General features: G+C 44.9%; 1 protein-coding gene across 1 annotated transcript; it reads right to left on the reverse strand.

Moving 5' to 3' along the window:
• Nucleotides 1-20142: 20142 nt before the first annotated feature.
• LOC143800567 (vomeronasal type-2 receptor 26-like) lies at nt 20143-50810 on the reverse strand. Its single transcript, XM_077281196.1, has 3 exons — nt 50802-50810; nt 47325-47448; nt 20143-21053 (listed from the first exon to the last, which is right to left on the reverse strand). Exons 1-3 carry the CDS (start codon nt 50808-50810, stop codon nt 20143-20145), a joined length of 1044 nt encoding a protein of 347 aa, XP_077137311.1.
• Between the last annotated feature and the right edge of the window lie 21279 nt (nt 50811-72089).

Genomic DNA, 72089 nt, shown 5'->3' on the forward strand with positions numbered 1-72089 from the left:
ACAAGAATATGATGGTGGGAAATGGCAAATTTTGTCTAAGGAGGTAGATTATGATGAGACACAGTTGCTGAAAACTCAGATTGTTGTTAAGTCTCCAAGTCAGGAGAACCAGGGTGTAGCGGTAGAAGACGAGATGATGGGTGACACAGTCACTGACCCAATCTGGGAAGCTGGCATACAGAGCAAGGTCAGAAGCGCTGAGGGGGACTGATCGGCAGCACCCAAACAGGCAGAAGGCAGGCAATTGTTGCGCAGAGCATCGGCACTCCTGAATTTCTCTGTGAGTCTGGGACTTTTTTATAAAGAGTTCTGAGACACAAAATGGTCATTTGCAACCTGTCCCATACCAAGATCAGCAGGGACATGACCACTAAGAGCCTAACCACCACCAGGATGATCAGTCACATGTCATCTAAGTGCCCATCTCGGTGGGCCGAATGCCTTAGTCCACAGTTGGTGCCAACATGTGACAATACTGCCTCTTCCCCTGTGCTGCCTGGGGCGACTTGTTTGATGAGGAGATGGGGTGAGGAGAGGTCAGAGTAGTGACTGACTGTATTTATATATATTTTTTTTAATAATTATTTTTATTAACTTAATGTGTAGTGATTCCGGCAGCCAATTAGAGCAAAAAAAACCATCCACAATGTCCAGACACAAGGGCTTACATCATTGGCTACCGAAGTCACATGTCCCTCTCAAAATTAAAAGTGGACATGTTCTTTTTGAGCCATTTTGTCAGTGTAATAGCGCAGAGAGCCTGTTCCTGCTGCTGCAAGTAGTCAGATAATTAGCTACACGGTTTATTGTCAGCTAGTTCAGCTATATAGGATCCTGTGTAAATTGACCTTCTAGCATCTAAATCATTTGTGCTAATCATGTGGTGTAGCCAGGACAGTCCAAATTTCAGAATCTAAATAGTTTGTGCTATTACTGTAGTGCAGCCAGGAGAGTCCACATTTCAGAATGTAAATCATTTGTGCTAATAGTGTGGTGCAGCCAGACGTCCACATTTCAGAATCTAGATAGTTTGTGTTAATGGTGTGGTATATGCCAGGCATCCACATTTTAGAATCAAAAGCCTTTCTGCTAATAGTGCAGTACAGTATAGAGATTAGCGAACCTTTCATGGTTTGGTTCTGTTTGGATTCAGCTAATCGTCCAATGTTCGCTAAACAGTTTGATGAACATATCTGAACCCCATTGACTGCAATAGGAGGCAAAACCAAATGCATAGACAACACCATCAGTGGTGCAAAAAAGCTGCCAAAACAAGTCAAATTAGGGGCAGACATTAGAAAAAGTGGCATCAATTGACCCAGAGTGCAAAATAGTATAATTGTGCATGGCTGCATGGGACAGATACTGGACCAGTATTTCTAGCTGAAATAGTGACCAATAACATGTGGATGGGTGACAGGTGTTGGCTTGCTGCTCTGAGAGGTCTGCCAAATTGAGGTAACACACATGAAGGAAACCAAACTTGGATTCCTAACTTTTCCCAAAATTAGGGGTAGACAACAGGGATAGTGTTATTTACCTACAGTAGAAATTTGATAATTGCACAGCAGCAGTCAGCCGTGGGTCATAAATGAGGTATCAGGGTGTGTGCCAGCATTTATAATTTTTAATTTAAGTTTAAATTAAGATGAGGTGGGTGAGGGACCAGTGTAAGCCTGATTTGCTGGGAGCCCTGATAACTCATGTAACTGCTCAAACTGCTTTTCTGCTCAGCCAAAATCAGGTGGCACAAAAATCAATTTTACTGACTAGTATTATTAGATACATTTAAGGATAGTAACACAGATAGTTGACTGTATGTAAGTGCAGACCTGCTGGTGTGGGAGCCCTATTGATACAGACAACACACATGAAGGAGACTCAGCTTGGAATACAATCATTACCCCAAATTATTGCCACACAACACTATAGTGGTATAAATTTACCTAGAATAAAAATAGTATATCTGAGCAGTTTTATTTAAACTTCTGTTACTGTACGGTCTTCTTGACTCCATGTTTTTGGCAGACGCACAGCGTTAATATTCTTATTATTTATTGTTATAACGCCATTTATTCTATGGCACTTTTAATTTGAAAAAGGGTATACATAATAAAAACAAGGACAATAATCTTAAACAATACAAGTCACCAACTGGTATTGGAGGAGAGATGATAAGCATGGGCAGCATGAGGGCTCACAGTCTACAAGGTATGGGTGAGGATACACTAGGTGAGGGTATAGCTGCTTGTGCAGCTGTATGGTGGAGCGATGGTTAGTGTAGGTTGTAGGCTTGACAGAAGAGGTGGTTTCTCAGGTTTCTTTTGAAGGTACCCATGGTAGGATCCACACATTCCTCAACTATGAATCTGTAAAAACACTAGTGCATGCCCTCATCATCTCCCGCCTCACCAACTGCAACCTCATCCTCTGTTGCTATCCTTCTAACACTCTCACACCCATCCAATCTATCCTAAACTTTGCTGCCCAACTGATCCACCTGTCACCTTACTATTTCCAGGCTTCTCCCCTCTGTACCACCCTGCACTTACTCCCCATTGTTCAGAGACTGCTGTTCAAAACCCTAAGATTGGCATACAAAGCGATCTCCAAAACCTGTCTACTCCATATATCTGTGACATAGACTCCTGGTTATTATCGGTACCTCTGATTGTGATAAAAATCTCCTTCTCTACTCCCCTTTTATCTCCTCTTTTCACAATCGCATACTAGATTTCTACCATAGATCCCCTCTACTCTGGAACTGTGGAAAGGGCTTGGATTTCCGATTTGAAGGAGAGATCAGACTGAAGTTTGAGAGACTGGGGACAGTGGGAAATCATTGACTTTGATGAATATGCGGTTATGGTGGGTTGAATGAGATAGAGGAAAGATGATGAATTTGGTTTTATCCAAGTTAAGTTTTACAAATCTAGCAGAGAAGAAAGATGAAATAGCAGACAGACATTGTGGGATTCTGGTTAGTAAGGCGATGATATCAGATCCAGAGAGGTAGATCTGTGTGTCATCAGCATCAAGGTGATAGTGAATGCAGTGAGACTCAAAGAGCTATCCCAGGCCGAAGTTGTAGATTGAGAAGAGCAAGAGTCCTAGAATTGAACCTTGGGGGACACCAACAGATAGTGGGTGAGATGAGAAGGTGGTATGTGAGTGGGAGACACTGAATGTGCAGTCTGTTAGGTAGGAGATCCAAGATAGGGCTAAGTCTGTGATGCCAAGAGATGAGAGAATCTTTAGTAAAAGGGAATGGTCCACTGTGTTAAAGGCAGATAACAGGTCCAGGAGGAGGTGGAAAAAGTAGAGTCACTTGGATTTAGTGGTTAGTAGTTCATTGTTTACTTTAGTCAGCGCAGTTTCTGTGGAATGGTGCAGTCGGAAGCCAGATTGTAAACAGTCAAAGAGGGAGCAGGAGGATAGGTGGGATTACAGTTCAAAATGGATGTGCTGTTCCAGTATTGTTGAGGCATAGGGGAGTAGTTATATGGGTCGATGGCTAGAAGCAGAGGATGGGTCAAGGGAAGGCTTTTTCAGGATAGGAGTGATTGAGGTATATTTAAAGCATGAGGGAAGGACAACAGTTGTTAGTGAATGGTTGAAGAGGTGGGTTAGGGTTGTGGTGAAGGCTGTGGTACCTGAGTCAAGTTTACAGGTGGTGAGACATGATTTGGAGAGTAAAGAGGAAAGTTAATCTTCTGTAATGGTGGAGTTCTTTTTGGAGGAGGAGAGTTGAGTATTTATGAAAAGGGCCTGTGGGGACTTTAGGCAAAAGCTTTACCTTATGTTGACAACTTTTCCTTGAAGAATGAGGCAAAGTTTGTAGCTAAGATGAGTGGAAAAAGACGTGTAGCAGGGGGACAGAGTATGAAATTGAAAGTACTAAATAGCTATTTAGGACTGTGAGACAGGGATGATTTGAGAGATGAGAAGCAGGTTTGTTTTGCTGCAGAGAGTAATTGCGCAGCATTTTGACAACTTGTGTTAATGGATGGGCTTCTCGACTCCCTTTTGAAGCTGCACAGCAGTAGGCTTTGTAGAGGAGGATCAGAAAAAGCATGTGCTCCAGTTTATGGCAAACTCTGCATCAAGTGGCCTCTCCTCCTTAACATCACACACAGTACAGACCTCAAAAGTGGCATTCCAATTACCATTGTTTTCCCCCGCATCACAACTCTCCAACTGCCCAATAGACTGGGGGGAACAACAGATGGGCAAGTCTGCAGAGCTGTTTGCACATTCTATTCCATGGGCATCTGAGGTTTGCTTCAAAGATTCACAGACTAAAGAGGAGGAAAGCATCTGCACCAATAGTCAAAATTGTTTTCAGTTGGAACTGGGACCGGACGAAGTAGGGTATGAGCGAAGTCCAGACCCTCGTCACAAGAAGTTCACCCTCGGAGGTGGAGATTATCCTATCCTGATGAAACTCAGATACCTGAGGTGCACACAGACTGTACTATGCAGTCAGGGCATGAAGAGAAGGAAGGTGATTCTCAGGGAGAGGAGTTGGAGAACAGAGAGGATGGCGATGTGGTTGTAGATCACACTTGGTGTGACCCCAGAGGCACGCAGCTGAGTAGCTAATCAGAGGAGGTGGTGGAAGAGGAAGACAAATAGGTTAAATTGCAGCTTTCCACAAAGATACTGGGATACTGAGTGATGCAATCACGACAAGCACTGAATCCTCAGTCACAACTCTGGTGGTGGCAAGCAGTAGTCATGGGTCTTAAGTTTGCAGGAGTGGCAATGGGTGATTGACCTGAGTCCTTAAAGAATGACACAACTCTCGTTATCTTCCACCTTTCAAACAAATTGACTATTATATGCATGAACCAGCACATGCGCGAAAAACATGTGTTAGTCTGGAGATCTTACTGCCCTAAAATGCGGACTAGCGGGCCCTGCCAAACACTGGCCATCCCATCAACCACATCTGCTGTTTCTTTCTCCATTATCAATGAGGCAAGCATTCTTGCAAAGGTCTCCATCCGCAGAACTTCCAGGGACAGCTCGTCAGCTGTTACGGAAGTGGACATGTCTGCTTTTTTTTACCAACATCAGACACCGAAAACATCACATGTTTCTCAATCCACCATAACAACCCTGCCTGCATCTCTCTCACAATACAGTAGTTTGTTGTGTTCACCCTACTCCACCCTCTGTCAGCACAGCAGGCAGCCCTCGTATGCGCAGTTGTGATCGCATAGAACATTGTTTTCTCCTACATATGCCAAAGCCAAGAGCTTGAACTTTACCATCTCCAATCTGCTAATAACAATAAACTTTATTTATATAGCACAAACATATTCTGCAGAGCTTTACAAGTCAGCAGTTCATATAAAACAGTAGAGATGAGTAAATATTTCAATGTTCCATTCGGAATACAATATCCAAATTTTTAATATTCGACAATTAATTCGACAAATATACTCCAAACATAGCTGAATGCCATTTACGTCAATGGGAGACAAAAACAAACGAATGCACAATACCTTCTAACGGCCCCAAATGCTGCCAAAACACATCAAATGAGTGAAAGACACAAGGAAAGTGGCCTCAATTCACCCACAGTACAAATTTTAGCATGGCACTGCAGCAATCAGACAGGAATGATGTATTGGAGTCTGGGACAGCATTTACTGCTTTCAATTGAACGTCAAAGAAAGATGAGGTGTAGGCCTCCTCTGCTGGGAGCCCTGATACCACATGCAACACCTCTACCTACTTTCATGCTGAGCCACACTCAGGTGCAAAAAAAAATCAGTTTTATAGACTACTATTGTCAGAAAAATGTAAGGATAGTAACACGGGTTGTTGAGTCCAAGGAAGTGGAGGCCTGACTGTCTTGGAGGCCTACTGCTACAGGCAACAAGCATGAAGGAAACCCAACCAGAGAGTGCAAAATATTTTCCTGCACTTTTACCGAATGTTACTGATTTTTACCGATTTTAGAAAATTTTGCTCGGGTTCCCGATCATGAAACCGAATGTGTTATATTCATGCCAAATTTATGCTTGACGATCATTTTGCAAATACATTTGCTTATCACTACTTATGGCCATATGATATTTCAGTTTTTCTTTTTTAATAAATTTGCAACAATTACTACATTTGTTTTTTTTTCAGTCAAGATGGGGTGCAGAGTGTACATTAATGAGAAAAAACATGAACTTTTTTGAATTTCCATATGGCTGCAATGAAACAAAGAGTGAAAAATGTAATGGGGTAGGAATACTTTCTGCACCCACTGTATATTTTTTTTTAATGTACCTTAGGTCTGCAGACAGTTTCATAACTCCACAGCACTAAATGACAAGGAGGAATACAGCAGGCTGTTTAACATTTAGCTAGTGTAAAAATATTAGTTAGAATGCTATACTCGTGCATGGAGCACAATAGAAGAAGTACACAACACACTTGTAGGACATGTGCCCTGCTGGCTTTGTCTGTGGACCTCAGTAATGGCCCCCTAAAAAAGTGCAGGAAGGTAAATTTAACAGCCACACTGGACACTAGCTAGCTACACTATCTGACTGATAGACAACCGCCTAGCTGACTAGCTAAAATCTTGCCTCTAACATTGCCAGCTTCAGGAGCAGCCTGTCTGCGCTGTTACAATGTCAAAATGGTGCTATAATAAGATGTCTGCTATTTATATGGAGAGAGACATGTGATTTAAGCAGCCAGTGACACAAGCTGTTGTGTCGGGACATTGGGGGGTGTTTGCCGCGCCCTTATTGGCTAGCCAAAATGTGCACGCAAAGTTAGGGGGAAAAAAAAATTACTGTTTACAAGAACGCCGGGCCTCTGAGCTCCGCACACCTCCTCCCCTCATCAAACATGTGCCAAATGCTCATGATAAATCGTTATTATTGTTGCTAAAGTGCTGAAAATACCAATTTTTTCCGATTTTATAAAATTTTGCTCTTGTTTCCGATCAAACAAACCCGAATGTGCCACGTTGGGTCCGAATTTGTTTGGTGATCATTTTCTGAACAAATTCGCTCATCACTATAAAATAGTCATAAGTTACAAAGTTAACAATAATCTAATAATTAACCCCTTCCCGACCTTTGACGCCACGTAGGCGTCATGAAAACCCGTGCCAATCCGACCCATGACGCCTATGTGGCGTCATGGAATGATCGCGTCCCTGCAGATCGGGTGAAGGGGTTAACTCCTATTTTACCCGATCTGCAGGGAGAGGGGGAGTGGTACTTCAGCCCAGGGGGGGTGGCTTCACCCCCCCGTGGCTACGATCGCTCTGATTGGCTGTTGAAAGTGAAACTGCCAATCAGAGCGATTTGTAATATTTCACCTAAAAAACTGGTGAAATATTACAATCCAGCCATGGCCGATGCTGCAATATCATCGGCCATGGCTGGAAATACTGAAGTGCCCCCCCCCACGCCCACCGATCGCCCCCCCCGTCCTCCGTTATGGGGTCCGGTCCCCTCCGTCCGCCTGCCGGCTCCCCCGTCCTCCTGTCCGCTCCCTCCTTGCTCAGACCCACCCCCCCTGTGCTCTGTTCCCCCCCCCGTGCTCCGATCCACCCCCCCACCACCCCTTCATACTTACCGATCCTCCCGGTGTCCGGCCGTCTCCTCGCTAGGCGCCGCCATCTTGGAAAATGGCGGGCGCATGCTCAGTGCGCCCGCCGAATCTGCCAGTCGGCAGATTCCTTACAGGTACATTTTGATCGCTGTGGTAGGTTCTATCACAGCGATCAAAATAAAAAAAATAATAAATAACCCCCCCCTTTTATCACCCCCATAGGGACAATAATAAAATAAAGAATTTTTTTTTTTTTTTCCACTAGGGTTAGGGTTAGAACTAGGGTTAGAACTAGGGGTAGGGTTAGGGGTAGGGTTAGGGTTACGGGTAGGGTTATGGCATGTGCACACAGAGCGGATCGGCCGCGGATCCGCAGCGGATCGGCCGCGGATTGGCAGCGGATCCGCAGCGGATAGGCAGCGGATCGGCCGCGGATCCGCAGCGGATCGGCCGCGGATCCGCAGCGGATCGGCCGCGGATCCGCAGCGGATCGGCCGCGGATCCGCAGCGGATCGGCAGCGGATCCGCAGTGGATCGGCCGCGGATCCGCAGCGGATCGGCCGCGGATCGGCAGCGGATCCGCAGCGGATAGGCAGCGGATCGGCCGCGGATCCGCAGCGGATTGGCAGCGGATCCGCAGCGGATTGGCCGCGGATCCGCAGCGGATTGGCCGCGGATCCGCAGCGGATTGACAGCGGATCCGCAGCGGATTGGCCGCGGATCCGCAGCGGATTGGCAGCGGATTGGCCGCGGATCCGCAGCGGATTGGCCGCTGCGAATTCGAAGCAGTTTTCCATCAGGTTTACAGTACCATGTACACCTAAGGAAAACCAAATCCGCTGTGCCCATGGTGCGGAAAATTCCGTGCAGAAACGCTGCGTTGTATTTTCCGCAGCATGTCAATTCTTTGTGCGGATTCCGCAGCGTTTTACACCTGTTCCTCAATAGGAATCCGCAGGTGAAATCCGCACAAAAAAACACTGGAAATCTGCTGTAAATCCGCAGGTAAAACGCAGTGCCTTTTACCTGCAGATTTTTCAAAAATCGTGCGGAAAAATCTCACACGAATCCGCAACGTGGGCACATAGCCTTAGGGTTAGGGTTGGAATTAGAGTTAGGGTTGGAATTAGGGCTAGGGTTTGAAATAGGGTTAAGATTAGGCTTGTGGTTAGGGTTACGGATAGGGTTAGGGGTGTGTTGGGGTTACAGTTGTGGTTAGGGTTGGGATTAGGGCTACAGTTGGGATTAGGGTTAGGATTAGGGTTGGAATTAAGGTTACGGGTGTGTTGCGGTTAGGGTTGTGGTTAGGGGTGTGTTGGGGTTAGGGTTGTGATTAGGGTTATGGCTACAGTTGGGATTAGGATTAGGGGTGTGTTGGGGTTAGTGTTGAAGTTAGAATTGAGGGGTTTCCACTGTTTAGGCACATCAGGGGTCTCCAAACGCAACATGGCGCCACCATTGATTCCAGCCAATCTTGCATTCAAAAAGTCAAATGGTGCTCCCTCCCTTCCAAGCCCCGACGTGCGCCCAAACAGTGGTTTACCCCCACATTTGGGGTACCAGCATACTCAGGACAAACTGGGCAACAACTGTTGGGGTCCAATTTCTCCTGTTACCCTTGCAAAAATAAAAAAATTACTTGCTAAAACATAATTTTTGAGGAAAGAACAATTATTTTTTATTTTCACGGCTCTGCGTTATAAACTTCTGTGAAGCACTTGGGGGTTGAAAGTGCTCACCACACATCTAGATAAGTTCCTTCGGGGGTCTAGTTTCCAAAATGGGGTCACTTGTGGGGTGTTTCTACTGTTTAGGCACATCAGGGGCTCTGCAAATGCAATGTGACGCCCGCAGACCATTCCATCAAAGTCTGCATTTCAAATGTCACTACTTCCCTTCCGAGCCCTGACGTGCGCCCAAACAGTGGTTTACCCCCACATATGGGGTATCAGCATACTCAAAACAAACTGGGCAACAAATATTGGGGTCCAAATTCTCCTGTTACCCTTGTGAAAATAAAAAATTGCTTGCTAAAACATCTTTTTTGAGGAAAGAAAAATGATTTTTTATTTTCACGGCTCTGCGTTGTAAACTTCTGTGAAGCACTTGGGGGTTGAACGTGCTCACCACACATCTAGATAAGTTCCTTGGGGGGTCTAGTTTCCAAAATGGGGTCACTTGTGGGGGGTTTCTACTGTTTAGGCATATCAGGGGCTCTGCAAACGTAACATGATGCCCGCAGACCATTCCATCAAAGTCTGCATTCCAAAACGTCACTACTTCCCTTCCGAGCCCCGGCATGTGCCCAAACAGTGGTTTACCCCCACATATGGGGTATCAGCGTACTCAGAAGAAACTGGACAACAACTTTTGGGGTCCAATTTCTCCTGTTACTCTTGCAAAAATAAAAAATTCTGGGCTAAAAAAATATTTTTGAGGAAAGGAAACACATTTATTATTTTCACGGCTCTGCGTTATAAACTTCTGTGAAGCATTTGGGGGTTCAAAGTGCTCACCACACATCTAGATAAGTTCCCTTGGGGGTCTAGTTTCCAAAATGGTGTCACTTGTGGGGAGTTCCTACTGTTTAGGCACATCAGGGGCTCTGCAAACGCAACCTGATGCCCGCAGAGCATTCCATCAAAGTCTGCATTTCAAAACGTCACTACTTCCCTTCCGAACCCCGACGTGTGCCAAAACAGTGGTTTACCCCCACATATGGGGTATCAGCGTACTCAGGAGAAACTGGACAACAACTTTTGGGGTCCAATTTCTCCTGTTACTCTTGCAAAAATAAAAAAATTCTGGGCTAAAAAATATTTTTGACTAAAGGAAACATTTTTTATTTTCACGGCTCTGCGTTATAAACTTCTGTGAAGCACTTGGGGGTTCAAAGTGCTCACCACACATCTAGATTAGTTCCTTGGGAGGTCTAGTTTCCAAAATGGGGTCACTTGTGCGGGAGCTCCAATGTTTAGGCACACAGGGGCTCTCCAAACGCGACATGGTGTCCGCTAATGATTGGAGCTAATTTTCCATTCAAAAAGCCAAATGGCGTGCCTTCCCTTCCGAGCCCTGCCGTGCGCCCAAACAGTGGTTTACCCCCACATATGGGGTATCACCGTACTCAGGACAAACTGGACAACAAAATTTGGGGTCCAATTTCTCCTATTACCCTTGGGAAAATAAAAAATTCCGGGCCAAAAATCATTTTTGAGGAAAGAAAAATTATTTTTTATTTTCACGGCTCTGCGTTGTAAACTTCTGTGAAGCACCTGGGGGTTTTAAGTGCTCACTATGCATCTAGATAAGTTCCTTGGGGGGTCTAGTTTCCAAAATGGGGTCACTTGTAGGGGAGCTCCAATGTTTAGGCACACAGGGGCTCTCCAAACGCGACATGGTGTCCGCTAACGATTGGAGCTAATTTTCCATTCAAAAAGTCAAATGGCACGCCTCCCCTTCCGAGCCTTGCCGTGCACCCAAACAGTGGTTTACCCCCACATATGAGGTATCGGCATACTCAGGAGAAATAGCCCAACAAATTTTAGGATCCATTTTATCCTGTTGCCCATGTGAAAATGAAAGAATTGAGGCTAAAAGAAATTTTGTGTGAAAAAAAAGTACTTTTTCATTTTTGCGGATCAATTTGTGAAGCACCTGGGGGTTTAAAGTGCTCACTATGCCTCTAGATGAGTTCCTTGGGGGGTCTAGTTTCCAAAATGGGGTCACTTGTGGAGGAGCTCCAATGTTTAGGCACACAGGGGCTTTCCAAACGCGACATGGTGTCCGCTAACGATGGAGATAATTTTTCATTCAAAAAGTCAAATGGCGCTCCTTCCTGTCATGATCTCAATGGCAAGAGATCATAGCATCAGCATATAAAGGAACTAGCTCTTGGAAGATGGGAACTGAGCTGACCATGAACTAAACCTAACGCACAACTAGCAGTGGCCGGGTAGCATGCCTACGTTGATTCTAGATGCCCAGCACCAGCCGGAGGACTAAATAATGCTAGCAGAGGAAAATATTAGTCCTAGCTCACCTCTAGAGAAATACCCCGAAAGGAGACAGAGGCCCCCCACATGTATTGGCGGTGAATTAAGATGAAATAACAAACGTAGTATGAAAATAGGTTTAGCAAATTTGAGGTCCACTTACTACATAGCAGAAGACAGAAAGGACACTTTCATGGTCAGCTGAAAACCCTATCAAAACACCATCCAGAAATTACTTTAAAACTCTGGCATTAACTCATAACACCAGAGTGGCAATTCCTGTTCACAAGAGCTTTCCAGACACAGTAACGAAACTACAACTGTGAACTGGAACAAAAATGCAAAAACAAACATGGACAAGAGTCCAACTTATCTAGTAGTTGTCTAGGAGCAGGAACAAGCACAGAGAGGCTTCTGATAACATTGCAGACCGGCAAGCAACTAACAGAGCAGCAAGGTTATATAGCGACTCCCACATCTTGATGGGAACAGGTGAACAGAGAAGATGAAGACACCAGTTCAATTCCACCAGTAGCCACCGGGGGAGCCCAGAATCCAAATTCACAACAGTACCCCCCCCTCAAGGAGGGGGCACCGAACCCTCACCAGAACCACCAGGGCGATCAGGATGGGCCCTATGAAAGGCACGAACCAGATCAGAGGCATGAACATCAGATGCATTCACCCAAGAATTATCCTCCTGGCCGTATCCCTTCCACTTGACCAGATACTGGAGTCTCCGTCTGGAAACACGAGAGTCTAAGATTTTCTCCACAACGTACTCCAACTCACCCTCAACCAACACCGGAGCAGGAGGCTCAACGGAAGGCACAACCGGTACCTCATACCTGCGCAATAATGACCGATGAAAAACGTTATGAATAGAAAAGGATGCAGAGAGGTCCAAACGGAAGGAAACAGGGTTAAGAATCTCCAATATCTTATACGGGCCGATGAACCGAGGCTTAAACTTAGGAGAAGAGACCCTCATAGGGACAAAACGAGAAGACAACCACACCAAATCCCCAACACAAAGCCGAGGACCAACACGACGGTGGCGGTTGGCAAAAAGCTGAGTCTTCTCCTGGGACAACCTCAAATTGTCCACCACCTGCCCCCAGATCTGATGCAATCTCTCCACCACAGCATCCACTCCAGGACAATCCGAAGATTCCACCTGACCAGAGGAAAATCGAGGATGAAACCCCGAATTACAGAAAAACGGGGACACCAAAGTGGCAGAGCTGGCCCGATTATTGAGAGCGAACTCTGCCAATGGCAAAAAAGCAACCCAATCATCCTGGTCAGCAGACACAAAACACCTCAGATATGTCTCCAGGGTCTGATTAATCCGCTCGGTCTGGCCATTCGTCTGAGGATGGAAAGCGGACGAAAAAGATAAATCTATGCCCATCCTAGCACAGAATGCCCGCCAAAATCTAGACACGAATTGGGTCCCTCTGTCAGAAACGATATTCTCAGGAATACCATGCAAACGAACAACATTTTGAAAAAACAGAGGAACCAACTCGGAAGAAGAAGGCAACTTGGGCAGAGGAACCAAATGGACCATCTTAGAGAAACGGTCACACACCACCCAGATGACAGACATCTTCTGAGAAACAGGCAGATCTGAAATAAAATCCATCGAGATGTGCGTCCAAGGCCTCTTAGGAATAGGCAAGGGCAATAACAATCCACTAGCCCGAGAACAACAAGGCTTGGCCCGAGCACAAACGTCACAAGACTGCACAAAGCCTCGCACATCTCGTGACAGGGAAGGCCACCAGAAGGACCTTGCCACCAAATCCCTGGTACCAAAAATGCCAGGATGACCTGCCAACGCAGAAGAATGAACCTCAGAGATGACTCTACTGGTCCAATCATCAGGAACAAATAGTTTATCAGGTGGGCAACGATCAGGTCTATCCGCCTGAAACTCCTGCAAGGCCCGCCGCAGATCTGGAGAAACGGCTGACAATACCACTCCATCCTTAAGGATACCTGTGGGCTCAGAGTTACCAGGCGAGTCAGGCTCAAAACTCCTAGAAAGGGCATCCGCCTTAACATTCTTAGAACCCGGTAGGTATGACACCACAAAATTAAACCGAGAGAAAAATAATGACCAGCGCGCCTGTCTAGGATTCAGGCGCCTGGCGGTCTCAAGATAAATCAAATTTTTGTGGTCAGTCAATACCACCACCTGATGTCTGGCCCCCTCAAGCCAATGGCGCCACTCCTCAAAAGCCCACTTCATGGCCAAAAGCTCCCGATTCCCAACATCATAATTCCGCTCAGCGGGCGAAAATTTACGGGAAAAGAAGGCACAAGGCCTCATCACGGAGCAGTCAGAACTTTTCTGCGACAACACTGCCCCAGCTCCGATCTCAGAAGCGTCGACCTCAACCTGAAAAGGTAGAGCAACATCAGGCTGACGCAACACAGGGGCAGAGGAAAAACGGCGCTTGAGCTCCCGAAAGGCCTCCACAGCATCAGGGGACCAATCGGCAACATCAGCACCCTTCTTAGTCAAATCGGTCAATGGCTTAGCAATATCCGAAAAACCAGCAATAAATCGACGATAAAAGTTAGCAAAGCCCAAAAATTTCTGAAGACTCTTAAGAGAAGAGGGCTGCGTCCAATCACAAATAGCTTGTACCTTGACAGGATCCATTTCAATGGAAGAGGGGGAAAAAATATATCCCAAAAAGGAAATCCTCTGTACCCCAAAAACACACTTAGAACCCTTCACACACAAAGAATTAGACCGCAAAACCTGAAAAACCCTCTTGACTTGCTGGACATGAGAGTCCCAGTCATCCGAAAAAATCAGAATATCATCCAGATACACAATCATAAATTTATCCAAATAATCGCGAAAAATATCATGCATAAAGGACTGGAAAACTGACGGAGCATTTGAAAGACCAAAAGGCATCACTAAATACTCAAAATGGCCCTCGGGCGTATTAAATGCGGTTTTCCACTCATCCCCCTGCCTGATTCGCACCAAATTATACGCCCCACGAAGGTCAATCTTAGAGAACCACTTGGCCCCCTTTATGCGAGCAAACAAATCAGTCAGCAACGGCAATGGGTATTGATATTTAACAGTGATTTTATTCAAAAGCCGATAATCAATACATGGTCTCAAAGAGCCGTCTTTTTTTGACACAAAGAAAAAACCGGCTCCTAAGGGAGATGACGATGGACGAATATGTCCCTTTTCCAAGGACTCCTTTATATATTCTCGCATAGCAGCATGTTCAGGCACAGACAGATTAAATAAATGACCCTTTGGGTATTTACTACCCGGGATTAAATCTAAGGCACAATCGCACTCTCGGTGCGGAGGTAACGAACCAAGCTTGGATTCTTCAAAGACGTCACGATAGTCAGACAGGAACTCAGGAATTTCAGAGGGAATAGATGATGAAATGGAAACCACAGGTACATCCCCATGAGCCCCCTTACATCCCCAGCTCAACACAGACATAGCTCTCCAGTCGAGGACTGGGTTGTGAGATTGCAGCCAAGGCAATCCTAGCACCAAATCATCATGTAGATTACACAGCACCAGAAAGCGAATAATCTCCTGGTGATCCGGATTAATACGCATAGTTACTTGTGTCCAGTATTGTGGTTTATTATTAGCCAATGGGGTGGAGTCAATCCCCTTCAGAGGAATAGGAGTCTCCAAAGGCTCTAAATCATACCCACAGCGTTTGGCAAAGGACCAATCCATAAGACTCAACGCGGCGCCAGAGTCGACATAGGCGTCCGTGGTAATAGATGACAAAGAGCAAATCAGGGTCACAGATAGAATAAACTTAGACGGTAAGGTGCAAATGGAAACAGATTTACCAAGCTTTTTAGTGCGCTTAGAGCATGCTGATATAACATGAGTAGAATCACCACAATAGAAACACAACCCATTTTTCCGTCTAAAATTCTGCCGCTCGCTTCGGGACAGAATTCTATCACACTGCATACTCTCTGGCGATTTCTCAGTGGACACCGCCAGATGGTGCACTGGTTTGCGCTCCCGCAAACGCCTATCGATCTGAATAGCCATTGTCATGGACTCATTCAGACCCGCAGGCACAGGGAACCCCACCATAACATCCTTAATGGCATCAGAGAGACCCTCTCTGAAAGTCGCCGCCAGGGCGCACTCATTCCACTGAGTAAGCACAGACCATTTACGGAATCTTTGGCAGTAAATTTCCGCTTCATCTTGCCCCTGAGATAGGGACATCAAAGTTTTTTCTGCCTGAAGCTCCAAATGAGGTTCGTCATAAAGCAACCCCAAGGCCAGAAAAAACGCATCCACATTGAGCAACGCAGGATCCCCTGGTGTCAATGAAAAAGCCCAGTCTTGAGGGTCGCCCCGGAGCAAGGAAATCACAATCCTGACCTGCTGTGCAGGGTCTCCGGCAGAGCGAGATTTCAGGGACAAAAATAATTTGCAATTATTTCGAAAATTCTGAAACCCAGATCTATTCCCCGAGAAAAATTCCGGCAAAGGAATTCTCGGCTCAGATACAGGTGCATGACAAACAAAATCTTGCAAATTTTGTACCTTCGTGGCGAGATTATTCAAACCTGCAGTTACACTCTGAAGATCCATTACAAACAGGTGGACACAGAACCATTCAAAGATTAGAAGGAGAGAAAAAAAAAAAAAAAAATTTCAGCAGACTACTTATTTCTCTCCTTTCTCAGCCAAGGATTTTAACCCTTTAGTGGGCCGGTCAAACTATCATGATCTCAATGGCAAGAGATCATAGCATCAGCATATAAAGGAACTAGCTCTTGGAAGATGGGAACTGAGCTGACCATGAACTAAACCTAACGCACAACTAGCAGTGGCCGGGTAGCATGCCTACGTTGATTCTAGATGCCCAGCACCAGCCGGAGGACTAAATAATGCTAGCAGAGGAAAATATTAGTCCTAGCTCACCTCTAGAGAAATACCCCGAAAGGAGACAGAGGCCCCCCACATGTATTGGCGGTGAATTAAGATGAAATAACAAAAGTAGTATGAAAATAGGTTTAGCAAATTTGAGGTCCACTTACTACATAGCAGAAGACAGAAAGGACACTTTCATGGTCAGCTGAAAACCCTATCAAAACACCATCCAGAAATTACTTTAAAACTCTGGCATTAACTCATAACACAAGAGTGGCAATTCCTGTTCACAAGAGCTTTCCAGACACAGTAACGAAACTACAACTGTGAACTGGAACAAAAATGCAAAAACAAACATGGACAAGAGTCCAACTTATCTAGTAGTTGTCTAGGAGCAGGAACAAGCACAGAGAGGCTTCTGATAACATTGCAGACCGGCAAGCAACTAACAGAGCAGCAAGGTTATATAGCGACTCCCACATCTTGATGGGAACAGGTGAACAGAGAAGATGAAGACACCAGTTCAATTCCACCAGTAGCCACCGGGGGAGCCCAGAATCCAAATTCACAACACCTTCCCTTCCGAGCCTTACCATGTGCCCAAACAGTGGTTTACCCCCACATGTGAGGTATTGGTGTACTCAGGAGAAATTGCCCAACAAAATTTAGGATCCATTTTATCCTGTTGCCCATGTGAAAATGAAAAAATTGAGGCTAAAATAATTTTTTTGTGAAAAAAAAGTACTTTTTCATTTTTACGGATCAATTTGTGAAGCACCTGGGGGTTTAAAGTGCTCACTATGCTTCTAGATAAGTTCCTTGGGGGGTCTAGTTTCCAAAATGGGGTCACTTGTGGAAGAGCTCCAATGTTTAGGCACACGGGGGCTCTCCAAACGTGACATGGTGTCCGCTAAAGATTGGAGCCAATTTTTCATTCAAAAAGTCAAATGGCGCTCCTTCCCTTCCGAGCCCTGCCGTGTGCCCAAACAGTGGTTTACCCCCACATATGAGGTATCAGCGTACTCAGGACAAATTGGACAACAACGTCCGTGGTCCAGTTTCTCCTTTTACCGCTGGGAAAATAAAAAAATTGTTGCTAAAAGATCATTTTTGTGACTAAAAAGTAAAATGTTCATTTTTTACTTCCATGTTGCCTCTGCTGCTGTGAAACACCTGAAGGGTTAATAAACTTCTTGAATGTGGTTTTGAGCACCTTGAGGGGTGCAGTTTTTAGAATGGTGTCACTTTTGGGTATTTTCAGCCATATAGAACCCTCAAAATGACTTAAAATGTGAGGTGGTCCCTAAAAAAAATGGTTTTGTAAATTTTGTTGTAAAAATGAGAAATCACTGGTCAAATTTTAACCCTTATAACTTCCTAGCAAAAAAAAAAAATTGTTTCCAAAATTGTGCTGATGTAAAGTAGACATGTGGGAAACGTTATTTATTAACTATTTTGTGTCACATAACTCTCTGGTTTAACAGAATAAAAATTCAAAATGTGAAAATTGAGAAATTTTCAAATTTTTTGCCAAATTTCCGTTTTTTTCACAAATAAACTCAGAAATTATCGACCTAAATTTACCACTAACATGAAGCCCAATATGTCACGAAAAAACAATCTCAGAATCGCTAGGATCCGTTGAAGCGTTCCTGAGTTATTACCTCATAAAGGGACACTGGTCAGAATTTCAAAAAACGGCAAGGTCATTTAAGGCCAAAATAGGCTGGGTCATGAAGGGGTTAAAGCAAAAATAATGACAACCTTGCTTGTAAGAGGTTAAAATGTACAATGAGGTGGAGGTGACACAAAGTACAGGTGCTTATTAACAATGATGGTCTGCCATCTTGAGGAAATGGGGGTAGATAAAGGCTGCCTGAGATAGTCACCAACCAATATTTGTAGTGCTTTTGCTTGCTGTGGAGTTTGATGGCAAATTATGTAGAGAGAAGTAGAGAATGGGCTATGTATAAAAATAACTTTGATTAGGGAATCTGATAGGCCGCTCTAAACAGATGTGCTTTTAGGGAGTGCCAAAAAATGTGTAAGTTGTGGTTAATCCTAATTTCTTGGGGTAAAGAGGGGAAAAGTTGAGTGTTTATTTCCCAGACTACTAAAAAACCACACAGGTCCAGAAAATTATTTCTTTGGTCTTTTGGTCTAGAAATGGCAATTGCAAATGTAAAGAAGTGGTTCAGGCACTCACCGTCCCATTTATGTCCTTTATTTGGAAATCACATAAAAACAGCAAGGAAGTGTGAAGAGGAGATGCAATGGATGCTGGCCGTTTCCCTCCGGTATGGGCTTCTACAGGTTTGAGGACGCATTTTTTAAAAAATTGAAATTTGACAACAATTTTGAAAATTTCGCAATTTTTGAAATTTTTTTTATGCCCTTAAATCAGAGAGTCATATCGCACAAAATAGTTAATTGATAAAATTTCTCACATGTCTACTTTACATCAGCACAATTTTGGAGACATATTTTTTTGTTAGGAAGTTATAAGGGTTAAAAGTTGACCAGCAATTTCTAATTTTTCCAACAAAATTTGCAAAACAATTTTTTTTAGGGACCACATCACACTTGAAGTGACTTTGAGGGGTCTATATCACAGAAAATACCCCAAAATGACACCATTCAAAAAACTGCACCCCACAAGGTACTCAAAATCACATTAAAGAAGTTTATTAACCCTTCAGGTGCATACATTTAGTGTGACTCCTGCCTATCTGACAAATCTGCAGTTTCCTCCCAGCTTCCAGCTCACAGGCAGTCAGGGTTGTAATATTGCTACTATACAGCAGAGTTGAAAGAGAAGCAAACTATATGTTTGCAAGAAGACAAATGTAATTTCTCCTGTTATGTGTTGGTTACTTGTCTCACTGGTAACTCCCCTTCATGTAAAATAATCTTTGGGGGCAGAGTTATCTTCTAGGCACCATCATCCCAGAGCCTGGAAGAGATCATTCACATAAAGCGATAAAAGATGATTTCTCAGCAACAAGGCATCTAAAGACACAAATAAGGATGACCTTTTTCAGCAGTCTATAACCTGTGAGCCCTTATTAATAGTTCAGATAGATCAAATGTGGCAACAGATTTCCTTTAATGAATTTTGGTGTGTCTTTCATCTGCAAAGAGCCAGTGCAAGAAATATACCTTTCTGTCATAATTTATGTTAGTTTGTTGGTATAAATTATGATTATAAGCTATACTCAGTCACACTCTCTCTTGGCTAAATAACCTCCATCCACTTTTCAAAAGTTAGTGGGGCTGACGAAGACGAGGATATTATTTCCAAAATTTTGTGCAAATATTCCAGGCAACTTTTCAGCAGAAAAATGGTGAAAACTTTGATTAATAGTGAATATCGTCTTGCTTTATTAATTACCTATAATAAAGTCTCTTTTCAGAATCTAAAGATTTGCCTTAAAGACAGTTTGTTAAATGCTTAGAAGATGTATTAAATTTGTGGTCCTTTGAATATTTTCACTGCTCCAAATTTCTAAAACCATTGATTACACATAACAAAATTCAAAATAAGACCTAAAATGAAAATGTTTAATTGGCCATTATGAAAATAAAGAAGCTTCACATTGACATTAACATTGACATTAACAGAAATTTCTGAATACATTACAATGCTAAATATGATTTGAGTGGTTAGATTTTCTCTTCTATATTTTTTAACAATTTGCCTTTTGAATTTAAGTCTGGTCTCAGGATAATAATATAACATTTAGGGTAAAATATACAGGCCAAAATGCCAACACTTGAAGACAATATAGCAAATATCTCTACAAGAACTGAACTTTTTCCAGTTACACTTAAATAGGCCGGAATAAAAGCCACCCAGACACTGCAGACAACCAGCATGCTGAAAGTGATGTATTTAGCTTCATTAAAGCTATCTGGCAAATTTCTTGCCAGAAAAGCAACCAAGAAACTCACTGCAGCAAGAATACCAATATAACCCAGAATTATGGAAAATGCTATTATTGAGCCTTCATTACACTGAAGAATAATTTTGTCCACATACAAGTCAAAGTTGTTTTCTGGAAATGGCGGTGCAGTAGATAACCAGATAATGCAAAGTACAACTTGGATAAATGAACAAACAAAGACTAAACAGTTGGTGATTTTTACGCCAATAAATTTTTGACAATTGCTCCCAGGTTTGGTGGCTTTGAAGGCCGTGTAGACCATAATTGTCTTAGCCAAAATAGAAGAGATGGCTACTGAGAAGATGAACCCAAATAAAGTCTGACGAAGCATACACGTGAGTCTTGTAGGACGACCAAGGAAGAAAAATATACAGAGGAAGCTTAACATAATGGAGACAAGTAGGAGGAAGCTTAAGGTTTGGTTAGATGCTTTTACGACTGGTGTATCTCTAAATAAAGTGAAGATTCCCAAGATAACTGAAGTTTTGAGGAAAAGAAAAATAACAATGATAGTTATTATAAGAGTTATTGTGTCGTCGATATATGATAAAAATTCTGTCTCCTTTGGTGCACATTGATTGTTGTCATTTGGCCACTGGTCTCTTGGACACCTGATGCATGATCGCTTGTCTAAAAGAAGGATATAAAAAAATCAAGATAAAAGAATCTATAAAAGTGCAGTGAGGATTTTTTTTCATAGATTTTAGTTTTGATGCTGGGTAAACCTAGAGATCCTTAGCTAATGCTATTTCTGATAACCAGAGGATCTGACAATGTGGAGATTTGCAACTTCTGCCGGAGACAAAAAAAAAGTTGGGTAATTTTGCCAGGATAAGCCTTTCAAATTAAATACATGGAATGAATTGCAGTAAGATGTGACATGATATGCCATCAGGGTCTATCGTTAGAAAACCACAAGTGCCAATTAATATTACTTGAAATAGTAAATAAGTGAGTCTGAAATTTACAGTTACATCTACAGTCCTCTTCTATAATATAAGGCATTGGGTAATGCGATCCCTAGTCTGACAACGAGTCCAGTATGTGCGCTCAAGTGTAGAAAGAATGACATGCAGTGGTGTATCTAGAGTCCGACAGGCTCTGGTGCAAAATTTAGTTATGAGCCCACTCCAGTATGTTCATCAAATGGATGGGCCCCTCTAATGTGCTTGATCCTATAAAAACATATGTTTGCTGACCCCATTTAAAACATGACAATAAGATAATTTTCTAAGTAGTACTTCTAAATAGTAGTCATACTGCTACTGAATAACAAACATCACATATTGTTAATGAATAGGCCCGCTATAACAAAACTACATACAATAAGCATATATTATCCCGCTATAGTGTCTGAGCATAAACACCATGCAATGGATAAATACCACCGCACCATGACTGGGCCACATATCCAGGGCCGGTTTTTCGTCTTATAGATAGATGCCTCAGCATTACTAACCTCTGGTCTTGATGTCAGTGACTATAAAAAAGCTGACACAAATCCCACAAATATTACCCCACTTGCCACCACACCAGGGAAAGTGGGAAGAGCAGGGTAAAATGCCAGTATTTTCTTGGGCGGCTGCCAGCTGCTATTTTTAGGTTTTGGGGACCAATATCTATGGCCCCTTACCAGCCTTAGAATACCAGCCCTCAGCTGTCTGCTTTAGCTTGGTTCATTGTCAAAAATGGGGGGACCCCATATAGGTTTTTAAAAGTATTTATTTAAATAATTTAAAAAAACGGCTTTGGGTCACCTCTCTTTTTCTTAACCAGCCATGATAAAGCTGACAGCTGAGAGCGTAAGCCCACAGCTGTAAGTTTTTTCTGCTCTGTTTATCAAAAATTGAAGAGACCCTATGTCATTCTTAAAAAAAAATATATTTATTTATAGCACAATTGCCAGCTGTTATCAGTGACAGCAGGCGTAAGCTGATGGGAGTAGTGCTCTGTAATTAGCTGACTCCTGTGACCGGCGGCAAACTTTTTCCAACTGTCACAGCTGCTGGCATAAGCTGTCATGTGACAGCGTGAGAACTGTAGCTCTCTGATCAGTGAAAATAATCAGAGCTGCCGATGTTTCTTGCGCTGTCATGCAGATAAAGTGTGTTAAACACCGATGTTTGGGCTTCCGAACCGAACAGTAACATGGACTTCATGCAGAAGTCCGTGTTCGGGGTCGTTTACTGAAGTCTAACTGTTCAGAACGAACCCCAAACTTTACTGTTCTGGTTCACCCACCTCTACTCCTTAATTATCATTTCTCCAAAAGCAAGCAGAGTTATCTTCCTGCTGCATAGATCATGCAAGATGGTGGTGCAGCACATGGCAGGAATGTCTTGTGTCACCTCTGACCGGAATGTCAACATAAGCCGATGGCCTTTGATAGGCCAGTGGCTTGTACAGTTATTACGGTGGAGAGTACTATCTGTACGGCTGTACATTTCAACTGAATGTACATAATAGGATGCATGTAGGGTTGAGTGAAACGGATCGGACAAATTCAAAATTACCGACTTTCAACGAAGTCGGGTTTCATGAAACCCGACCCGATCCTAGTGTGGGATCGGCCATGAGGTCGGCGATCTTCGCGCCAAAGTCGGATTTCATATGACGCCTTCAGTGCCATTTTTCAGCCAATGAAGGAGGATGCAGAGTGTGGGCAGCATGATGACATAGGTCTCGGTCCCCACCATCTTAGAGAAGGGCATGACAGTGATTGGCTTGCTTTCTGCGGCGTCACAGGGGCTATAAAGGGGCATGCACGCCGACCGCCATCTTACTTCTGATGATCTTAGCATAGGGAGAGGTTGCTGCAGCTTCATCAGAAGAAGGGATACAGTTAGGGAGGGAAGATTAACCCCCAAACCGCTTATGCTGTAGCGATTTCCAATGTCCAACACCACCTTTTTTTTGCAGGGACAGTGGAGGCTATATTTTTGTGCATCAGCTCTGTAGCATATTAGGCTGCCTTATAAGGCTCCCTGATAGCTGCATTGCTGTTTGCACGCTGCTGTGCAAACCAACTGCTTTTTTAAAAGCAAAAATCCTGTTGCTCCTTTCTGCACAGTTATCTTGTTTATTTGTCCACAGTGCACTGTTGTGTGCAGCAGTCCTTTTTATTGCTGCCATACTTGTCCTGAGAATATTGTGGGGAGATTGAAATTGTACTATAGTCCTTGTATTGTATTTTTTCATATATCTTCCAGCCATGTTCTGCCACTTACATTGTGTTTTATACACTGGGCCTGAGTTTTGGAGGAGTCTCCCCCCAAAAAAGGGAGATTCAAATTGTCACAAAGTAGATATACGTCAGTTCTGTTAGTTTGTCATATATCAGCCAGCCACGTTCTGCCACTTACATTGTGTTGTGTTATACACTGGGCCTGAGTTGCGGTGCAGTCTCCCCCCCAAAAAAGGGTGTTTCAAATTGTCTGAAAGTGGATATATTTCTGTCCTGTTAGTTTGTCGTATATCAGCCAGCCACTTGCTGCCACTTACATTGCGTTGTTTTATACACTGAGCCTGAGATTTGGTTCAGTCTCCCCCTCTCAAAAAAAAGGGAGATTCAAATTCTCACAAAGTGGATATATTTCGGTCCTGTTAGTTTGTCGTATATCAGCCAGCCACTTGCTGCCACTTACATTGCGTTGTTTTATACACTGGGCCTGAGATTTGGTTCAGTCTCCAAAAAAGAAGGGAGATTTAAATTCTCAACAAGTTTATATATAACTTCTACCTTGTTTTACAGTACCACATAACGGTTGTTATTTTGGTTAGATTTTCCAAAAAATGAGGAAGTCTGGTGGAAGAGCCTGTGGGCATAGGTTGCCAGCTGGTACTGATGGTGGTGGTGGTGCATCTGGTGGTAGTGGCAAAAGCACAATAGCACGTAAGCCTGAAGGTGTTGAGTCAGTGTCATCGTCTGGCTACACAAGGCCTCAAAGGCTCCCTTATCTGGGAGTAGGAAAACAGCTTTTAAAGCCGGAGCAGCAGGAAAAAGTTTTGGCTTTCCTTGCTGACTCTAGCTCTTTCGCCTCCTCTTCAGAAAGTTCAAAATATAAAAGCAGCAAGTCCTCAGTGGATGCTCCTGGTCAGGAACAAGACGTTTCCTTGTGTCCTTCACCCACACCAAAAGTGAAGGATGCGTCAGGCGACACTACAGGTTACTCCATGGAGCTCTTTACACATACCGTGCCTGGTTTAGAAAGGGAAATTGTTAACTGCCCATTACAAGATGAATTGGACATGGAGTGCACTGATGCACAGCCACAGCTAGATTATTATGCTGTTCCATTGACTCAGATCACTACATTGCCCTCGCAGTGTACTGAGCCATAATCTGACCCTGATGAGACTATGGTGCCCTGTCCCGAACGCTATAGCACCTTACACGGTGACACAGAGAAAGGTACACATAACATTGAAGAGGAGGTGATAGATGACCCAGTTGTTGACCCTGATTGGCAGCCATTGGGGGAAGAGGGTGCCGGTGACAGTAGCTCAGAAGCGGAGGAGGATGATCCGCAGCAGCCATCTACATCGCAACAGCTGTCATCTGGCAGGCCCGTATCAGGCCAAAAACGTGTGTCAAAAACAAAAACGGTTTTAGGACAGCGTGGCCATCCGGTGAAAGTAGCACAGCGTGCAATGCCTGAAAAGGTATTCCATAGTAGGAAACGTGTAGTGTGGCAATTTTTTAACCAAGATCCATATGATCAGTGCAAAGTTATCTGTAAGAAATGCTCAAAGACCTTTAGCAGAGGGAAGAATCTTCAAAATTTAAATACAACGTGCATGCTTAGACATTTAACCAGCATGCACTTGCAAGCCTGGACTAACTACCAAATGTCCTGTACCATTGGAGCACATGCTCAGAATGAACGTAGTCAGCAACGCTACATTGCTTCCCTCACTGTCAGCCTGTCAGCCTGTCAGCCCACCGGTTAGGACACCACCAGCAGCAAATGTGGAGGAATCATCGCAAGGCCAAATCTGTCAGGGAATCACAAGGTTCCTGGTAGGAAACACTGTATGTAGGCCAACATCAAGAATACCATCACCAACCCTCTCTCAATCCGCCATGTCCACCACCCCCACCGCTAGTTCCACCATATGCAGCTCTCCCGTCCAGCTCACCCTACAAGAGACTCTCATTAGAAAAAGAAAGTACTCATCCTCTCATCCGCATACACAGGGTTTGAACGCCCACATTGCTATACTAATCTCATTATAGATGATGCCCTACCGGTTGGTTGAAAGTGAAGCTTTCAAAGACCTGATGGCCTACGCAGTACCACGCTTGTTGTGAATTCCGTTCTTGGGCTCCATCCTGTGGCTATGAATGGTATTTTTGGGAGTTCTGCTCTTGGGCTCCCTCTGGTGGTTTCGAGTGTCGAGAGTCGAACTTAGCAGCTGCCTTCACTAATCGGTTCCCTGGCCTTGTTATTTAACTGGGCTCTAGTCTGTAGTCGATGCCAGCTGTCAATGTTTTCCTGTTGGATTCAGTCCTCTCCTGGAAGTACTCTGTTGGCCAGTCCATTTCAGCTTAAGATAAGTTCTGCTAGTTCTTGGGTGTATCCCTGCTTTTGACCTTCTGTTCAGGTTTAAGTTATGTCTCTTTTGTCCAGCTTGTCATTATGAAATATTCAGGCTAGTTGGAAGCTCTGGGGTGCAGATTTGCCCCTCCATACCGTGAGTCGGTGTGAAGGTTATTTTTGTAAACTCTGCGTGTATTTTAGTTTTTATACTGACCTCACAGTATCCTTTTCTATCTCTGTCTATTTAGATAGTGTTGGCCTCCTTTGCTGAAATCTATTTTCATTTCTGAGTTTGTCATTTCCCTCTCCACTCACCGTTAATATTTGTGGGGGGCTATCTTTCCTTTTGGGGGTTTCTCTGAGGCGAGATAGTTTTCCGTTTCCATCTTCAGGGGTAGTTAGTTCTTAGGCTGTGTCGAGGCATCTAGGCAGAGATAGGAACGTCCCACAGCTATTTCTAGTGTTGGTGTTAGGAGTAGGGATTGCGGTCAGTAAAGCTACCACCTCCTCAGAGCTTGTACATTTTTACCCACCAGGTCATTTCTGTGCTGCTCCATAATCACCAGGTCATAACTGTGATTGTTGTCGGTGGAGCTTCCACCTCCTCGGAGCTTGTCCATGTTTGGTTTTACACACCAGGTAATCTCAGTGCTACTCCGTAACCACCAGGTCATAACTGTACAGCTGGCCCACAATGTGTTAAATGCATCTCAAAAGAGGGAAAAGAAAGTTCTGAGTCATTGTTTTTTTTCCTTGTTGCCTGTTTTTTTTTTCCCCTTGATCTTTGGATGGTTCAGGAGCTTGGTGCTGATATGGAGGTTCAGGGTCTGTCTGCGCGTGTTGATCATCTCGCTGCAAGGGTACAGAGTATCCAAGATTATTTTATTCAAGCTACTGTTTCTGAGCCTAGAATTCCTATCCCTGATTTGTTTTCTGGGGATAGATCTAAGTTTTTGAACTTTAAAAATAATTGCAGATTGTTTTTTGCTCTGAGACCCCGTTCCTCTGGTGACCCCATTCAGCAGGTGAAGATTGTTATTTCTCTGCTGCGCGGAGACCCGCAGGACTGGGCATTCTCGCTTGAGCCAGGGAATCCTGCATTGCTAAATGTAGATTCATTTTTTCAAGCGCTTGGACTGCTTTATGACGAACCTAATTCTGTGGATCAGGCAGAAAAAATCTTGCTGGCTCTTGGTCAGGGTCAGGAAGCAGTAGAAATATATTGTCAGAAATTTAGAAAGTGGTCTGTGCTTACAAAATGGAATGAGGATGCCCTGGCAGCTATTTTCAGAAAGGGTCTTTCTGAAACCCTGAAAGATGTTATGGTGGGGTTCCCCACGCCTGCTGGTTTGAACGAATCAATGTCTCTGGCCATTCAGATTGATCGACGCCTACGTGAATGTAAGGTGGTGCACCATATGGCGGTGTCCTCTGGGCAGAGTTCTGAGCCTATGCAATGTGATAGGATTTTGACGAGAGCAGAACGGCAGGAGTTCAGACGTCAGAATGGGCTGTGTTTTTACTGTGGTGACGCTACTCATGCTATCTCTGACTGCCCGAAGCGTACTAAGAGGGTTGCTAGGTCGGTTACCATCAGTACTGTACAGCCTAAATTTCTCTTGTCTATTACCCTGATTTGTTCATTGTCGTCCTTTTCTGTCATGGCATTTGTGGATTCTGGCGCTGCCCTGAACTTAATGGACCTAGAATTTGCCAAGCGCTGTGGTTTTTCCTTGGAGCCCTTGCAGAGCCCTATTTCCTTGAGGGGGATTGACGCTACGCCATTGGCCAAGAATAAACCTCAGTACTGGACACAGTTAACCATGAACATGGCTCCAGCACATCACCAAAATATTCGCTTTTTGGTGTTGCATAATTTGCATGATGTGGTTGTGCTGGGGTTTCCATGGTTACAGGTACATAATCCAGTGCTGGATTGGAAATTTATGTCTGTGACTAGTTGGGGTTGTCAGGGGATACATAGTGACATTCCTCTGATGTCAATTTCCTCGTCCCCTTCTTCTGAAGTTCCTGAGTTTTTGTCAGATTTCCAGGATATATTTGAGGAGCCCAAATCCAGTCCCCTGCCTCCTCATAGGGACTGTGATTGCGCTATTAATTTGATTCCTGGCTGTAAGTTCCCTAAGGGCCGACTTTTCAATCTGTCTGTGCCAGAGCATGCCGCTATGCAGAGTTATGTAAAGGAGACCTTGGAGAAGGGGCATATTCGCCCGTCTTCGTCACCGTTGGGAGCGGGGTTTTTTTTTGTTGCCAAGAAGGATGGCTCCTTGAGGCTCTGTATAGATTATCGCCTTCTCAATAAGATCACTGTCAAATTCCAGTACCCTTTGCCTTTGCTCTCTGATTTGTTTGCTCGGATTAAAGGGGCTAGCTGGTTTACCAAGATTGACCTTCGAGGGGCGTATAATCTTGTCCGCATCAAACAGGTTGATGAATGGAAAACAGCATTTAATACGCCCGAAGGCCATTTTGAATATCTTGTGATGCCTTTCGGGCTCTCTAATGCTCCATCTGTGTTTCAGTCCTTTATGCATGATATTTTCCGGGAGTATCTGGATAAATTCATGATTGTATATTTGGATGATATTTTGTTTTTTTCCCATGATTGGGAGTCTCATGTGAAGCAGGTCAGGATGGTGTTTCAGATTCTTCGTGCTAATGCACTGTTTGTGAAGGGGTCTAAGTGCCTTTTTGGAGTTCAGAAGGTTTCTTTTCTGGGGTTCATTTTTTCTCCCTCGGCTATTGAAATGGACCCTGTTAAGGTCCAGGCTATTTATGATTGGACTCAACCCACATCTGTGAAAAGCCTCCAGAAATTTTTGGGCTTTGCTAATTTTTATCGCCGCTTCATTGCTAATTTTTCTACTGTGGTTAAACCTCTGACCGATTTGACCAAGAAAGGTGCTGATGTGGTGAATTGGTCCTCTGCAGCTGTGGAGGCCTTTCAGGAGCTTAAGCGTCGTTTTACTTCTGCCCCTGTGTTGCGTCAGCCAGATGTTTCGCTCCATTTTCAGGTTGAGGTTGACGCTTCGGAGATTGGGGCAGGAGCTGTTCTGTCTCAGAGAAATTCTGATCGCTCTGTGTTGAAACCGTGTGCTTTCTTCTCCAGAAAGTTTTCGCCTGCTGAGCGTAATTATGATGTCGGCAATCTGGAGTTGTTGGCTATGAAGTGGGCATTTGAGGAGTGGCGACATTGGCTTGAGGGAGCTAAGCATCGTGTTGTGGTCTTGACCGATCATAAGAATCTGATTTACCTAGAGTCTGCCAAGCGGTTGAATCCTAGACAGGCTCGGTGGTCTTTGTTTTTCTCCAGTTTTGATTTTGTGGTCTCGTATCTTCCGGGATCTAAGAATGTGAAGGCTGATGCCCTGTCTAGGAGTTTTTTGCCTGATTCTCCGGGAGTCCCTGAGCCGGCTGGTATTCTCAAGGAGGGGGTGATTCTTTCTGCTATCTCCCCTGATTTGCGGCGGGTGCTTCAGAAGTTTCAGGCTGATAGACCCGACCGCTGTCCTGTAGGGAAATTCTTTGTTCCTGATAGATGGACTAGTAAGGTGATTTCTGAGATTCATTGTTCTGTATTGGCTGGTCATCCTGGGATCTTTGGCACCAGAGATTTGGTTGCCAGGTCCTTTTGGTGGCCTTCTTTGTCACGGGATGTGCATTCCTTTGTGCAGTCCTGTGGGACCTGTGCCCGGGCTAAGCCCTGCTGTTCTCGTGCTAGTGGGTTGCTTTTGCCTTTGCCTATCCCTGAGAGGCCCTGGACGCATATTTCCATGGATTTTATTCCTGATCTTCCTGTTTCTCAGAAAATGTCTGTCATCTGGGTGGTTTGTGACCGATTTTCTAAAATGGCCACTTGGTACCTTTGCCTAAGTTGCCTTCCTCCTCTGATTTGGTTCCTTTATTTTTTCAGCATGTGGTTCGTTTGCATGGTATTCCGGAGAATATTGTGTCTGATAGAGGTACCCAGTTTGTTTCTAGGTTTTGGCGGTCCTTTAGTGTTAGAATGGGCATTAATTTGTCTTTTTCTTCGGCATTTCACCCTCAGACAAATGGACAGACGGAGCGAACCAATCAGACCTTGGAAACCTATTTGAGATGCTTTGTGTCTGCGGATCAGGATGATTGGGTTACCTTTTTGCCGTTGGCCGAGTTTGCCCTTAATAATCGGGCTAGTTCGGCTACCTTGGTTTCGCCTTTTTTCTGTAACTTCGGTTTTCATCCTCGTTTTTCTTCAGGGCAGGTTGAGCCTTCGGACTGTCCTGGGGTAGATTCTGTGGTGGACAGGTTGCAGCGGATTTGGACTCATGTGGTGGACAATTTAACATTGTCTCAGGAAAAGGCTCAACGTTTTGCTAACCACCGTCGGTGTGTTGGTCCCCAGCTTCGGGTTGGGGATTTGGTCTGGTTGTCTTCTCGTCATGTTCCTATGAAGGACTCTTCCCCTAAGTTCAAGCCTCATTTTATTGGTCCTTTTAGGATTTCGGAAATTATCAATCCGGTGTCTTTTCGTTTGGCCCTTCCAGCTTCTTTTTCCATTCATAATGTGTTCCATAGATCTTTGTTGCGGAGGTATGTGGTGCCCATGGTCCCCTCCGTTGACCCTCCTGCTCCGGTGTTGGTTGAGGGGGAGTTGGAATATGTGGTGGAGAAGATTTTGGATTCTCGTCTTTCGAGGCGGAAACTTCAGTATCTGGTCAAGTGGAAGGGTTATGGCCAGGAGGATAATTCTTGGGTTTTTGCCTCCGATGTCCATGCTGCCGATTTGGTACGTGCTTTTCATTTGGCTCGTCCCGATCGGCCTGGGGGCTCTGGTGAGGGTTCGGTGACCCCTCCTCAAGGGGGGGTACTGTTGTGAATTCCGTTCTTGGGCTCCATCCTGTGGCTATGAATGGTATTTTTGGGAGTTCTGCTCTTGGGCTCCCTCTGGTGGTTTCGAGTGGAACTTAGCAGCTGCCTTCACTAATCGGTTCCCTGGCCTTGTTATTTAACTGGGCTCTAGTCTGTAGTCGATGCCAGCTGTCAATGTTTTCCTGTTGGATTCAGTCCTCTCCTGGAAGTACTCTGTTGGCCAGTCCATTTCAGCTTAAGATAAGTTCTGCTAGTTCTTGGGTGTATCCCTGCTTTTGACCTTCTGTTCAGGTTTAAGTTATGTCTCTTTTGTCCAGCTTGTCATTATGAAATATTCAGGCTAGTTGGAAGCTCTGGGGTGCAGATTTGCCCCTCCATACCGTGAGTCGGTGTGGAGGTTATTTTTGTAAACTCTGCGTGGATTTTAGTTTTTATACTGACCTCACAGTATCCTTTTCTAACTCGGTCTATTTAGATAGTGTTGGCCTCCTTTGCTGAAATCTATTTTCATTTCTGAGTTTGTCATTTCCCTCTCCACTCACCGTTAATATTTGAGGGGGTCTATCTTTCCTTTTGGGGGTTTCTCTGAGGAGAGATAGTTTTCCGTTTCCATCTTCAGGGGTAGTTAGTTCTTAGGCTGTGTCGAGGCGTCTAGGCAGAGATAGGAACGTCCCACAGCTATTTCTAGTGTTGGTGTTAGGAGTAGGGATTTCTTTCAGTAAAGCTACCACCTCCTCAGAGCGTAATGTAAAAGAGACAAGAACCATAATGAGCCTGACCCGGGAGAAAAAACAACACAAGTGTGATAATAAATAATAACCCGGGCGCTTAATTCATTGCTCCAGCAACATTATATAGGAAGGAGAAAAAAGGAGCCGAAAGTACAAATGTACAAAGATAGTTTATTGATTAAAAATAGGACATGAACCAAAAGCAAAGTGATGGAAAATACCACGACAACACATAAGGGGGACAAGGAAGGGAGCACCTCAGTCTGTCAGCCCCCCCAGACACTCAATGTGATGACCGTACATAGGTACAGATAAAAGATGGAAAGATAATACATGCCAATATAATACGCAGTGCTGGAGAAATGGGAAGCACAAAGCACCTGATATGAGCACAATGCTGTGCGGTCATACAAGAAAGATAATAATAAGGTAAGGGCCAGTGCCCTATATATTTATACAAAATCTCACCACACAGCAATAACAATAGAGGGGTGCCATGCTTACCACAATGGGGGGAGGTAGACAAAAGAGGGTCCCACCGGTGAGAGTGCCCCAACGCACGTTTCGTAGCGCTCCAACGCTGCTTTCTCAAGGGGAAGTGGTGTGAAAGGAAACAGGACCTGCTTTTACCCTCCCTGACCCCGATCACATGGTCAGTGACCACCAATCATGTCGGCGCTGTCGGCGCATGCGCACTGCGGCAGAGCGGCGCCGCACAAGGACCCGGCGTCAAGCCTGATGCGCAGACCGGGAGACAAATCTCCAGGTCCGCGCAGCAACCCATAAAGACACCCGTCCCAGCACGGCAGCCACCCGCCCACAGCGCGATGCGCACGGCCGCATGGGGGCTCACACAGTGGGAACAGTGAAGAAGACCCAGTGCGATCCACAAAGAACGCACCATGCATACACAATAGGCCATACAGGAGCCCAAAAAGCGCGACAGTGCGAACATGGATGGAGACCAGAAGAGGAACGTACACAAGCAAAATTTATACGAATATTGCTGTAAATAAATAACACAGAAAAAAATCCGTTTTCATAGGTGTCTTGTCACTGGTGTCCGAAGAATCATCCAAATGTTCACTGATGTAATAAGATCGATAGTCACACCAGGATCAAATAATATGTAGCAGGGAGGGAAGGGCCACAGGACAAGAAGAGAGATACTATAAATAAGGAAAAAGACAATAAAACAGGTTAAAAATAATTAAAAACACCAACGCAAAAAACACCGGGGAAGATGGAAAAAGTCACTGATCAGGAGAGAGCACAGCAAAAGACACAAATCAGAGGTAGGGAGCGAAACTAAGGGATTCATTCAGGCCCCTAGGGGTCATGGTATCAAGCAAAGTAATCCACTTAGTTTCGATCTGCGCTAGTCGTTTTTTGTTATCCCCACCCCTGATCCCCAGATGGAGCACATCAATGCCCCTCACTCTAAGCAGGCCGCCATCACAATGATGGTATGCCCTAAAGTGACGGGGGATTGTTTTGATCTCCACCCCCGGGGACACTGTCCTGGCCGCGCCGATGTCCCGCACATGCTCCCTAACCCGGACTCTAAGTTCTCGGGTAGTAAGACCAACGTATATCTTGGGGCACGGACAAGTGGCATAATATATAACATTCGTAGTGCCACAAGATATACGTTCTTTGATCTGAAAGGTTTTAGTACCATCACTGGTAGAAAAATCAGAGCAGCGCAGGACATTGGCGCAGGCAAGACAGTGCCCACAGGGGGTACAGCCTGCTTGGGGGCCACTTGTACCAAAGAAATTCCTTGCGGGAGCTGGAATGTAATGGCTCCTCACGAGCAGATTACTAAGGTTAGTTCCCCTTCTGGGGGTCATGAGGGGAGTAGTGCCCAGGGTGGCACACAGGGAAGGTTCGGCCTGAAGAACCGGCCAATGTTTTTTCAAAATGACCCGCATATTTTCCCATTCATGGTTGTAGGTGGAGATGAATCTGATGTGTCCATCTCCACCCACAGTACGGCGTCGGGCCCTCGAATGCAATAGATCACTACGTTGTGTAGACCGTGCCCGATCATAACCGGCCTTGATAGATCTACGACTGTACCCACGGACAGCGAATCTGTTCTTTAAGTCCAAGGCCTGTGATTCGAATTTGGCCTCAGTGGAACAAATCCGCCGCACCCTGAGGAATTGTCCGACCGGGACGGCCCTAATGGTGGCTGGATAGTGAGCAGAGGAGGCATGCAGTAAGGAGTTGACAGCGGTCGGCTTCCGATAGATGTCAGCCTGGATGCGCCGGTCAGAATCAACCTCCAGGCGGACATCCAAGAAGTCAACCGCAGCCATACTGCTCTGGTGGGTAAGATGTATGTTAAGAGAATTTTCATTCAAATGCCTCATAAATTCCTCGAGCTGGCGTACAGACCCCCCCCACAAAAACAAAATGTCATCAATATAGCGGTACCAGCACAGCACATGGGCAGCAAGCGGCGGGCCCCCGTCGCCAAAAATCTCCCTCTCCCAGGCGCCCAGGAAGAGGTTGGCGTACGAGGGCGCACACGCCGCGCCCATGGCTGTGCCGCGCTTCTGGAGGTAGAAATGGTCCTTGAAGACAAAAAAGTTGTGGGAGAGGATGTATCCAACCAGCTCGAGGATCAGCCCACATAGAGGGCCGCACAGGTCGGAGGCCCCCAGGAAGCGACGGACAGCCGCCAGGCCATGCGAGTGATCTATGCATGTATAAAGGCTTTCGACATCAGCCGTAACAAAAATGGTACCCTGGTCCACAAGGATGCCATCAACCCTGGACAGGACGTCCGTCGTGTCTTTAACAAAAGATGGAAGAGTCTCAACTAAAGGTTTAAGATAATAGTCAATAAAACGGCAAACCGGATCACAAATACCATCAATCCCAGACACGATAGGACGTCACGGAGGGTCGAGGGCATCCTTATGGACCTTGGGCAGGAGATAAAAAGTGGGGACCCTCGGTGACCTTGCAAGCAGCCCATCAAATACCTGCTTGGGAATGATATTGTCATCCAGGGCCCTGATCAGAATATTTTGGAGTTCCTGCAGGAAGGGAGCCGTCGGATTGGAGGATAGCCTGAGGTAAGTATTTGAATCCCTAAGCTGCCGAAAGGCTTCCCGCTCATATTTAACACAGGGCCAGATCACCACGTTTCCCCCCTTGTCCGCTTGTTTAAAAACCACATCCTTTAGAGATTTGAGTTGTTGTATTGCCAGGCGGTGCCCAGAAGTCAGATTATCGTAGGTCCGCCTTGTTGACAGTTTTTTGAAGTCTTCACTTACCAATTTGGTAAAGACTTCTATGGCTGGTGATAGGGACAAGGGGGGAAACCTGGCCGATCTAGGCCGAGTGAAGGGGGGAAATTTACTTACATCAGGTGTCTGTTGTTCCTCAAGCAAATCCTCCAAATCACGAAGGGTCTCCCTCTCTGTCTCACTCAAACCTGCCATATGATCTCTGCTGGAGTGTAATTTCTTCAGAATGAGTTTGCGAGAAAATAAATGTAGGTCTTTTAGTGCTGAAAAATAATTAAAAGAATTAGTAGGGGAAAACATAAGACCCATACCGAGGACAAATAACTGGTCCTCGGTAAGGGTGTGGGTAGATAAATTCAGCACTTGTAAACAACCCTGTGTACCAACCTGGGCAACCCTCCCACCAGACATGTGGGCCTTGCTGTGCTGTCTCGTGGTCATTCTACCATCACCGGGACCCAATGGAGCAGAACCGCTAGGATGACCACTGATTGAAGGGTCGTCATCACGGGTGGATTTATTAGATCGATTAGAGGTAGACCTGGATCTTGATTGGAAGGAGCTTCTTGACCTGTTGCGGGAGCGGCCAGACGGATTCTGCCATCTGTACATTCTGGACTGTTGCTTGTCCAGTATATCCCGCTGAAATTTTTTTGCTTTCGTGGCCTGTATTTCTTTAGCCCACCTCTGAAGATCCCCATCGATTTCATCATTGAATTTTTTCAACATCTCACCTGACATATCTTTGAGCAAGATGGCCTGTAACTAGTGTTGAGCGATACCGTCCGATACTTGAAAGTATCGGTATCGGAAAGTATCGGCCGATACCGGCAAAGTATCGGATCCAATCCGATACCGATACCCGATACCAATACAAGTCAATGGGACTCAGGTATCGGACGGTATTCCTGATGGTTCCCAGGGTCTGAAGGAGAGGAAACTCTCCTTCAGGCCCTGGGAACCATATTAATGTGTAAAAGAAAGAATTAAAATAAAAAATATCGCTATACTCACCTGTCCGACGCAGCCGGGACTTCAGCGAGGGAACCGGCAGCGTTGTTTGTTTAAAATTCGCGCTATTACTTGGTTACGTGAATTCCCGGCTTGTGATTGGTCAGGTCGGCCATGTTGCCGGGACGCGGACCAATCACAGCAAGCCGTGACGAAATTACGTCACGGCTTGCTGTGATTGGTCCGCGTCCCGGCAATATGGCCGCCCTGACCAATCACAAGCCGTGACGTCACGGGAGGCTGGACACGCGCTCATTTTAAAATGGGCGCGTGTCCAGCCTCCCGTGACGTCACGGCTTGTGATTGGTTGCGCCGCGGTCAACCAATCACAAGCCGGGAGGCTGGACGCGCTCATTTTAAAATGGGCGCGTGTCCAGCCTTCCGTGACGTCACGGCTTGTGATTGGTCAGGGCGGCCATATTGCCGGGACGCGGACCAATCACAGCAAGCCGTGACGTAATTTCGTCACGGCTTGCTGTGATTGGTACGCGTCCCGGCAACATGGCCGACCTGACCAATCACAAGCCGGGAATTCACGTAACCAAGTAATAGCACGAATTTTAAACAAACAACGCTGCCGGTTCCCTCGCTGAAGTCCCGGCTGCGTCGGACAGGTGAGTATAGCGATATTTTTTATTTTAATTCTCTCTTTTACACATTTTAACATTAATGTTGTTGCGATACCCGATACCCGATACCACAAGAGTATCGGAATCCCGGTATCGGAATTCCGATACAGCAAGTATCGGCCGATACCCGATACTTGCAGCATCGGAATGCTCAACACTACCTGTAACTCATCAATTTCAATTTCAATGGAGTCAAGGGACTTCTGATTTAACTGTTTAAGGAGGGTCATGAATCCTTTGGAACAGGTATTGGTGAGGCCCTCCCATTTACCCCTAAACTCCTCATCCTCAATTGGAAAGGATGGGAACACCTGAATACGGAGTCCCCTAGGGATAAGATCCTTTTGAATATAACGGTCAAGAAATTCAAAGTTCCACCATATGCGTGTTCTCTTACGCAGAAGGTCCTTAAACCGTGTAATGACCTCCTGCAGCTCTCTGTTAGGCCCGTTGATATCCCCTTCAGCATTGTCATGAAGTACCTCATTAAGTTGTGCACGCCAAGTGCGGTCGCGTGCACGAAAGTCCATGTTAGTAACAAAAAAAGCTGTGAAACACACAGAAATAGTTAATAATATAAAAGAGACAAGAACCATAATGAGCCTGACCCAGGAGAAAAAACAACACAAGTGTGATAATAAATAATAACCCGGGCACTTAATTCATTGCTCCAGCAACATTATATAGGAAGGAGAAACAAGGAGCCGAAAGTACAAATGTACAAAGATAGTTTATTGATTAAAAATAGGACATGAAACAAAAGCAAAGTGATGGAAAATACCACGACAACACATAAGGGGGACAAGGAAGGGAGCACCTCAGTCTGTCAGCCCCCCCAGACACTCAATGTGATGACCGTACATAGGTACAGATAAAAGTAAAGAGCGTGTACATTTTTACCCACCAGGTCATTTCTGTGCTGCTCCATAATCACCAGGTCATAACTGTGATTGTTGTCGGAGGAGCTGCCACCTCCTCGGAGCTTGTCCATGATTGGTTTTACCCACCAGGTCATCTCAGTGCTCCTCTGTAACCACCAGGTCATAACACACTCTATAACCTACCCAGTCGGCACTTCTTAGCAAGAAATGCCATCCCAGCCCTCCACCAGCATGTCAAAGACCGTATTGTCCATGCACTGAGGCAGTCAGTGGAAAGGTGCACCTCACAACAGATGCATGGACCAGTAGGCATGGCCAGGGATGTTACGTGTCCATCATGGTGCACTGGGTTAATGTGGTGGATGCAGGGTCCACAGGGGACAGCCAGTGGACCCTGTGCCTAGTGGGACAGTTCTGCCTAGCCCACGGTCTAAGAAACAGTTGGCTGTAGGCGTTCACTACCCCTCCTCCTTCTCCTCCTCCAGAAGCAAAAGCTTGTTCACAGAGTGCAGTCGCATGACCACTCCATCCGCAGCTGCCAGTGTTGCACACGAGGTGTCCGATTATCGAACAGCTAGTGGTAAGCGTCAGCAGGCTGTGTTACAAATGAAGTGTTTGGGCGACAACAGACACACCACGGAAGTACTGGCCGAGTACTAGCAGCAACAAACTCAGTCATGGCTGGGCAGTGTACATCTTGAGGCAGGCAAGGTAGTCAGTGATAACGGAAGGAATTTTATGGCTGCCATAGCCCTTTCAGAACTGAAACACATACCTTGCCTGGCTCACACCTTGAACCTGGTGGTTCAGTGCTTCCTCAAAAATTATCTGGAGTTACAAGCCCTGCTCCTGAAGGTGCGAAGACTTTACTCGCACATCCGCCGGTCGCCCGTACACTCCAGCTGTTTGCTGAACCATCAGCGATCGCTTAATCTTCTCCAGCACTGCCTAATAATTGACATTGCAACAAGGTGGCAAGTTGAAAACTGCACGTGATTCAGAGGCTGTGCGAACAGAGGCGTGCTGTAATTAATTTGTGGGAGGATACACATACACGGGCAGGCACTTGGATGGCAGGCATGGAGTTGTCTGGTGTGCAGTGGTCGGAGCTACAAGACCTCTGTCAAGTCCTTCAGTGTTTTGAGGAATGCACATGGCTGGTAAGTGCAGACGATGCCATCATAAGCATGAGCATCCCACTAATGCGTCTGCTGATGCAAAGTTTGACGCACATCAAGGAGCAGGCGTCTGTGGCCGAGGAGGAGGGAAGCCTTGATGACAGTCAACCATTGTCTGCTCAGGGAACTCTCCTGTACGAGGTGGCAGACAAAGAGGGGGAGGAGGAGGATGATGGGGATGAATATGGGAGGAGGATGCTTGTCAGGGGGCAAAAGAAACTGGTGGCGTTGCAAGTTCAGGTACAGGGTTTTTGCGGGACACAAGTGATGTTGATTTGTAAAAAAGTGCTCCGCAACACAGCACAAGCTGTGAATTGACACCTGGAACATTGGCCCACATGGCTGAGTATGCCTTGCATATCCTAAAAAGGGACCCCCGCATTATCAAAATAATGACCGATGACGATTACTGGTTGGCCTACCTCCTGGATCCACAATATAAAGGAAAATTACAAAATATCATGCCACATGAGAACCTTGAGCAAATATTGGCTACCAAACAAGCAACTCTTGTAGACCGTTTGGTTCAGGCATTCCCAGCACACAGCGGCGGTGATGGTTCTCACACGAGCCGTAGGGGGCAACATGGCAGAGGTGTTAGAGGTGCACAAATCAGAAGTGGCGTTGGACAGAGGGGTTTTATGACGAGGTTTTGGAGTGATTTCGCAATGACCGCTGACACGACAGGTACTGCTGCATTGATTCAAAGTGACAGGAGACAGCAGTTGTCCAGTGTGGTTACGAACTATTTTCCTCCTTATCGATGTTCTCCCTCACAGGTCATTCCCCTATGATTACTGGGTATCTAAAATAGACACCTGGCCTGAATTGGCAGAATATGCATTACAGGAGCTTGCTTGCCCAGCTGCTAGTGTGCTATCAGAAAGAGTCTTCAGTGCTGCTAGTTCAATACTGACCGAAAAAAGGACACGTCTGGCTACCCGAAATGTTGATGATCTAACCTTCATTAAAATGAACCAATCATGGATTTCAAATTATTTTGCCCCACCTTCCCCTGCTGACAGGTAGCTAGCCTGAAAAATGTCTTGCTTTTGGCCTCCTCTTACTGACTTCTCCAATTCCTCCATTTGCAGCTGCCGAATGTCCACCATAGGCTATTTTTATACCTCCCTAAATGGGCTGACTCCCCCCACAGGGCCGTGGTCACCACCTGGCACAAGCACCCGTGCGAGTGCCGTTTGCCTGGACAGGTGGGTGTGCCCACTCTTGGGCGACGGCACTGGCACAGGGTCCCTCATAGTACAATGTAGTGTCTCTGACGGTGGTGGTGCACAACCAACGTCAGATACACCATCGTAATATGAGGGGCCCTGTGCCAGTACCGCCGCCCATGAGAGAGTGTTCCCCGCAGCTCGAACAGTGCTCTACCACTTGCAATGCTTACCTCTCCCTGCTCCACCACTGTGTAGTCTGTGCTGTTAAATCCTTCAATGGCACTGCCAATACAAATTTGTTGAAATGATAGATGATAGTAAAAATATAGAGAGGCCCTGGCCTCCATTTAGACCAGTTAATACTTTGCGCCTACTACCACTGTCTGCTACTCAGCAGATGATCCCACCCCTGTACCTAGCTATGCCACCTGTTTATTTATGAACAATTTTTGGCAGACATTTAACCTACTTTACTATTTGGGTCTACTAACTGTGTCTGCCACTCATTACAGTTGTCCTCCGCTGAACAAAGCAATGCCGCTTGTTTAGTCCTGTTACCAATTTTGAACTGCATTTAGGCTACTTTATTATTTGGGCCCACTAACTGTGTCTGCCACTCATAACAGTTGTCCTCCACTGAACAAAGCAATGCCACCTGTTTAGTCCTGTTACCACATTTGAACTGCATTTAGCCCACTTTATTATTTGGGCCTATATCTGTGTTTCCTCCTCATCTTGTCCATTGCCCAGCCACTGCTAGATGAGTCTGCTGGTACATTTACCCAGACCACTACATTCCCTGTTGTGAACTCTGTTTTCAGGCTCCCTCTTGTGGTCACTGGTGGTATGGTGTGACTTTTGCTTTGGGCTCCCCCTGGTGGCTTTGTTTGTTATCCTGCTGGTCTCTGGCTATCAGCTGGTTCGTTATCCTCTGGGAGGTTCCTATATAGCTCTGTTTTACTTCCACTTGTTGCCGGCTGTCGATGTAATCAGTGCTACTCTGATTTCTTCTGACTACCTCGCTCCCAGTCCTTCCAGGACAAGCTAAGTTTTGTTTGCTCATTTTTTGATCAGCAGTGTTTATCATGTTTTCTTGTCCAGCCTGCTAAAATGTGATTCCCTCGCTTGCTGGATGCTCTAGTGGACTGAGTTTCTCCCCACACACCATTAGTTGGTGCGTGGGTTCTTGAAATCTCAGGATGGATATTTTGTAAGGGTTTTTTATTGATCGCATAGACCCCTGCTCTATTTTCTGCTTTCTAGTACTAGTGGGCCTCTTTTGCTGAATCTGATTTCATCCCTACGTATGTGCCTTCTTCTTACTTTACCGTTAATATTTGTTGGGGGCTTCTATATCTTTGGGGATTATTTCTCTGGAGGCAAGCGAGGTCTTTCTTTCTCTTTAGGGGTAGCTAGTTCCTCAGGCTGGCTCGAGACGTCTAGGAATTTTTTAGGCACGTTCACCGGCTACCTCTAGTTGTGTTGGATAGGTTCAGATTTGCGATCAGTCCAGTTACCATCTCCCTAGAACTTGTCCTTAGTTTATTCACTTGCTGGTCTATTCGTGATCCTCAGCCACTAAGGATCATAACAGCACAGCCGGCCCATAAAGTGTTAATTGCATGGCAGAAGCAGGAGAAAAGAAGCCTTGAGAATTTTTTTTTTTTTTTTGCTGTGTGTCTAGCTGCTGTGGCTAGCTTCTCTCCTCCTCTTAATCTTGGTGTGGCTCTGAGTTCAGCTGCTGACATGGATGTCCAGAGCTTGGCTTCCAGTCTGGATCATCTTGCTGCTAGAGTTCAGAGTATTCAGGATTTTGTTGTTCACAGTCCTATGTCTGAGCCTAGGATACCTATTCCGGAGTTATTTTCTGGAGATAGATCTAGGTTCCTGAATTTTAGGAACAATTGTAAGTTGTTTCTTTCTTTGAAACCTCGTTCCTCTGGTGATGCCGTTCAGCAAGTTAAGATTATCATTTCCTTTTTGCGTGGTGACCCTCAAGATTGGGCCTTCGCATTGGCGCCAGGGGATCCTGCATTGCTTAGTGTAGATGCGTTTTTTCTAGCCCTTGGATTGCTCTATGAGGAACCTAATCGTGAGAACCAGGCTGAAAAAACTTTATTGGCCCTCTCGCAGGGGCAAGATGAAGCAGAGGTGTACTGCCAGAAATTTCGGAAATGGTCGGTGCTTACTCAGTGGAATGAGTGTGCCCTGGCTGCAAATTTCAGAGAAGGTCTTTCTGAAGCCATTAAGAATGTCATGGTGGGGTTCCCTACGTCTGCAGGTCTGAATGAGTCAATGACTCTGGCCATTCAGATTGATCGGCGTTTGCGGGAGCGCAAACCTGTGCACCATTTGGCGGTGTCTTCTGAACAGACACCTGAATCTATGCAATGTGACAGAATTCTGACCAGAAGTGAACGGCAAAATTATAGACGGCAAAATGGGTTGTGCTTTTACTGTGGTGACTCAGCTCATGTTATCTCAGCATGCTCTAAGCGCAAAAAAAAGGTTGATAAATCTGTCACCATTGGTACTTTACAGCCTAAGTTCATTTTGTATGTTACCCTGATTTATTCCCTGTCATCTTACCCGGTTAATGCTTTTGTAGATTCAGGTGCCGCCCTGAGTCTGATGGATTGGTCATTTGCCAGACGCTGTGGTTTTGATTTGAAGCCTTTAAAATTCCCTATTCCACTAAGGGGAATTGATTCTACACCATTGGCTACGAATAGACCTCAGTACTGGACACAAGTGACCATGTGCATGACTCCTGTTCATCAGGAGGTGATTCGCTTTCTTGTACTGCATAATTTGCATGATGTCGTCGTGTTGGGTCTGCCATGGTTGCAGACTCATAATCCAGTCCTGGATTGGAAAGCTATGTCGGTGTCAAGTTGGGGTTGTCAGGGAATTCATGGTGACACTCCTGTGGTGTCAATTGCTTCGTCCACTCCTTCTGAAGTCCCTGCGTTTTTGTCAGACTACCAGGATGTATTTGATGAGCCCAAACTCAATTCTCTACCTCCTCATAGGGACTGTGATTGTGCTATAAATTTGATTCCTGGTAGTAAGTTTCCTAAGGGACGACTTTTCAATTTATCTGTGCCGGAGCATGCTGCTATGCGGAGTTATATAAAGGAGTCTTTAGAGAAGGGACATATTCGCCCATCCTCATCCCCTCTTGGTGCAGGATTCTTTTTTGTGGCTAAAAAGGATGGTTCCCTGAGACCCTGTATTGATTATCGCCTTTTGAATAAAATCACGGTCAAATTTCAGTATCCTTTGCCATTGTTAACTGATTTGTTTGCTCGCATTAGGGGGTCTAGTTGGTTCACCAAGATAGATCTTCGTGGTGCGTATAACCTTGTGCGTATAAAACAGGGTGATGAATGGAAAACTGCATTTAATACGCCTGAAGGCCATTTTGAGTACTTGGTGATGCCTTTTGGACTTTCTAATGCTCCTTCAGTCTTTCAGTCCTTTATGCACGACATCTTCCGTGAATATCTGGATAAGTTTATGATTGTGTATCTGGATGATATTCTGTTTTTTTCGGATGATTGGGAGTCTCATGTTAAGCAGGTCAGGATGGTCTTTCAGGTCCTGCGTGACAATGCTTTATTTGTGAAGGGCTCAAAATGTCTTTTTGGAGTCCAGAAGATTTCTTTTTTGGGTTTCATTTTTTCTCCTTCTACTATTGAGATGGACCCAGTCAAGGTTCAGGCTATTCATGACTGGACGCAGCCTACATCTGTTAAGAGTCTTCAGAAGTTCTTGGGTTTTGCTAATTTTTACCGTCGCTTCATAGCTAATTTTTCTGGTGTTGTTAAGCCTTTGACGGATTTGACCAAGAAGGGTTCTGATGTGACTAATTGGTCTTCTGCGGCTGTGGAGGCCTTTCGGGAGCTGAAGCATCGGTTTTCTTCGGCTCCGGTCTTATGTCAGCCAGATGTCTCACTTCCCTTCCAGGTGGAGGTTGATGCTTCCGAGATTGGAGCGGGGGCTGTTTTGTCGCAGAGAAGCCCCGATGGCTCTGTGATGAAGCCATGTGCTCTCTTTTCAAGAATGTTTTCGCCTGCCGAGCGGAATTATGATGTCAGTAATCGGGAGCTGTTGGCTATGAAGTGGGCATTTGAGGAGTGGCGACATTGGCTCGAGGGAGCTAAACATCGTGTGGTGGTCTTGACTGATCACAAGAATTTGATTTATCTCGAGTCGGCCAAGCGGCTGAATCCCAGACAGGCTCGTTGGTCGTTGTTTTTCTCTCGTTTTGATTTCATGGTCTTGTACCTGCCGGGTTCGAAGAATGTGAAGGCTGATGCTTTTTCTAGGAGTTTTGTGCCTGACTCTCCTGGAGATTCAAAGCCGGCTGGTATCCTTAGAGAAGGGGTGATTTTGTCTGCCATCTCCCCAGATATGCGACGTGTGCTGCAAGAGTTTCAGGTGGATAGACCTGACCGCTGTCCACCGGAGAGACTGTTTGTCCCGGATAGATGGACCAAAAGAGTCATCTCCGAGGTTCATTCTTCGGTGTTGGCGGGCAATCCTGGAATATTTGGTACCAGAGACTTGGTGGCCAGGTCTTTTTGGTGGCCTTCCTTGTCGCGGGATGTGCGTTCCTTTTGTGCAGTCTTGTGGAATTTGTGCTCGGGCTAAGCCTTGCTGTTCTCGTGCCAGTGGTTTGCTGTTACCTTTGCCTGTCCCGAAGAGGCCTTGGACGCACATTTCCATGGATTTTATTTCAGATCTCCCTGTCTCTCAGAGAATGTCTGTCATCTGGGTGGTGTGTGATCGTTTTTCTAAGATGGTCCATTTGGTGCCCTTGCCTAAGTTGCCTTCCTCCTCCGAGTTGGTTCCACTGTTTTTTCAAAATGTGGTTCGTTTGCACGGGATTCCTGAGAAAATTGTTTCTGACAGAGGATCCCAGTTTGTGTCTAGATTTTGGCGGACCTTTTGTGCTAAGTTGGGCATTGAATTGTCTTTTTCGTCGGCCTTCCATCCTCAGACGAATGGCCAAACTGAGCGAACTAATCAGACCTTGGAGACTTATTTAAGATGTTTTGTTTCTGCTGACCAGGACGACTGGGTTACTTTTTTGCCGTTGGCCGAGTTTGCCCTTAATAATCGGGCTAGTTCTGCTACTTTGGTTTCTCCTTTTTTTTGTAATTCGGGGTTTCATCCTCGTTTTTCCTCGGGTCAGGTGGAGCCTTCTGACTGTCCTGGAGTGGATGTTGTGGTGGATAGGTTGCATCAGATTTGGAATCATGTGGTGGACAATTTGAAGTTGTCACAAGAGAAGGCTCAGCTCTTTGCCAACCGCCGTCGCTGTGTGGGTCCCCGACTTCAGGTTGGGGACTTGGTGTGGTTGTCTTCTTGCTTCGTTCCTATGAAGGTCTCCTCTCCTAAGTTCAAGCCTCGGTTTATCGGTCCTTATAAGATTCTGGAAGTCCTTGGCCCTGTGTCATTCCGTCTGGACCTCCCGGCATCATTTGCTATTCATAATGTGTTCCATCGCTCGTTGTTGCGGAGGTATGTGGTACTTGTGGTTCCTCCGGTTGAGCCTCCTGCCCCGGTGCTGGTTGAGGGAGAATTGGAATACGTGGTGGAGAAGATCTTGGATTCTCGTGTTTCTAGACGGAGGCTTCAGTATTTTGTCAAGTGGAAGGGCTATGGTCAGGAGGATAATTCTTGGGCTGTCGCCTCTGATGTTCATGTGGCCGATTTGGTTCGTGCCTTCCATGTGGCTCATCCTGATCGCCCTGGGGGTTTTCATGAGGGTTCAGTGACCCCTCCTTATGGGGGGGTACTGTTGTGAACTCTGTTTTCAGGCTCCCTCTTGTGGTCACTGGTGGTATGGTGTGACTTTTGCTTTGGGCTCCCCCTGGCGGCTTTGTTTGTTATCCTGCTGGTCTCTGGCTATCAGCTGGTTCGTTATCCTCTGGGAGGTTCCTATATAGCTCTGTTTTACTTCCACTTGTTGCCGGCTGTCGATGTAATCAGTGCTACTCAGATTCCTTCTGACTACCTCGCTCCCAGTCCATCCAGGACAAGCTAAGTTTTGTTTGCTCATTTTTTTGATCAGCAGTGTTTATCATGTTTTCTTGTCCAGCCTGCTAAAATGTGATTCCCTCGCTTGCTGGATGCTCTAGTGGACTGAGTTTCTCCCCACACACCATTAGTTGGTGCGTGGGTTCTTGAAATCTCAGGATGGATATTTTGTAAGGGTTTTTTATTGATCGCATAGACCCCTGCTCTATTTTCTGCTTTCTAGTACTAGTGGGCCTCTTTTGCTGAATCTGATTTCATCCCTACGTATGTGCCTTCTTCTTACTTCACCGTTAATATTTGTTGGGGGCTTCTATATCTTTGGGGATTATTTCTCTGGAGGCAAGCGAGGTCTTTCTTTCTCTTTAGGGGTAGCTAGTTCCTCAGGCTGGCTCGAGACGTCTAGGAATTTTTTAGGCACGTTCACCGGCTACCTCTAGTTGTGTTGGATAGGTTCAGATTTGCGATCAGTCCAGTTACCCTAGAGTTTGTCCTTAGTTTATTCACTTGCTGGTCTATTCGTGATCCTCAGCCACTAAGGATCATAACAATTCCCCTTGCACTCTACACAGCTAGAATCTGACCCTGCTGAAAGTCAGGTTCCCCTTCCCGCATACTATACCACCTTACAAAGAGGGACAAAGAGGAAGGTGCAGATGAAAGTGCAGGTTCCTTCATCAGGTGGGGGGCATACTCGTTGGCGACGTCACTGGCACAGGGCCCCTCACAGTACGCAAAAGTGTCTCTGCCGGTGGGAGGCGCCACCCGCCGTCAAACACACCATCGTACTATGAGGGGCCCTGTGCCAGTGCCAATGCCAATGAGTGGGTCCCCACTGCTTGCTCAGGATCACAGCACTTGCAAAGTTGAAATACTTACCTCTCCCTGCTCCACCGCCGTGACGTATTCCGCGTTTCCTGGGGCCACGAAAATCTTGAGCCAGCCCTACCCCAACACAAGTTTAAACAAATGACCCCCAGTTTTCAATGCCTAACTATTATTATAAAGTAAATTAAGATTGACAAGCTTAAGTAATAAGAATTGATGTTTTTGGCATTAAATGGGCACTGTAGGTTTTTTCCTGTCCTCCACTCACTGCCGACTTTGATTACCCATTGACTTGCATTGGGTTTCGTGTTTCAGTCGGCCCCCGACTTTGCGCAATAATCGTCCGATTTCACCCGACCCGACTTTTGACAAAGTCGGGTTTCGCGAAACCCGACTCAATCCGAAAAAAGTAAAAGTCGCTCAACTCTAGATGCATGTTCAGCGGAACACTTCCAGCTGTAGTTAGCTGGCCCTCGGGTCCCCTTCTATGACAGTGAACATGTCTCCGAAACTCCCTGATGACATCATTACCTACCAATTCTCTTCAGACAGCTGTCTAACCCTTTCCAGCCAACAGCTCAACTACAAATGTAAAATAATCAGTTGTGCACAAAAGGATGATTGTCAAATAAATGTACTTATTCAGAGAGTATAAAAAACTTATAGAAAGAAAAATGTCTGTGTAAAATTTACTGATACCTATAAAGTAATATAAGCAAATTCTCCTTGAATGAAAAGCAATTATTACCTGTCTCATTAGATATTTCCCCATCAGAACACTGCAGACATTCGAAGCAGCACTTATGGCTTCCATTCATTAGGATCCTTCGATAACCTGGTGGACAGTCCTCAGTGCACTTAGAGACTGGAATCTAAAGCATAAATGATCACATTTTTTTAATACAATATAAGTGTTCTTATATTGTGGAAGATAAAAAATTAAACATTAAATATCTGAAACATTTTTTAATGCATTTTGCTACTCTAAAAATGTATTCAGCTTCATTCATTGCTGACATTTGGCAGCTGCAAGAGCAGCTATCAGCAGTTCAGTGGTGGGAGTCAAGTGTCACTTACCCCAGTGATTACATACTGATAACATATGGATAGTTCATTAATATGTACATCTTGGACAATCCCTTTTAAAAAGCAACATACTTTAAAGTGTAACTATCACTATTTAAATGTTTTGATATATGACATGTTCTGCACAGTGCTGCTAATCGATGGTGGTCCGGGGCCTAAATAGAAAGTCTTTGAATAGGTGAATAGCTCTATGAGAGTGAACTATGGATCCCTAGATTTAATATTGAACCCATGTACATTTTTGTGTGTGTAGCTGATGCAAGAACTGTGAACTTAGGAGAAAGATTTTGAGAGATTGGCAAGAGTCTCAGGACCCAATTCCCCACCAATCAGTAGCACTCCACAGTACCTGTAACACAGTCATGGCCAAAAGTGTTGTCACCATTGAAACCATCATTAGTACATGGATACAGAACCCAGGCGACCATTAGTACATGAATATATGACTAGGCCCACCATCCATACATGAATATGCAGTCATGGCCAAAAGTGTTGGCACAATTGAAATTGTTGCAGAACCAGTGAATAATTCAGCCATCATTTGCCAGGAAAGATGCAGACTTGGCTTGCGAGACTGGGAGATGACGTATGACTTACGTAATACGTTACATGTCATTAAGGGGTTAAGTTTGGTAAAGACCATTTCCAGTATTATTATTTGTGTATTTATTAAGCTAGCTTCTAAAATCTGACTTTTCCCTTTTAGTAAAATATTCAAATTTGAAGATCCTTAAGCATTTTGAATGTTCAACCAAATACATTAAAGTAATCATTCATGAACAGAGATTATAATGCTGACCTTCTCATTTTTCCAAAATATCATATTAGTCTGCACGAAAAGCTGATCTTCTTCTTGCACAGGTAGATTAAATCTTCCAACATGTTTTAAATTAAACTGAGATTGAAACAATATTTTAAAATTATTAATGTGATAGTACGAGGTCATTTCTCCTTTGTCATTAAAGTAAATTTCATTTCCATTCAAATCTTGGAAATTAATTTTTCTTAAAAAATGCTGAAATAAATGAAACAAATAAGAATCGGGAAAATAAACTTGGCAAATAAAAGAACGCTGTTGAATATTAAGATTTTAGATTTTAAAGGCGTCTGTTCAATGTGTGAGTATTTATGTAGTAAGCGTCACTACTGTGGGATACATCACAATTTCTGTAGCTACCGGTTTGAAAAAAAAAAAATTTCTATATTACTGGGAATTTTGCCATACTATTGGCCATTTCTACCTTAGGCTCATGTCAAATGCGGTTTTGCTACTTCACTGGTTATTCTACTATACCTTTAGTTTATGACCTTTTGATTGACAAATTATAAAAAAAAATGTATTTAAAACACATCAGAAAAATATACAGAAAAAAGATTTAAAAGCCCCGTTCCCCCACAAAATATCAAATCTTCATATAATTATTACTACTTTATCATGAAAAGCCAACAGATATATCCATATGCAGTCATGTGACCAGAATTAGACTACAATGCATTCTAAATTGTTATGCAAAATGGATTTATGTGTCATAAAGATGTAATTTATTTTCCCATATTCTCATGGATGGTTTATGTTCAGGGCTCTTTGGATCAGTGAAATCAATGCCAAACCCCGTGACAAATACTTTGCCATGTGCCCAATTAGAGGAAAACTACTTAAGGAGGATGTTCCACATTATTAAGCTGTCCACAGTTTTCAAGCAATAGGGGAAATAAAAAGGATCTCTCTGCTGCCCAAAGGTGTCAAATAGTGCAATGCCGAGAGCAAGGTATGAAAATAGGTATTTTGTGAAACTTTCAGGGTAATCATTTACTGGGAAGAGATTTTGTGGCTTATACAAAGCACAGGCAGGTTTGTGCAGATTAAAGCATAATAAAGAAGGTTTCCACCAGGCAAATTCATTGGATTAAGAGAGCAGCTTCTAAATACAATTACAAAGCAGCAAACAGGTATATGAAGCTGCTGGTGCCTCTGGAGTCCTGTGTGTGTATCTCAAGGTGTAGGATGCTCCAGGTGTTTGCAGTTGTGCATAAACCTACTATGAAGCCACCCTTAAACAGTGCTCACAAACAAAAATGTTTACAGTGCGCTTAGACATGCATTATACTTATTGTAAAACAATCTTGTCTACTGATAATGCCGTGTAACATTTGATTGTCTAGATGGATAGAGTAGTGGATGGTTGGTGGATGGCCACCATGTCCTAAGAAGGCTGCAAAATCAGCAAATAGGTGGCATAGTCATGTTTTGGGCTGGAATCATGAGGAGTGAGCTGGTAAGTAGTCAGATGCTTGGATGACATGTGCTTGTCATGGTCAGGCTAGTATTAGTCCGGCCCCTGCTGAGCTTGATACAGTATATATTGCAAATTAATGTTTTTTGTCTTCTGCACTTTTAGTAAATAACCACTGGACTGGGGAACACCTAACCCCATCTTGCCTGTTACGGTGCTGCTGATCCTTCACCCTATGTGCTGCTGTGCTCGCTCTGCATGCCACCTTGCCAGGTTGGGTCAGTGATCTCATAATCCACCACCTCATCTTTCACTTCCTCACTCTGGTCCTCCTCTTGACTTGTTGACTTAACATAACGTGTTGGCAACTGTATCTCATCATCATTCTACTCTTGAGACAGTGATTGCCGTTCCCCACAGTCGGCTTCTTCTGACAATGACTGCTTAAACATTTATTTGTCATGGCACATGATCTCCTAATACTCCTCTGGAAACGTGCAGGGTGAGAGGCCTGAATCAATAAATGGAAAGGTAAAAAGCTCCTCAGTGTCCAAGTGTGGGGTCACTTTTTTATTGGACTCGCCATTGTGGGAGGAAGGAGGACCAGGGTGAGAATTATGGGGTTCAAACTCCTGGATAGTCAGACTGGAACATGTGGAAGACAAGGTGCTGCTGTGAAGCAGACAGGAAGTACTGTCTCCAATCAGCCCGACCACCCGTTCACACTATTTCTGCTTCAAGAGTGGTGTCCTGTGCCCCCCTGCAAAGTGGGATAGGAAGCTAAATATCATTGACGAGCATGTTTGTTGTGCTCCCACAGCAGGCACATTTTCACCTGTCCCACAGCCTCCGCCTCTGCGTACACCATCAGCAGCATGTCCACTTTCCTGTCCCTTACAACTCACCTTGTGCATTTTAAATTATGTACGCAGCTAAGAGTGGTATTATTAGAGAATAAAATCTATCTCAATTGGCCCTGAAATAAATTTTGGGTATCATTGATTAATCACACTAATCATGCAAAAATCGAAACTGTTTTCCCTACCTTGGCTTTTATGCTGGCTATGTTAGTTCTTTATTTTTGACTATTTAAAACACAGCAAACATACACAAATTATGCCATACCAGGCAATTTTGTCAAACCAAAGTAAATAGTAAGGAGGAAACCATAGAAAATCCTAGATGACTCTATTTCACCCTAATTCACCCCTTCCTTGAGGTCGAGGTTGGCACTCTAACTTGGTTGCAAAGTGGCACCACTCCCCATTGACTAACCCTAAATACTCCCTAAGAAACCCGGGCTGCTCAACTAACAAAAAGGGGCCTAAAGCACCAATGATATCACTAATTCCTTTATGGGTTAAATTGCCCCCAAAATAGCAACCAGTGCTTGATGGGACCGAGGTGTTCAGGGGAAGATAAGAGAAGGTTAAGAGTAGGGACTGTTAATATGATGAAACCAAAGGAGGGTGCCCCCATATGGTACTAACCATGCAGTTTTGAACCAAATCTTTGGAATCCGTATCCTCAATACCATTGACATAACAGAAAAAAAAAAACTATTCAATATAATTGAACAACAGATATCCAGAAACAATAAAATGAGATGATTTAAGGATGCTAATGGGGTTGGGACTCATATATCTCACCCTCCTCTATCCCTAGTCCATTGTCTCTGCTTTGCTGTGGAGGTTGGCACCCTAACCTTGTACGCAAAATTTTGCCCCCGCACGACGATGGCTTACCCTCACTTCCCCTAAATACTATACCATTCCTACTCTCTACAAAAAAAACATTAATCGTGGAGCTGGGAGTAAAAAGGGGAGGGGGTAAGAAAAAAGTGGGTAAAGGTGTAAAGGGCAGTGTGGTAGCTCAGTGGTTAGTCTTACAGCACTGGGGTTCTTTGTTCAAATCTCACCAAGGACATCTGCAAGAAGTTTACTGTATATCTTCTCCCCGTGTTTGCGCGGGCTTCCTCCCACATTCTAAAGACATACTGATTAGGGCTCACAATCTAGATTCCCTATCCGGACAGTTCCAATAATGTTTGCAAAGCGCTGTAGAATTAATGGTGCTATATACATGAGTAAAATAAATAAATAAAGGGTTAATGCTTTTAAAGAATGAAGCAGTGTAACAAACCTCACACCCCAGGGGTAAGGAGCACATGGTGTCAGGGCAATAAACTTCTGGCAAAGTGCTATAGTGCCAGAAAAGAAATCAGGGGTTAATTCATTTTTTTTCTATGTTAGTTCTTACTGATTAGCTAGCTGCGCTATCGCACGTAATGTTATAGTCACAAGGCATTATGGGAAAGGTTCCAATTGGTTGTGCCTGAGGTTAGATTGGCCTTCTGCAACTAGTGCAATTTTCCAGAGTGTGAAAAGGAAGCTGGCAATTTTTTTTTTTACATTTTGCGCAAATGTATTGGTAAAGCTTTCAAATTCCAAAGGACCTGAGAATTTAGTAAATTCAACAAAAATTTGATTAGCATGCAAAAATTTGTTGGCATTAGTGTCGAGCAAGTCTACCGTAATTGAAATCTGAATCTGCAGTTTGTGTGAATTTGGAAAAAAAAGCTTGACCTGCTGCGTTGCTCCACTATAGTTCATTCTTTTCATTGTTGCCATTTTCTACATATTCTAGAGCTCGGCATCTTCTGCAGTTCTTGCTTGAATGGGCCACAAAATTATGACATTATGACCTAGTCAAAGATGCTGAGTGACTGGACAAAAGTAAATAGATCAAAACCATATGTTCAAAGTCAAATCTTTCTCCAAAATTTGATTCATGGCGAATCAATTTGAAGCAAATCAAAAAATTCTTCAACTGCCCTGGGACGATATGTAAACTCTAACATCTCAAGGACCATGTCCAATTAATTTCTAGCACTTTAGTGTAAACACAGTGAAAGTAATAACAAAACAACCCCAACATATATGGCTATTGGTAAATGGATTGTAATGTTCTGTTGCTTATTCAGTGTTCTGTGTCTTTCTCTCCATGTCTTTACAGCTAAGTATGGAGATGTGACATCCTGATGTCCTTTAACTATCCATATTCACCACAAAATGGATGCTTTATTCCCTGCATTTGCTTTTATACATGTTATTAAAATTTCACCTAATTGACTGTGTTATATCACGTTTTATGATCACTGTAAAGCATTATAAGGAAGCCTGCCAGCTGCGCTTTAGGTCATGTGAGCCTGTTTGTTGCTAATATAATTTTTAGTGTCATGGTATAAGACATGGTTCATGACCTGCTCTCTCAGGGTTAATGTTGCTTGCCTCTCTTTGGATATGGGATCACACTCCAGACTAGGATTCCTTGTCAGCTATACTTTCGTTTAGTCTGTGTGCCTAACCCCTTGAGTGTGTACTCAGTTTGCATTTGCTTGCTTGGCACTCCGTGCGTTACTTTACTTGTTTGTTCTTCTGGTTTTCTGACCTTTGGCTCCCTTTCTAACTATTCCTCCGAATTATCCCTTGGTTATATCATTATCTCTTGGTTTTGATCTTGGCAGGTTTAACTACTCTCCAGTGTCGTATCCTCTGCACCCCGGCGTCTGGCGCCGCCCTTGACCACCTCCTTCCCTGTCACATGGTTCAGGTCCTGTTTGCTACCTGGTGAGTTCCACACCACCCTGCTCTCAGCTCCCTTGCTGCGGTGTGTAGCTCTGCCCGCAGAAGTATACCCGGGAGTCATGACATTTAGGAATGTGTAAAATGGAAGTGGCCATTTTTGTGATTCACTTGAGTTAAATAATTTTTTTTTTAATTCATTGGGTTAAATGAAACTCTAAAAAAATTATCCAAATTTGATTTGCATCAAATTAACCCTATCATCTCTATTAGGAAGTAATATTATTGTGATAGATTCCATTTATGGTTTTTGTGTATCTACTTTCTGGAAAAAATATGGATATTGGGTTAATTATTAAAAGTCTTTAATATTTTCTGACTTTCGGAATAGAAAAGTGTCCAATACACCTGGAAGGAAAAAGGATAAATTACCTTCAACATGTATTTACAATTAAATTTTCTTGGCCAATGAAGAAGGCCTTCGTGTAGAGCATGAGCCAAGGCATAGACAGCAGTATATACAAGATAGGTGGCTCTGAATGTTTCAGTGTAGTAATTATGGCTGCCAATTTTTGTTAATTTCATTGTCCTGTTGCAATTCTTAAGTTTGTGTGGATAATAATTTTCAGCTAACATTTTTAGGATGGGGTTTGACGGTTTACAGTTCAGGTATACCAATAGAATATGTTCAAGTATAGGATCATTTGGATGATTTTCAAGACTAATATCTTCTAAAAATGTTTTCAGCTGTGGGATCATTACATTTGGTGATGAAAATACGAGGCTGCCATCACATGATGCTTTACGTTTTACTGATGAAAGAATGTTAATATTTGACCCCGCTGGTATAATCAGAGTCTTCACCTTTCCTGAAATGCTTTGTTCCTCAATAAATTGTACTGTGAGAAATGAAATTGTGCCACAAAGTACAATAATCTTTGAGGTTGATTTTTGAAATATCCTTCTGTTACTTTCATTGATGTTTTCTTCATTTGTGAAATAATCAGTTTTCATTTTTATAATAAACTCAATGCAAATATCATTAACTTCTGCCTGTTTCATTAATTCCTGACTTTGTGTGTAACCTCCATCATCATCGGAGGCAATAACACCAATCCATGTCCAATCAAAATGTTTGAGAAGTTTAACTATTGCCAGATATTGAGTTTGGTCACTGGGAAGAGTTTGGAAGAAGGATGGATACATCTGCTTATTGGATAAAAGAGGATTTGTGGCACCATAGCTGATCTAGAGAAATAAAACAGCAATTATGCACAGGAAAATAGAAGTGAATGTTAAATTAAATGTACAAAGACCCCAAACCTTAAGTATATATATACTCCGGTCAGTGTCTTTAGCAAACACACTGGAGGCCTCCACACCTCCAGTCACAAACACTGAATGAGACACTCGGTCTCTATTTTATCTCCCAATCCAAGCCCCTAGGGTGATAATATGGGAGCAGTCATTCCCACCCATCTCTTTTGACTGCTCTTAAAGTCCGGCCGTAGAATGGCTTAATAACCTCTTAGCACTATATGTGCTGGAGCATGCTTTCCAAGCTCGCTTCACTGAATCTATCAACCCTATGCCCAAAGCCGGAAGGCTTGGCACTTTGTGCTATCAAACAGTGGACTCTCGATAGAGCCTTAGCATTGCCATGCAGTTTCCCTGGCCTATGCTCCACATGGAAGTTAAAATCCCAAAGTGCTAGGAACCACCTGGTAACTGTCATGGTTTGTCTGTTTCAGTTCCTTTAGGGTTAACTCCTGTAGCCTCACACGGATCCTGGGTGGACTTTTTATAGCCTCCATCTGGGAGTTTCCTTTGTCAGTGATACTTCTGCCCTTGGCTAAGTGTATTGACCCCTGAGTGTGTTTTGTGCTGTGTGCTGGTTTGCTTGATCTCTTGGCTCTTTGACTCGGTCTGATCTCTGGATACTGCTTATTGGATTCCCTCTCTGTACTTTCTCTGTCCATTCGGTATTGACCTCTGCTTTGCCTGTCATGATTCCCAATGGCAGGGAAACATCAAAACACAAAAATAACGGACGAGCTCTGGGTGATGGAATCTCGAGCTGACCGTGAGCTAAATCTACCACACAACTAATAGTAGCCAGGGAGCATACCTACGACTTCCTAGATGCCACGCACCAGCCGGAGGACTAACTACGCCTGGTAGAGGAAGGAACAGACCTGGCTTACCTCTAGGGAAATACCCCAAAAGATGATAGCAGCCCCCCACATGTAATAACGGTGAGTTCAAGAGGAAAAGACATACACAGTATGAAAGTAGATTTAGCAAAGAGAGGTCCACTTACTAGATAGCAGAAGGATACAAAAGAGGACTTCACGGTCAACTGAAAACCCTTTCAAAAAACCATCCTGAAATTACTTTAAGACTCCTGTGTCAACTCATGACACAGGAGTGGCAATTTCAGCCTGCAAGAGCTTCCAGCTACAGAGAATAACAAAAACTGCAAACTGGACAAAAGATACAAAACAAAAGGACAAAGTCCACTTAGCTGATCAGCAGACTAGTAGCAGGAACATGCAACCGAAGGCTCTGGTTACAATGATGACCGGCAAGGAAATGACTGGAGAGCAAGGCTAAATAGGAAACTCCCAAACACTGATGGGAGCAGGTGAACTGAGACAGCAAAGCACACACAAGTCACCAGTACCACCAGCAACCACCAGGGGAGCCCAAAAAGCGGATTCACAACAGTACCCCCCCTTAAGGAGGAGGCACCGAACCCTCACGAGAACCGCCAGGGCGATCTGGATGAGCCCTATGAAAGGCACGAACCAAATCCGAGGCATGAACATCAGAGGCAGTTACCCAAGAATTATCTTCCTGACCATAGCCCTTCCATTTAACCAGATATTGAAGTCTCCGTCTGGAAATACGGGAATCCAAGATCTTCTCTACAATGTACTCCAATTCACCCTCCACCAGCACAGGAGCAGGAGGTTCAGTAGAAGGAACCACCGGTACCTCATATCTCCGCAACAACGACCGATGGAATACATTATGGATAGCGAAAGATGCCGGGAGGTCCAAACGAAAGGACACAGGGTTAAGTATCTCCAAAATCCTATAAGGACCGATGAACCGAGGCTTAAACTTAGGAGAAGAAACCCTCATAGGGACAAAACGGGAAGACAACCACACCAAGTCCCCAACACGAAGGAGAGGACCAACACGACGACGGCGGTTAGCAAACTGCTGAGTCCTCTCCTGGGACAACTTCAAATTGTCCACCACTTGTCCCCAAATCTGATGCAACCGATCCACCACCGCATCCACTCCAGGACAATCCGAAGATTCCACCTGACCAGATGAAAAACGAGGATGAAACCCTGAATTGCAAAAGAAAGGAGAAACCAAAGTGGCAGAACTAGCCCGATTATTAAGAGCAAATTCTGCCAACGGCAAAAAGGCAACCCAGTCATCCTGATCCGCAGACACAAAACACCTCAAATAAGTCTCCAAAGTTTGATTAGTTCGCTCCGTCTGGCCATTAGTCTGAGGATGGAATGCAGACGAAAAAGACAAATCAATGCCCAACCTGGCACAGAATGCCCGCCAAAATCTAGACACGAACTGGGTTCCCCTGTCAGAAACGATGTTTTCCGGAATACCATGCAAGCGAACCACATTTTGAAAAAATAGAGTAACCAACTCAGATGAGGAAGGCAACTTAGGCAATGGTACCAAATGAACCATTTTAGAAAAACGGTCACACACCACCCAGATGACAGACATCTTCTGAGAAACAGGGAGATCAGAAATAAAGTCCATAGAGATGTGCGTCCAAGGCCTCTTCGGAACAGGCAAGGGCAACAATAACCCACTAGCCCTAGAACAACAAGGCTTGGCCCAAGCACACACATCACAAGACTGCACAAAAACACGCACATCCCGAGACAGGGAAGGCCACCAGAAGGATCTAGCCACCAACTCTCTGGTACCAAAAATTCCAGGATGACCTGCCAGCGAAGAAGAGTGAACTTCCGAGATGACTCTACTGGTCCAATCATCAGGAACAAACAGTCTACCAGGCGGACAACGATCAGGTCTATCCGCCTGAAATTCTTGCAAAGCACGTCGCAGATCTGGGGAGACAGCAGACAAAACCACCCCATCCTTAGGGACACCAGTAGGTTCAGAATCCCCAGGAGAGTCAGGCTCAAAACTCCTAGAAAGAGCATCTGCCTTAACATTTTTAGAACCCGGTAAGTATGAAACCACAAAATTAAACCGAGAAAAAAACAACGACCATCGTGCCTGTCTAGGATTCAGGCGCCTGGCAGACTCTAGATAAATCAGATTCTTGTGATCAGTCAAAACTACCACCTGATGTCTGGCACCCTCAAGCCAATGACGCCACTCCTCAAATGCCCACTTCATGGCCAAAAGCTCCCGATTACCAACATCATATTTTCGCTCGGCGGCCGAAAATTTTCGAGAAAAGAACGCACAAGGTCTCATCACTGAGCAGTCGGAACTTTTCTGTGACAAAACCGCCCCCGCTCCGATCTCGGAAGCATCGACCTCAACCTGAAAGGGAAGAGAAACATCAGGCTGGCGCAACACAGGGGCAGACAAAAAGCGGCGCTTAAGCTCCCGAAAGGCCTCCACAGCAGCAGGGGACCAATCGGCAACATCAGCACCCTTTTTGGTCAAATCCGTCAGAGGTTTAGCAACGCCAGAAAAACCAGTTATAAATCGACGATAAAAATTAGCAAAGCCCAAGAATTTCTGAAGACTCTTAAGAGAAGTAGGCTGCGTCCAGTCACAAATAGCCCGAACCTTGACAGGGTCCATCTCAATAGAAGAAGGGGAAAAAATGTACCCCAAAAAGGAAATCTTTTGAACCCCAAAAACACACTTTGAACCCTTTACACACAAAGAATTCTCCCGCAAAACCTGAAAAACCCTCCTGACCTGTTGAACATGAGACTCCCAGTCATCAGAAAAAATCAAAATATCATCCAAATACACAATCATAAATTTATCCAAATATTCACGGAAAATATCATGCATTAAGGACTGAAAGACTGAAGGTGCATTAGAAAGGCCGAAAGGCATTACTAAATACTCAAAATGGCCCTCAGGCGTATTAAATGCGGTTTTCCACTCATCCCCCTGCTTAATTCGCACCAAATTATACGCCCCACGAAGATCAATCTTAGAGAACCACTTAGCCCCCCTTATGCGAGCAAACAAATCAGTCAGCAAAGGCAACGGATACTGATATTTGACTGTAATTTTATTCAGGAGTCGATAATCAATACAAGGCCTCAGAGAGCCATCCTTTTTAGATACAAAGAAAAAACCAGCTCCTAAAGGAGATGAAGAAGGACGAATATGTCCCTTTTCCAGGGACTCCTTAATATACTCTCGCATAGCAGCATGTTCAGGTACAGATAAGTAAAACAAACGACCCTTTGGAAATTTACTGCCAGGAATCAGATCTATGGCGCAATCACAATCTCTGTGGGGAGGGAGTGAACCAATTTTTGGCTTCTCAAAAATATCACGATAATCAGACAAAAATGCCGGAATCTCAGAGGGAATAGATGACGAAATGGAAACCAAAGGTATGTCCCCATGAGCCCCTCGACATCCCCAGCTTAACACAGACATTGTTTTCCAGTCAAGGACTGGGTTATGAGATTGTAACCATGGTAATCCAAGCACCAAAACATCATGCAAATTGTACAACACAAGGAAGCGAATCACCTCCTGATGGTCTGGAGTCATACGCATAGTCACTTGCGTCCAGAATTGTGGTTTATTACAAGCCAAAGGCGTAGAATCAATACCCTTCAGAGGTATAGGGACTTCCAGAGGCTCTAAATCAAACCCACAGCGCCTGGCAAAGGACCAATCCATAAGACTCAGAGCGGCGCCAGAGTCCACATAGGCATCCACGGTAATAACTGATAATGAACAAATCAAGGTTACAGACAGAATAAATTTAGACTGTAAAGTGCCAATTGAAATAGACTTGTCAACCTTCCTTGTACGTTTAGAGCATGCTGATATAACATGAGCAGAATCACCACAATAGAAGCATAACCCATTTTTACGCCTATAATTCTGCCGCTCGCTTCTGGACAGAATTCTGTCACATTGCATTTTCTCTGGCGTCTCTTCAGAAGATACCGCCAAATGGTGCACGGGTTTGCGCTCCCGCAAACGCCGATCAATCTGAATAGCCATTGTCATGGACTCATTCAGACCTGTGGGCGCAGGGAACCCGACCATAACATCTTTAACAGCATCAGAAAGGCCCTCTCTGAAATTTGCCGCTAGGGCACACTCATTCCACTGAGTAAGCACAGACCATCTACGAAATTTTTGGCAGTATATCTCAGCTTCATCTTGCCCTTGAGATAGGGCTATCAAAGCTTTTTCAGCTTGAATCTCCAAATTAGGTTCCTCATAAAGCAACCCTAAAGCCAGAAAAAACGCATCCACATTGAGCAACGCAGGATCCCCTGGTGTCAATGAAAATGCCCAATTTTGAGGGTCACCTCGCAGCAAAGAGATTACAATCTTAACCTGCTGGACAGGATCTCCAGAGGAGTGAGGTCTGAGAGAAAGGAACAATTTACAATTATATTTGAAATTCAGGAACCGAGATCTATCTCCGGAAAACACCTCTGGTGTAGGAATTTTAGGTTCAGACATCGGAGTATGTATAACAAAATCTTGTAAATTTTGAACCTTGGTAGCAAGATTATTTAAACCTACAGCCAAACTCTGAGGGTCCATCTTTAAACAGGTGACATCAGAGCCATTCAAGGATTAGAAGGAGAGAAAGGCAAAGGCTGTAATTAGAGCTGAAATACAACTGATCCAACTATGGTGCAAGCATAGGGGGGAAACAAAAAAAAAAAATTCTACAGACTTCTTTTTTCTCTCCTTTCTTCTGCCAATAACTTTAACACTGGCCGGTCATACTGTCATGATTCCCAATGGCAGGGAAACATCAAAACACAAAAATAACAAACGAGCTCTGGGTGATGGAATCTCGAGCTGACCGTGAGCTAAATCTACCACACAACTAATAGTAGCCAGGGAGCATACCTACGACTTCCTAGATGCCACGCGCCAGCCAGAGGACTAACTACGCCTGGTAGAGGAAGGAACAGACCTGGCTTACCTCTAGGGAAATACCCCAAAAGATGATAGCAGCCCCCCACATGTAATAACGGTGAGTTCAAGAGGAAAAGACATACACAGTATGAAAGTAGATTTAGCAAAGAGAGGTCCACTTACTAGATAGCAGAAGGATACAAAAGAGGACTTCACGGTCAACTGAAAACCCTTTCAAAAAACCATCCTGAAATTACTTTAAGACTCCTGTGTCAACTCATGACACAGGAGTGGCAATTTCAGCCCGCAAGAGCTTCCAGCTACAGAGAATAACAAAAACTGCAAACTGGACAAAAGATACAAAACAAAAGGACAAAGTCCACTTAGCTGATCAGCAGACTAGTAGCAGGAACATGCAACCGAAGGCTCTGGTTACAATGATGACCGGCAAGGAAATGACTGGAGAGCAAGGCTAAATAGGAAACTCCCAAACACTGATGGGAGCAGGTGAACTGAGACAGCAAAGCACACACAAGTCACCAGTACCACCAGCAACCACCAGGGGAGCCCAAAAAGCGGATTCACAACATTGGCCCCCTACTATCCTTTTTGTCTTGTCCCTTGGTACCGTTACGCTATCCTGTGCTCTGACCCCGGCCTGATCTGTTTATGTCTCTGTCTGTGCCCCTTGGTAGCTGTGTTCTGTAGTTACATTTCTAGGAGTTTTCCTTCAGCTTCTAGCTCTCTGGAGCTTAGGCCACGCCCACCAGCATTCAGGTGATTCAGGTCCTGACAGGCCTGAAGCAGTCTCTCTCCAGTCTTGCTTGCCCTGCGTTTCTGGGAGTCTGTGGCTATCTCCAGGTCCTATTTTCCCAGGAGATAGCATCGGTGAGTGTCACTCATATCTCCCTGCCTGATATTATCACTGACCACTAAGTTATTTCTGTTTCACTGCTCAGTTTGGGGTGTGTGTTGTGGGGAGGGTTATGGATCCCATACAGTCTTTATCTGAACAGATGAAAAAACTTAGCCAGATGTTTCAGGCTTTGACTCTGGAGCAGCAGGCCCTTGCTCGTTCTCAGCGGCAGGTCACTGAGACTGTGCAGGGGGCATTGTCTTCTGGTTTTCAGGAAGCTATGGTGAGTGATGTTGCGCTGGTTGTTGTGAACTATACTTTTTGGCTCCCTCTTGTGGTCACTAGTGATTTGGCACTTGGATTGTCTTTTACCAGGTTGGTGCTCACCTGCTTCGTTAGGCTTGGGGTGTTGCTATTTAAACTTCCTGGATTCTCAGTCCAGTGCCTGGCATCGTTGTAATCAGTTCACTTCTGTTTGCTCCTGTCTTCAGGTCCTGGTTCTTTGCAAGATAAGCTAAGTCCTGCTTTCGTACTCTTGATCATTTGCATTGTTCATATTTTTGTCCAGCTTGTACAATATGTGATTCCTGTTATTGCTGGAAGCTCTAGGGGGGCTGATATTCTCCCCCCACACCGTCAGTCGGTTTGGGGGTTCTTGGATATTCAGCGTGGATATTTTGCAGGGTTTTTTGCTGACCATATAAGTCTTCTTACTATATTCTGCTATTAGTCAGTGGGCCTCTCTTTGCTAAATCTAGTTCATTCTTACGTTTGTCTTTTCTTCTTACCTCACCGTTATTATTTGTTGGGGGCTTGTATTACTTTGGGGTCTTTTCTCTGGAGGCAAGAGAGGTCTTATTTTCCCTGATAGGGGTAATTAGTTCTCCGGCTGGCGTGAGACGTCTAGGACCAACGTAGGCACGTTCCCCGGCTGCTGTTAGTGTTTGCGCTAGGATCAGGTATATGGTCAGCCTAGTTACCACTTCCCTATGAGCTGGTATTTATGTTTTGCAGACTTTGCTGTAATCTTTGAGGTCCCCTGCCATTGGGATCATAACAGCTGGTGTCTCCAGAAGCCCCTGTTAAATTGCCTGACTTTTTTTCTGGGAACAAGAAAGAGTTCAGGGTTTTCAAAGTGTTGTGAATTCTGCTCTTGGGTTCCCTCCGGTGGTTGTTGGTAGTAATACAGTTGTCCCTGGGTTGCAATCCTGGGCAGGTGTCCCTGCTGATTGCAGCTCTGACTGGGATATTTAGGTGTGCAGGATTCATTAGCCCTTGCCAGTTGTCCATTGTTCTTGGAGGTTTTGCATCTCTGTCTGGTTCCTCCTGCCCTGCTGCCAAATCAACAAAGATAAGTGTCTGGTTTTGTTTCTGCAGCACACATGCTGTGTGCTTTACAATTCAGTACTATTCAATGTTTTTTCTTCTCCAGCTTAGACTGTGTTTGGATTTCTCAGTCAAGTTGGATTCTCAGGAGATGCAGATATACATTCCATGTCTTTAGTTAGATGGTGGAATTTTTGTATTATCTGCTGTGGATATTTTTAGGGTTTTAATACTGACCGCTTAGTATTCTGTCCTATCCTTTCCTATTTAGCTAGCATGGCCTCTTTTGTTAAATCCTGATTTCTGCCTGCGTGTGTCTTTCCTCTATTACTCACAGTCAATATTTGTGGGGGGCTGCCTATCCTTTGGGGTTCTGCTCTGAGGCAAGATAGAATTCCCATTTCCATCTATAGGGGTATTTAGTCCTCCGGCTGTGTCGAGGTGTCTAGGATTGTTAGGTACACCCCACGGCTACTTCTAGTTGCGGTGTCAGTTTAGGGTTTGCGGTCAGTACAGGTTCCACCTACTCCTGAGCAAGTCTCATGCGGCTCCAAGGTCACCGGATCATAACAGTACAACTGGCCAACAATGAGTTAAATGCATCTCAGAAGAAGGGAAGAAAGGTGTTGAGCCATTTTTTTATCTGTAGCCTGCTTTGTCTTTTCTTCCCTCTTTTTCTCTGTGTGGCTGAGGAGTCTTGTGCTAGCATGGATGTTCAGGGATTAGCTTCTCGTGTAGACCAGCTTGCTGCTAGGGTACAGAGTATTTCTGATTATATTGTTCAGACTCCAGTTTTAGAGCCTAAGATTCCTTCTCCTGATTTGTTTTTTGGCGACAGGTCCAAATTTTTGAGTTTTAAAAACAACTGTAAACTGTTTTTTGCTCTGAGACCTCGATCCTCTGGTGATTCCATTCAGCAGGTTAAAATTGTCATCTCCCTGCTGCGTGGCGATCCTCAGGATTAGGCATTTTCCATGGAATCTGGGAATCCGGCCTTGCTTAATGTAGACACCTTTTTCCGGCTTTAGGATTATTATATGATGAACCAAATTCTGTGGATCAAGCGGAGAAGACCTTGTTGGCCCTGTCTCAGGGTCAAGAAGCGGCAGAATTGTATTGTCAGAAATTTAGAAAATGGTCTGTGTTGACTAAATGGAATGATGATGCTTTGGCGGCAATTTTCAGAAAGGGTCTTTCTGAATCCGTTAAAGATGTTATGGTGGGATTTCCCACGCCTTTCGGTCTGAGTGATTCTATGTCTCTGGCTATTCAGATTGATCGGCGCTTGCGGTGCTGTGCGCGCTGTGGCGTTGTCCTCAGAGCAAGTGCCTGAGCCAATGCAGTGTGATAGGATTCTGTCTAGAACGGAACAACAAGGATTCAGACATCAGAATAGGTTGTGTTTTTATTGTGGCGATGCTTCTCATGTCATTTCAGTCTGCCCTAAGCGTACCAAGAGGATCGCTAGTTCATTTACCATCAGTACTGTACAACCTAAATTTCTGTTATCTGTGTCCTTGATCTGCTCATTGTCATCATTTTCTGTCATGGCATTTGTGGATTCAGGCGCCGCCTTGAACTTAATGGACTTTGAGTTTGCCAGGCATTGTGGTTTTCCCTTGCAGTCTTTGCAGAACCCTATTCCTTTAAGGGGCATTGATGCTACACCTTTGGCTAAAAATAAGCAGTTCTGGACACAGGTGACCATGTGCATGGCGCCAGCCCATCAGGAAGATTGTCGATTTCTGGTGTTGCATAATTTGCATGATGCTATCGTGCTGGGTTTTCCGTGGTTGCAGGTACATAATCCTGTGTTGGATTGGAAGTCTATGTCTGTGACTAGTTGGGGATGTCAGGGGGTTCATAATGACGTTCCTTTGATGTCAATCTCCTCTTCTTCCGCTTCTGAAATTCCAGAGTTTTTGTCTGATTTTCAGGATGTATTCGATGAGCCCAAGTCCAGTTCCCTTCCACCGCATAGGGACTGTGATTGTGCGATTGACTTGATTCCAGGCTGTAAGTTTCCTAAGGGCCGACTTTTCAACCTGTCTGTGCCTGAACATACTGCCATGCGGAGTTATGTTAAGGAGTCTTTGGAGAAAGGGCATATTCGGCCATCTTCTTCACCGTTGGGAGCGGGATTTTTTTTTGTTGCTAAGAAGGATGGCTCCTTGAGACCCTGTATTGATTATCACCTCTTGAATAAGATCACGGTCAAGTTTCAATACCCTTTGCCTTTGCTTTCCGATCTTGTTCGTATTAAGCAGGGTGATGAATGGAAAACTGCGTTTAATACGCCCGAAGGCCATTTTGAATACCTTGTGATGCCATTTGGCCTCTCTAATGCTCCATCTGTTTTTCAGTCCTTCATGCACGATATCTTCCAGACTTATCTTGATAAATTCATGATTATATATTTGGATGACATTTTAATTTTTTCCGATAATTGGGAGTCTCATGTGGAACAGGTCAGGATGGTACTTCAGATCCTTCGTGATAAAGCTTTGTTTGTGAAGGGGTCTAAGTGTCTCTTTGGAGTGCAGAAGGTTTCTTTTTTGGGCTTCATTTTTTCTCCCTCATCTATAGAGATGGATCCGGTTAAGGTTCAGGCCATTCATGATTGGATTCAACCCACATCCGTGAAGAGCCTTCAGAAATTTTTGGGCTTTGCTAATTTTTATCGCCGTTTCATTGCTAACTTCTCCAGTGTGGTTAAACCCTTGACCGATTTGACGAAGAAAGGCGCTGATGTGACGAATTGGTCCTCTGCGGCTGTCTCTGCCTTTCAGGAGCTTAAACGCCGATTTACTTTTGCCCTGGTGTTGCGTCAACCTGATGTTTCTCTTCAGTTTCAGGTTGAGGTTGACGCTTCTGAGATTGGGGCAGGGGCCATTTTGTCTCAGAGGGATCCTGTTGGTTCCTTGATGAAATTGTGTGCCTTCTTTTCCTGTAAGTTTTCGCCTGCTGAATGCAATTATGATGTCTGCAATCGGGAGTTGTTGGCTATGAAGTGGACATTTGAGGAGTGGCGACATTGGCTTGAGGGAGCTAAGCACCGTTTTGTGGTCTTGACCGATCATAAAATTCTGATTTACCTGGAGTCTGCCAGATGGCTGAATCCTAGACAGGCTCGATGGTCCTTGTTTTTTTCCCGTTTTGATTTTGTGGTCTTGTATCTTCCGGGTTCTAAGAATATTAAGGCTGATGCCCTCTCTAGGAGTTTTTTGCCTGCTTCTCCTGAGGTCCTTGAACCGGTCGGCTGAAAGAAGGGGTGGTCCTTTCTGCCTTTTTCCCTGATTTACGATGGGTTCTTCAGGAATTTCAGGCTGACAAACCTGACCGCTGTCCAGTGGGGAAACTGTTTATTCCTGATAGATGGACTAGTAGAGTGATTTCTGAGGTTCATTGTTCTGTGTTGGCTGGCCATCCTGGTATTTTTGGTACCAGAGATTTGGTTGGTAGGTCCTTTTGGTGGCCTTCTTTGTCACGTGATGTGCGTTCTTTTGTGCAGTCCTGTGGGACTTGTGCGCGGGCCAAGCCTTGTTGTTCCCATGCTAGTGGGTTGCTTTTGCCTTTGCCGGTCCCTGAGAGGCCCTGGACGCATATTTCTATGGATTTTATTTCTGATCTTCCGGTTTCCCAGAGGATGTCGGTCATCTGGGTTGTTTGTGACCAGTTCTCTAAGATGGTTCATTTGGTGCCTTTGCCTAAATTGCCTTCCTCTTCTGATTTGGTTCCGTTGTTTTTTCAGGATGTGATTCGTTTGCATGGTATTCCGGAGATTATTGTGTCCGACAGAGGTTCCCAGTTTGTTTCTAGGTTTTAGCGGGCCTTTTGTGCTAGGCTGTGCATTGATTTGTCTTTTTCTTCCGCATTTCATCCTCAGACAAATGGCCACACCGAGCGAACTAATCAGACTTTGGAAACTTATCTGAGATGCTTTGTGTCTGCTGATCAGGATGATTGGGTGGCTTTCTTGCCATTGGCCGAGTTTGCCCTTAATAATCGGGCTAGTTCGGCTACCTTGGTTTCGCCCTTCTTTTGTAATTTTGGTTTTCATCCTCGTTTTTCTTCGGGTCAGATTGAGCCTTCGGACTGTCCTGGTATGGATTCTGTCGTTGACAGGTTGCAGCAGATTTGGGCTCATGTGGTGGACAATTTGGTGTTGTCTCAGGAGGAGGCTCAACGTTTTGCTAACCGTCGTCGGTGTGTTGGTTCCCGGCTTCGGGTTGGGGATCTGGTCTGGTTGTCTTCCCGTCATGTTCCTATGAAGGTTTCTTCCCCTAAGTTTAAGCCTCGCTTTATTGGTCCTTATAGGATTTCTGAGATTATTAATCCGGTGTCTTTTCGATTGGCCCTTCCGGCCTCTTTTGCTATCCATAATGTCTTCCATAGATCTTTATTGCGGAAATATGTGGTGCCCGTTGTTCCCTCTGTTGATCCTCCGGCCCCTGTGTTGGTTGATGGGGAGTTGGAGTATGTGGTTGAGAAGATTTTGGATTCTCGCTTTTCGAGGCGGAGGCTTCAGTACCTTGTCAAATGGAAGGGTTATGGCCAGGAGGATAATTCTTGGGTTTTTGCCTCTGATGTCCATGCTGCTGATTTGGTCCGTGCCTTTCATCTGGCTCGTCCTGATCGGCCTGGGGGCTCTGGTGAAGGGTTCGGTGACCCCTCCTCAAGGAAGGGTACTGTTGTGAATTCTGCTCTTGGGTTTCCTCCGGTGGTTGTTGGTAGTAATACAGTTGTCCCTGGGTTGCAATCCTGGGCAGGTGTCCCTGCTGATTGCAGCTCTGACTGGGATATTTAGGTGTGCAGGATTCATTAGCCCTTGCAAGTTGTCCATTGTTCTTGGAGGTTTTGCATCTCTGTCTGGTTCCTCCTGCCCTGCTGCCAAATCAACAAAGATAAGTGTCTGGTTTTGTTTCTGCAGCACACATGCTGTGTGCTTTACAATTCAGTACTATTTAATGTTTTTTCTTGTCCAGCTTAGACTGTGTTTGGATTTTTCAGTCAAGTTGGATTCTCAGGAGATGCAGATATACATTCCATGTCTTTAGTTAGATGGTGGAATTTTTGTATTATCTGCTGTGGATATTTTTAGGATTTTAATACTGACCGCTTAGTATTCTGTCCTATCCTTTCCTATTTAGCTAGCGTGGCCTCTTTTGTTAAATCCTTATTTCTACCTGCGTGTGTCTTTCCTCTATTACTCACAGTCAATATTTGTGGGGGGCTGCCTATCCTTTGGGGTTCTGCTCTGAAGCAAGATAGAATTCCCATTTCCATCTATAGGGGTATTTAGTCCTCCGGCTGTGTCGAGGTGTCTAGGATTGTTAGGTACACCCCACGGCTACTTCTAGTTGTGGTGTCAGTTTAGGGTTTGCGGTCAGTACAGGTTCCACCTACTGCCAAGCAAGTCTCATGCGGCTCCAAGGTCACCGGATCATAACACAAAGAGGGTTGTAAACTCTTTTTCAATTTGAGACCACGGTCCTCTGGGGATGAAATTCAGAGGGTAGGGGTTGTCATGTCCCTGTTAAGGGGGTCCCCGCAGGCTTGGGCATTCTCCCTTCCTCCCACTGCTCCTGAGAGAATGTCGGTGAATGCGTTCTTTGAGGCCCTCGGACATATATATGATGAGCCTGACCGAGTGCGATTGGCTGAGGACATGGTGATGAGTGTCTGTCAGGGGAAACACTCAGCCGAATGGTTCTGTACGGAGTTCCGCTGCTGGGCCGCGGAGGTTTCTTGGGACGATGCCTCCCTCCGAGGACTCTTTCGTAGAGGCTTGTCCGAGTGGCTGCAGGATGCCCTGGCATTACACCCCCCACCTAACACTCTCGAGGACGCCATGACTCAGGCCGTCCAGATGGACCGCAGGTTACAGGCCAGAGGGGTGATGCAAGTGGAGACTCCATTGTTTTCCAGTGGAAAAGAGACTGTTTCTGAGCCTATGGAAGTAGGCCCTCTCATTTTAAAAGAAAAAGAGAGAAAACACCGGCGGGAAAAGCAGTTATGTTTCTACTGTGGTGAAGCTGGACATTGGAAGAAGGAGTGTCCTTCCTGCCCATCATCGACCCGGTCGGCGGGAAACGAATAGGTCTGGGTAGTTATCGAGGAGACTACTCAGACCCGCAGGTACACTTGTCCTCATTTTCTAAGGTGTTGCTTCATGTGGAACTGTTAGTGGACGGTTGTTCTTCTTTCTCGACAGCATTTGTGGACTGCGGCTCATCTATCAATCTGATTGACTCCCAATTGGTCACAAGTTGCAAGATAGGGACAGTTCGGCTCAAGACTCCAATCAAGGTGGTGGCCATTGACTCCTCCCCCCTTACAAAAGAGGGAATTCTCTTTATGTCTGATTTGTTTTCGCTCAGAGTGGGCGCTGCTCACGAGGAAAAGTTAAGTTGTTTAGTTCTGGACAATCTGCCAGCGGGGTTGGTGTTGGGTATGCCCTGGTTACAACGTCATAATCCAGTTATTAATTGGAAAACGGGGGAGATTGTTCAATGGAGGTCTAGTTGTTCTAAGTTGTGTTATACATCTGCATTGTTGGTTAAACCTGTCAAATCTGTGTCTGTATCATCTGTCGAGCTGGAAGGTATACCGGAGTACCTGATAGACTTCGAAGATGTGTTCTCAGAAAGCGAGGCCGAGACGTTGCCGCCACATAGACCTTTTGATTGCGCCATTGAGTTAGTCCCGGGGGCTAAACTGCCTAAAGCCCGTCTATTTAATTTGTCAGGCCCTGAGCGCTTAGCTATGAAAAATTACATTGCAGAAAGTCTTCGCAAGGGACATATATGTCTTTCTGTCTCACCTGTGGCTGCAGGGTTCTTTTTTGTTAAAAAAAGATGGCGGTTTATGTCCCTGTCTCGACTTTCAGGAACTTAATAAAATAACGGTTCGGAATACGTATCCCCTCCCATTGATTCCTGATTTATGTAATCAATTATCAGGGGCTAAATGGTTCTCCAAATTGGATATTCGGGGAGCATATAATTTGATAAGAGTCCGGGAGGGGGATGAATGGAAAACTGCGTTCCTCACATCTGAGGGACTTTTTGAAAATTTAGTCATGCCATTTGGTCTTACCAGCGCCCCCGCTATTTTTCAGAATTTCATCAATGTTGTGTTTGCTGATCTCATTGGTCGATTGGTTGTGATTTACTTAGATGATATCCTGATATACTCATCAGACAGTCAGTCTCATCTGATTCATGTACGAACCGTCCTCCAAAGACTTAGGGAAAATCATCTGTTTGCTAAGTTAGAGAAATATTTGTTTTTTGTTTAAGAGTTATCTTTTTTGGGGTTGATTGTGTCCTGTGAGGGTTGTCGTATGGACCCCAAGAAAGGGGTTAGCCAATTATTACCGTAAATTTATTCAGGGCTTTTCACAGGTGGTCAAACCACTCACAGATTTAACATGCAAAGGTGAGGATGTGAAAAATTGGTCCTTGCCTGCAAAAGAGGCCTTTGCTGCTCTGAAGAAATGCTTTACTACTGCCCCGGTTTTGGTACAGCCAGATCCGTCCAAACCTTTTATTGTGGAAGTGGACGCCTCTGAGGTGGGGGTGGGTGCTGTGTTGTCCCAAGGGCCCACCACTCTGACCAATCTCAGGCCATGTGGGTTTTTTTCTAGGAAGTCCTCTGCTGCTGAAAGGAATTATGATGTTGGCAATAGAGAGCTCCTTGCGGTGAAATTGGCGCTTGAAGAGTGGAGGCACTTTTTGGAGGGGGCCAGTCACCCGGTCACTGTGATTACCGATCATAAAAATGTATCATATATCGAGTCTGCTAAAAGACTTATGCCCAGACAGGCCCGTTGGTCACTTTTTTTCTCTCGTTTTCAGTTTACTATAACGTTTCGTCCGGGGTCAAAAAATATCAAGGCTGATGCCTTGTATCGTAGTTTTCATTCGGTGTCTCCCTCTGAGCCACCATCCTCCATTCTTCGCCCTGGGGTAGTGTTGGCAGGGGTCTCGTCTGAGTTAGAACGAGAGATTGAGGGGGCCCAGTCTCTGACTCCTGCTGCCAAGCCGGCGGGTAAGTTGTTTGTCCCGTTGAAGCTTCGACTTAAACTCCTGCAGGAGTTTCATGAATCCAAGCTTACGGCTCACCCTGGTATTTCGGCCACGCGCCTGGCGGTGGCTAAGATTTTTTGGTGGCCTACTCTTGGTTCTGATGTTAAAAAATTCATTTCTGGTTGTGGGGTCTGCGCTCATTCTAAAAACTCACACAGCCGGCCGGCAGGGGAACTTATGCCCTTGGCAGTTCCTGAAAGGCCATGGACTCACTTGTCCATGGACTTTATTACCAATCTTCCCTTGTCTAGGGGCAATACGGTGGTATGGGTAGTGGTGGACAGGTTCTCTAAGCAGGCTCATTTTGTACCTTTGACCGCACTACCGTCAGCTGAGACTTTATCCAGATTGTTTGTGCAGCATGTGGTCCGGTTGCATGGGGTACCCCTGAATGTGGTGTCTGATCGTGGGGTGCAGTTTGTGGCTAAGTTTTGGCATGCTTTCTGTAAGAGATTGATGATTTCTCTGTCTTTTTCATCTGCATACCACCCAGAGAGCAATGGTCAGACAGAACGCACTAATCAGTCTCTGGAACAGATACTCCGATGTCTGACTTCCGCAAGACAGAATGACAGGTGTGATGTACTGCCGTTGGCAGAGTTCGCCTTCAATAGTCTGGTGAGCCAAGCTACCAGTATGTCTCCTTTCATGATCAATTATGGTTTTATTCCACATTTCGGTGAGTTTTCTCGTTTGGATTCTGGATGTCCCGGGGCTGAGGGTTCTGTTCAGAGATTAAAGAATACATGGGCAGAGGTTCAGCGGAATATCTCCAGGTCTCAAGGGAGATATAAATTTTTCGCTGACAGGAAAAGAACCCCAGGTCCTGTGTTTTGGGTTGGGGATGAAGTTTGGCTCTCCACACGAAACATTAAGCTGAAGGTTCCATCAGCCAAGTTGGGCCCCAAGTTCATTGGCCCATACAAGATTGTGGAAAAGATCAATCCAGTAGCATACAGGTTGTGTCTACCAGTCTCATTCAAGATCCCTAATGTCTTCCATAAATCCCTACTGAAACCTTTTGTGCCAGTTCGGGGGGAGTCTAGGTCCGCTGCGCCTCCTGTTTTGGTTGAGGGACACATGGAATATGAGATTGATCACATCGTGGATTCCAGGTTGGTGCGGCGGTCTGTACAGTATCTGGTTCATTGGAAGGGGTATGGGCCTGAGGACAGGACCTGGGTTACTGCCCGCTTGGTACACGCAAATCGCTTAGTTCGTGCATTT

Source organism: Ranitomeya variabilis, chromosome 1, assembly GCF_051348905.1.
Source record: "Ranitomeya variabilis isolate aRanVar5 chromosome 1, aRanVar5.hap1, whole genome shotgun sequence".
Taxonomy (NCBI): Eukaryota; Metazoa; Chordata; class Amphibia; order Anura; family Dendrobatidae; genus Ranitomeya; species Ranitomeya variabilis.

Excerpts from the sequence above, each read along its gene's own strand:
- LOC143800567 (XM_077281196.1), bottom strand. Across the intron at positions 21,054-47,324 it reads GGAAATATCTAATGAGACAG|ACAAGCGATCATGCATCAGG; the intron begins GTAATAATTGCT and ends TCCTTCTTTTAG.